The following is a 72,089-nucleotide window of genomic DNA, read 5'->3' as shown; positions in this document are numbered from 1 at the left end:
GTTCTATCTAATAGTTGAAAGATATTAGCTTGAATCTAATCAGGTTTTCATATATGAATGATTTGTTACCAAGGTAACTTAGATTGCAAACCCTGATTTGAAAACTATAAAAAGGAGAACTCTAGCAACTGGGAAACCTAATCCACACGCCTCTTGTGTGATACTAGTTGCATAAGCTAGAGTCGATTCTCCTTTAACCTTAGGTTTTTCATGAAACCCTGTAGGTTAACGACTTGAAGACTTCATTGGGATTGTGGAGCCAACTATTTTCTCTGTGGTTGTGTGATCTGATCTTGCTGTTTCTATAGTGTTTGAGTACTATCTTTTTTAAGATTTGCTCGAGATTTAATCTCCGATAGGCAAGATAAAAAGTAATCACAAACAACTTCGTCTCATCGTTTGTGATTCCACAATATCTTTTTTCGCTACCATACAATTAAGATTATTGTGAGGTGATTGATATTTCTAGGCTGTTCTTCGGGAGTACAAGTCTTGTATATCAATTGGTTCATGTTCACCTTGATTTATCAAAAGACGGAACAAAACTCATAGGTATTTCTGTGGGAGACAAATTTATCTATTCCTATGGACTTTTCTGTGTGAGACATATTTGTTTATCAAGTCTTCGACTTTGGGTCGTAGCAACTCTTGATTGTGGGTGAGATCAACTAAGGGAATCAAGTGCGTAGTATCCTGCTGTAAGGAGCGCAACTGTACCTTGAATCATTGTGAGATTGATTAGGGTTCAACTACAGTCCAGTCCGAAGTTCATTGGTAGTAGGCTAGGGTCCCGGGGTTTTTATGCATTTGTGGTTTCTTCGTTAACAATACTTCTGGTGTCTGTGTTATTTTTTTTCCGCATTATATTTTTTTATATAATTGAAATATCACAGGTTGTGCATTGAATCGATCAATTGGGAAATCCAACCTTTGGTTGTTGATTGAAATTGATTGATCCTTGAACATTGGTCTTTGGTACCATTCAATTTAATTCTCGTATATTCAATCAGGCTCGCAAATTCCTATTTGCTGATTGCAGATTGAATTGAGAAAGAGAGATACAAAACTCTTTGGTATACTTTTCCTCTAGATTGAGTCTGACTGTCTAGTTGATTCTCTTGTATATTGGAGTTTGCCTAGTCATATTTCCAAACGAATTGTTGGGTGTGGTTGTTAGACCCCCACTTTTTCAGAATGATCAATACGAAACATTCCGAACCTGCATCAAATGATTGTCTCACATAAATCATGTAAGATGTTACCAGGTGATTTTCACATGATCATCTTTTGATTTCTGTTAAGAATAATGATGAACGTGGTTAATGCAACAATCTTTCCAACACATATGTTGAGAAAGATATAAGAGAGTTAAACTCATCTCGAAATATCAAATGTGTATAATGTAAAGTCTATATAGCTATAAGACTTTTGTCTCAACAAGAGATAGAATATAATAGACTTATGAGTGATAGATGAGTTCAAGTCTCCACATACATTTTGTTGATGAAGTTCCACAAGCTCCCCTTAGTAGTTTTTCATCTTCAATCGATGAACGCCGTGAAGTCTAAAGAATCAACTACACATTCTATCCTAATCCGAGACATAGCTATTAGTAGACTAGAAATCAAGACTGTTAGAGCACTGCTCGGTCGAACTTGCAAGCGTTGCTATCTCAAGATTGTTGTCAAGTTTAGTTGCCAAAACTATAGGTATTAATTTCTAGTCTACTTATAGCTAAGTCTCAGATTAGGATAATAAGTGTAGTTGAGCATTAGACTTCACGGCGTTCATCGACTGAAGACGAATAATGTTCATGAATTGATTCGAGTGAATCAAAATCGATTTTGCTTTAATTGTGTCTTGTATACTTCTATGAGAATATAAACAATTGAACAACTCTAGAACTATTTTCATTTGAGTCATTTGAACTAATTGTGGTTAAGATGAATAAGGTTGATATAAAATTGTTCATATGGCTAACTTTGGTTAACTATTGTTGAGCCAGCAAGGTGCACATGTTTTGGTACGGTTACTCATATCTAAATGAAGTCACTTTTTATTTGTGTGTAACAAACTAAGTTCGATCTAACGATTGAAAAATATTAGATTGAGTCTAATCAGGTTTTCATCTAACGGTGAATATTGAATGCTTTGTTACCAAGGTAACATTGATTGCAAACCCTTATTTAAAGACTATATAAGGGAGAACTGTAGCAACTCGGAAACCTAATCCCCACACCTCCTATGTGACTCTATTTTCAACTAGAGTCGATTCTCCTTTAATCTTAGATTTTTCCAAAACCCTGTAGTTTAACGACTTGAAGACTTCATTGGGATTGTGAAGCCAGACCCAACTGTTTTCTCTGTAGTTGCGTATTCTGATCTTGTTGTTTTCTGTCGTATTGAGTACTATCTTATCTAAGATTTTCTCGAGATTTAATCTCCGATAGGCAAGATAAAAAGTAGTCAAAAACATCTTCGTCTCATCGTTTGTGATTCCAAAATATCTTGTTTCGCTACCATACTATTAAGATTATTGTGAGGTGATTGATATTACTAGTCTGTTCTTCGGGAATATAAGACCGGTGTATCAATTGGTTCCTGTTCACCTTGATTTATCAAAAGATGGAACAAAACTCATAAGTTTTCTGTGGGAGACAGATTTATCTATTCAATAGACTTTTCTGTGTGAGACAGATTGGTTTATCAAGTCTTCGACTTTGGGTCGTAGTAACTCTTGGTGTGGGTGAGATCGGCTAAGGGAATCAAGTGCGTAGTATACTGCTGGGATCAGAGACGTAAGGAGCGCAACTGTACCTTGAATCAGTGTGAGATTGATTAGGTTTCAACTACAGTCCAGTCCGAAGTTCATTGGTAGTAGGCTAATGTGTGTAGCGGCTTAATACATTGTGGTGTTCAAATCTGGACTAGGTCCCGGGGTTTTTCTGCATTTGCGGTTTCCTCGTTAACAAAACTTCTGGTGTCTGTGTTATTTCTTTTCCGCATTATATTTTGTTATATAATTGAAATATCACAGGTTGTGCGTTGAATCGATCAATTGGGAAATCCAACCTTTGGTTGTTGATTGAAATTGATTGATCCTTGAACATTGGTCTTTGGTACGGTTTAAGTTAATTCTCTTATATTCAATCGGGCTCGCAAATTCCTATTTTTTGATTGCAGAATGAATTGAGAAAGAGAGATACAAAACTATTTGATATACTTTTTTCTAGATTGAGTCTGAATGTCTAGTTGATTCTCTTGAAAGTATATTGGAGTTTGTCTATTCATATAGCCAAACGAATTGTTGGGTGTGGTTGTTGGACCCCCGCTTTTTTAATTGGAATTGGAGCGGGCAAACACATTAAAGACCTTATAAGTCTATGCTTGTAGCGATCTGAATATGGATAGAAGTGCTATATCCAAAAACGTACCACCAGTCTTCGATGGCTCAAATTACTTATGGTGGAAAATTGCTATTTGTGCCTTTATTCAAGCGCGTGATTTTCAATCATGGGTTTATGTGGTTAATGGCTATAATCCTCCGGTAGTTAGAGAAGGTGATGTAACAATTCCAAAGGATATTGATAGATATGATGCCGCCGAGATTCTTGCTGCAAAGAAAAATTCTGACGGGTTAAATGCTATCATTCATTCCATTACCCCAGAGCTCCAGCATCATGTTACTACTTACATAAAGTCTAAAGATGCTTGGGATATCTTTGAAACTGTATTTGAAAGGAATACCAGTGAAACGGAAGCTAGGCTTCAAAACCTAAAATCCGATTGGGAAAACCTTCGTATGGCATATGAAGATTCATTTGATGAGTTTAATCACAAAGTATCTGAAATTGTTGATGCATCTTTTGCATTGGGTAAGACTATTCCTGAAAAGGACATTGTGATGAAAATTATCAGATCGCTGCCATCTAGATACGATTCTAAGAAGCATGCCATCGTTGAAGGTAATAACCTTGCAACTCTTTCCAGAAACACTCTGGTTGGGAAGTTAAAGATCTTTGATCATCAGCTTACATCCAAATTTAGAAAGGATGTGGCCTTCAAAGCACAAAAGAACACTAGATTACTTGACAAAAATAAAAGTGTTTGCATCTCTGAGGATGATCTTTCTGAGGCTTATTCATCAGATGAAGATCTTGACAAGTCAGTCTCCTTGATCACAAGGCAGTTTAGGGATCTTCTTTTGAAGAGAAGTAAACGATTCTCCAGAGATAAACCTAGGTCATCAGTTAAACCGTATAATCGTGTTCCTCCTAAAAACAGGGATATTGATGAAACTGATGACGAGGATATGCCTCGGTGCTTTAAGTGTAAAGGTTTTGGTCATTTTGCAAATGAGTGTCCAAATCGTGAAAAATACACAGGGAACAAGGGTCTAACTGCAACTCTTGATGAAATGTCTGGAAATTATGATTCTAATGAAGACGAAAAGTCAAGTGTTGCACTTCTTTGTGAAAATATTGATTTTGATAATTGTAGCAATACAAATATCAATCTTGATATTCTTTCAGAAGAAATCTCAACCGATCTGGAAGAAAAAATGGATCTATCTGTTTCTACCGGAAACACTTCTTCTGATTTTTCAGGTTCCATTATGTGTCTAGCCGCGTATACATCTTGGGCGTCTGAATCATCTTCCAGGTTGACATGCTCTTATTTTTCTCTCAAAGGTCATGAACTTTCAAAGTGTTTCAAGTACAAACAAAAAAATGAGATATGTCAACAAACTTCAAAGAAGAGCGAATCGATTAGCAAACAAGCTCAAACTTTTTCAGAAATCATCAGAGGTATGTAAACGCATCTCTTCTTCAAAGGAGTTAGTTTCCAAAGAAAAGACTAGATCGTTAGAGAGAAATTCACGGTTTAAACACTATGAGAAACATGGCTCTCTGAATTCCTTTCTAAAAGGATATCGTGGACATATTATTGTTCACCCCAGCACAACTTAATTCTGTTGGTTAGTGCATCTTGTGTCATGTGCCTGACAAAAAGAGATAAGATTATGCACACCTCAGGCTTTAGGAAAAGAAAATTCTTTTAGATTCTTTTGTTTTTTTTTTCTTTTTGTGTTTTTGCTCTGCTGAGCATTGTAAGTCTGGAATTCGTGCATATTTTCATATTTAATTGATATTGGAAAGGACTTCCATGTTTAATCAATAAAAGAGGGTTATTCTCAACAATTTTACCCTCTTTAGGGTTGGGAGTTGTGCGTGCACGAACTTGTGTTTAAAAGTTCCGTAACTCTACATTCATTTTTCCTTCTCTTAAAACTATTTTTATCATAAGACTGCTTGTTGAGATTACCTTGTGATTTTCTCTCACAATTCCGCTTGTATGTATACTCCAAGAGTTATGTCTTCTGATGGAAAGATGTTAATATGATTGTTAAGCCATCAATCATGAAGGAAAAAGATAAATCTCCGTTACCTCCAACTTTGAAAACAAAAATAAGGAATGTGAGGAAGCCAAGAGTTGTTCCTTCAAAAAGTCAGAATTTTTCTGGTGTTCTTGAAGAGTTGAAGGAAACAAGGAAGGAGATTCAGAAAATAAAGGCTATTGCTTTGAGAACTCTTGAAATTCAGAAGGCCCTGGTTCGGCATAAGTTCAAAAGGTTTGTTGGAATTGACTCCTTTCTTCATGAACCTTATGTTCCCATGGCTGTTGACAACAAGGAGTTCGGGGATGATAAAGAACTTTTCAGAGGTCTCAATGTCTAGGAAACTCCTTATGAGAATTTATTCTTGTGTTTTTAAGAAGGATAACTAGGGTTTGGAATAGCCATTATTGTGAGTACATATATCTATTGCCAACGTTTTCATCTTACAATGTTTTTAGATTTATTTATTTAAATTCTAAGTTATTTGGAAAATGATTTTTGCAGTATTAATCTTTATGGTTTTATGTATTGCAAATTTTTATGGGATATGTTGTTTACGTCCGTGAACCTTGAATGTCCCATACTTGTTCAAAAGTTATCTCTATTATGTAAGTATGAAAGTATTGATAAAAGATAGAATGAACTTTTGACTACAAAAGTTAAGCCTTTTATGTCATTATGGAAATATTGATGGAAGGAAGGATGAACTTTTGTTTACAAAGATTAACTCTATTATATGTCATTGTGCAAAAAGTGATGAAAAATAGAATGAATCTTCGATTATTCCGCAGTATTGGTCTTTCCATGATCCACATCTTTGTGTTTGTATTGTGTTTCTCAGCAAGTTCTCTTATGTTGAGCATGATCAATTGAATTGAACATTTTCCTTGTGGTTAATTCAATTGAGATTTTTGGATAGAAATTCATATTCTTATGTGATTTGTTAATGTCCAAAGAAATCCTTCTTTTTTTGTAAAAGTAAGGTCGCTCTTGTTGTTCTTTCGGGAATGACATTTTATGGGGGAGAGTTCTTAATTGAACTTGTGCTTTATTGACAAATCTTTGTGGGGAGTGCGGTTGTGGAATATTTTAGGGGTTATCTTGTATATTTATAAACTCCTTGATGAATGCATTTAGTTTCGGCTGTATGATTGCATCTAAACAAGTTGATATGTTGTTCTCTTTTAGTCATGAAGTATCTCTATGAAAATTTCATGAGGATCCCACTAGTTTTCGTACCTTTGCCAATTTGTATTGACAAAAAGGGGGAGAATTAATGTGTAGTTCACACTACAAATACATATGATTTACGGATCATTATGTAAGAGGGAGTGGTTTTCATGTTGAGATGAAGTATTGACTAAGGGGGGGTGATACGTATCACCATAGTATTATTGTCAAAGTTGTGATACAATTGGACTTTGATGTTGTATAATGATACTATGACACTATATAACAATGATTGAGAGAACTGTTTTCTCATTGTTATTGCTACGGATCTTCAACAACATTGATTCGGAATTGAACACATTTGGAATCATTGGAGTACTTGGAAGTGAAGAAGATTTCGAGCAATGTTGAAGAACCAAGGAGATCAAACATTTGGATGAGAATCTACAAAGTTTATTTATTTTGTAATCCATATGTATTGATAGTTTTGTCACTAAAATTGAAAAAGGGGGATATTGTTAGAGCACTGCTCGGTCGAACTCGCAAGCTTTGCTATCTCAAGCTTGTTTGTCAATGTTAGTAATCAAAACTATAAGTATTGATTTCTAGTCTACTTATAGATGTCTCAGACTAGGATAGATTGTGTAGTTGAGCATTAGACTTCACGACGTTCATTAATTGAAGACGAAGAACTACTAAGGAGCTTGTGGAAATTCATCAACAAAAGGTATGTGGAGAATTAAACTCATCTATCACTTGGAAAGTTTATTTCTACTCTATCTCCTACATTGAGACATAAGTTGTGTTACGATATAGTTTTCTATAATACACATTTGAGATTTCGAGCTGAGTTTAACTTTTTTTTTTTTTTTTGCTTAATCACATATATTTTTATTAAAATGAAAATCCAAATTACAAAATGTTTGTTACATCATAAAGCTTACAAAATGAAATTCAAAAGATGTAAACAACTGAACAGACTAGCAAATCCTATAATAGACAATATTGGGCATTTCAATTCTTTTTAAGAAACTGGGCGTTCCATTATGGATTATTCTTTCACCAGCTCTCAGGACCGCTCCTCTTTTAGCTAGATCATCTGCAGAAAAGTTAACTTCACGAAAACAATGTTGAAATATGATGCACTCCGGGTTTTGCTTTGCATTCAGCCATCTTACTCTAAACATCCAAGGAATGCAGTCATTGCAGAATTCATTAACCACAGTTTTTGAGTATGACCTGATTATTACCTTTTGAGATTTCAACACAAAGTCCCATTCAAGTGCACAGATCACAACAAGAATTTCTGTTATATAATTTGTTGCAGTTCCTACTCCCCCTGACATTGTTCCAATAACTTCACATGAAGAATCCCTGACAAAAATACCAAGACCAGCTGCACCTGGATTATCAAATGAAGAGACATCACAACAAAATAACACAAAATTTTGATCCGGAGCTTGCCAATAGCATTCTTTGATGTAACTGTATTTGATATGTCTAACACCCAGTTGGAAGAGATCAATAATATGCTGATCATAACTCTGTCCCCATTTTGTACATTTCATCCTGAAACCACCCTCATACACAGATTGCCATATTTTCATTTTAAATTAATTGAACTGGGGAGATTTTTCTTCAAAGAGATTCTTGTTCTTTTGAAACCACAGTTCCTTCATGATTGTGCAAATAGCAGTCATCCATATTTCCTTAGTTAATGGACTCTTGTGTTGAGCTAATTTGCAAACATCATTAAAAGATTGAGGAATCTCAAAATCAAAAATTGAACAAATCCAAGCCCATGCATTCAAACTAAACTCACATTTCCACAATGTGCGGTCTACACAGTCTTGCTCTGCATTGCATATGTAACATCTTGAGACTATTTCAAAGCCATTTTTCATCATCACTTTATCATCCACATAAATTTGGTGTTGCAGCTTCCAAATATTGCTTGCAATAGCTGGATGTAGAAATGGTTTCCATATGTAAGCAGGCCAGTTAACTTTAGGTTCTCTTGACCTTATTCTTTCCACGTTTGCAGATGTTGAAAATTTTCCTTTCAAATCACCACTCCATACCATAGTATTTAATCCACCACAAACATCAGGAAGAGTAATTGAGTTAAAATAATGTACCGGTTCATCAGGAATGCTCCAGTTCTTTCCATCAAGTAATTTATTGACCTTCATGTCAATATTGTTTCTAAAAAAATTGTTAAAACCAATGTCATTTATGAGAGGCTTGTCACCTAACCATATATCAAACCATACTAATATTCTTGAGCCATCTCTAATGCACCACCTTACTTCATCTTGCAGTGTAGACCAAGCCCATTTTAGTCCAGGCCAAACAGATGATTTCTTCCAATTTGTATTCCATTGGCCATTTTTGTTTGTATATTTTGCAATAAATAACATAACCCATCCCTCTTTTGAGTTTAAAGTTCTCCAAATCATTTTAAGTAGCAATACCTTATTTATTGTTTCCAATCTCCTTATGCCTAAGACACCTTCACTGAATGGGGTGCACACTTTTTTCCATGACAATGTCTTGAATTTTACGACATCTCCATCACCAGACCATAAGAAGTTTCTGATGATTCTTTCACATATCTTAGTTATTGAAGCAGGATACTTGTAAATTTCCATGTTGTATAGAGGTACACTACTCAGTACTGACTTGATTAAAACCAACCTGTCTTGAAAAGATAACATTTTACCCTTCCACAAAGCTAATTTTTCTTGAAGCATTTCTACAATAGGCCATACCATGGATACTGTAACTCTACCTGGAGTAAGCATTACTCTTAGATATTTATCAGGAAATTTAGTTGCATCCATGTTTAGTCTTCCACTAATTATATGCTTGTACATTGCTTACTCCATCAATGAAACGCTTGCTTTTTACCCGATTAATGCAATCCCTGAACTAGATTGGTATTGATCAAGTAGTTCCATAAGAATTTGCAGACTCTTTTTAGCTCCATTACAAAATATAAATATATCATCAGCAAATAATAGATGGGTTGGATGACTACCATAGGAATGATTTTTTCTTCATGAACCAACTGTGAAATATTTTTGCTCAGCACATCTTCCATTAGAATGAATAATAAAGGTGATAATGGATCACCTTGCCTTAAGCCCCTTCCAACTGGAAAAAATCCACATGGTCCACCATTCACCATTACAGAACTTCTTGCAGAATTGAGAATAGTTAATAACCATTCATATTTAAGTAAAACTTTAACAAAGAACTCCCAGCTGACTGCATCATATGCCTGTGAAATATCTAATTTCAGTCCTACATTTCCCCCTCTTTTTTTTTTCTTCATTTCATTTATCATTTCAGATGCTATCCCTTTGATGTAAGCAGTTTGTTGAGGAGATACAAGCTTTTCAACTAATGTACTCATCCTTGAAGTAATTATCTTGGTAATAATCTTGAAGATGACATTGCTTAACCCAATGGGCCTGAATTGAGCAGCGGTTTTTGCACCTTGACATTTTTCGCAGAAGAACTAGAAAACTGGAGTCCAAACCTTTAGGTATAAATTTTCTATTCCAGTAAAATTGAATCGTAGCCACAAGATCATTTTGGATGATATCCCAACAAGTTTTGTAAAAGATTGCAGAGTAGCCATCTGGACCAGGTGAGCTGTCCGAGTCTATTGAAAAAACTGTTTCTTTTATCTCTTCAGCTGTAGGAATAGAGTCAAGCATATGTTGATCTTCAGCAGTAATTAACTGAGGAATTACATCAAGTAGTTTCTCCACTATGTTTACTTCTTTGAACTGAAATCTTTTCTCAAAGAAGTTAAAAAATTCAGATGAGATTTTTTCTTAAACAGTAATGATATTGCCATTTACATCTTCTAATTCACTTATTTGATTGATGGATTGCCTTATCTTCATATTTGTGTGAAAGAAGTTTGTATTGGCCGAACCTTCCTTGACCCATTTAATCCTTGATGTCTGCCTCAATTAAGTATTATGTTGAACTTCTGTGCTTGATAATTCATTTTGAGCTTCCACTAGTGATTTTAGAGCATCTTCATTAAAAGGGTCATCATCTGAATTTTTCATTGCAGTTTTAGCTTTAGCTTCAGCTTCTTGTATCTTGACATTAACATTTCCAAATACATTCCAGTTCCAGTCATTTAATCTCTGTTTAAGATTCTTTATTTTCCTCATGAACACAAAAGTCGGATCACCTTGAACTTCATTCATCCAATTGTCTTTAATTACTTGAAGGAACTCTGGATGCTATATCCACATTTTTTGAAACTTTTTATGTGCATTTTTTGGTTTTGGAATACTTACACAACCACCTAAAAAAGTAGCATGATCTAAGACCATTCTTAAACCTACTTTATATCCCCAATCACCATAAATTTAAAGCCATTTATGATTAAACACCACTCTATCTAGATTACACAAAATTCTCTTTTTTCCATGCTGACAATTAGATCAAGAAAATTCCAAACCTGTCTTAGGAGCTTGTATAAGCTCACAATTATTCAAGCAATTTGTGAAATCCAATAAAGCAGTTTTATTAGGAGCTCTACCACCTACTTTCTCTGCAATAGAGGTTACAACATTAAAGTCACCTAAGACAATCCATGGCTTTTGCAAGTCACTAGTTATTTCCATTTCAGACTAAATAAATTTTCTTTGAGTAATTCCAACATGATCATGAACTCCAGAGACTATGACTTCTCCCACACTAACAGTGATCATTTGACTTGACATAAAAATAACTTTAGGAATTGAAATATTCTTATTCCAGAATAACCATATGTTTCCTTTTGAATTTGAAGAAGTAGAATTGTGAATTACCATACATGGCAGATTTAACTTTTTGCAAAATGAAGCATTACAAAAAACTTTTGGTTCAGCTATCCATACTAGTGCAAGACTAAATTGTTTAACATAAGACATTAATTTGTCTTGGGCCCTTGGTCTTCTAAGGCCCTTTATATTCCAATATATGATTTTCATTGTTTGGATTGGGGGTTTTTAACCTCTTTTCCAGGATTTTTCCTAAAATTGTATTTAACTGGGACTATTTTACTAACCTTTTGTTGCTCTGGAGTTTTGGCAATAGAAGTACTTGCTGAATTATTCTTTCCCGATGCATTATCAACCACCATTTCTTTTTCTACTATTTTGGCCCAAGATGTAACTGGAATAGCTTCTTCTGTCACCTTTCCATTACTTCCAATAACAAATTTGATAACACTGTTCTGCACTGAATTCTGTTCTGTTACTTCCGAAATTTTTGGTACTTCCATAATAACTGACTCTTCTTATGATTGCTCATTCACCAGAGAATCAAACCTGCCAGTCTTAGGAGAAACAATTTCTACTGATGAATTAATAATTGTTGTTGTATCAATTGAATTTACTAGTGAGTCTTCCTCTCTGGCAGCAGGATCACATATATCAAAAGGAACATTATCTGATTTGTTTTTGTGTGAAACTGCTCTGTAAGAAGGAGCAGGAGTTTTTTTTTTATTCCTTTCCACATAACACTCAGTAACTAAGTGACCAACTATTTTGCAGGTGGTGCAAAACTTTGGAAAATCATGAATCAATACTTCCTGGAAGAAACCTCCATGTTTTGCGTTAATCAAAATTTTGCTAGGTATTGATTGAGCAAAATCCACCTCAACCAATACGTTAGCATAATACCCAATTTTACATTTTGTAGTAGCTACATCAATCTTGATTGGAGTTCCAATTTCCTTACAGATCTCAAATAAAAAAAATTCTTTCCAGAACTCAAGTCTTAAACCTGGGAATCGAATCCTTACTTGAGCTTTAGAACTTCTGACATTTGCAGGATGAAAGTTTGATACCTAGTTTCTAACTCTGAGAATTTGATAATTGACCTCCCATTGCCCAGCTTTGATATAATTTCTATTAGTTTCATTATCTAATTTGATGGTGAAAAAACCTTTACCTAACGGAATGAGTTTACAATCCCCAACGAGTTTCCACTGCTGTTTGAGAATCATAGAAGCATCGATAAACTTTGTATTTTGTAAATTTAATCTTCCAATAAGTGAAAACTTCCAAGGATTTAAAGCTTCTTCAAATAAATCATCAGGTAAATTTATTGATGGAACATTTTTTCCAACTGAAAACCCTAATTTTTCACCATGATATTCATTAATTGGAGGGGTTTTAGGACCAGAATCCATTGGAAAACCACTTAATTAAATGCTACTAATCATGGAGAATCAGAAAACAAAAGAAATAATGAGCTGAGTTTAACTCGCTTACATATTTCTCGGAATATGTGTTGGTAAGCTTTCGCTTCAATCAAGTTCATCTTGATCATGTGAAAATCACCGAGTAACATCTTACATGGTTTGTGTGATACAATAATTTGTTGTAGACTTGGAATCTTTCATTATGATTATTTCAATTAGTATAACACGCACGCGCGATGCGCCTGCCGTTCCGTTCCTTACGTAATTTTATTTTTTCCTTTCGTAGTAGTCAACGGTCAAAATTCCTCTAGCAAAACAGCACGCACGATGTACTTGCCGCCTGAGTGGGTGACTAAAACAAAAAAAATAATATCGAAAAAGAGTAACAAAAATATATGTAAGAGCAAGCTCAATAACTTATCAATTTCTGCATTTAAATTTTAAGAAAAGAAAAAACTCATAATGATTTATAAGAGTTTATAATACTCGAGTTTAATGATCAAGAAAAAAAATCATAACATAGCTTCTTTCTTCCAAATTTTTGTAAGCCAACATGTGCATTTCGTCCATATGAAAGTGCAAAACCTGATTGCACGTGTGAAACATAGTTCTCTTGACCAAATACATGTTTCTGGACCTAATTATCAAGGGGAAAAAAGACACATGTCCGAAACAACAACACATGTCCAGAAATCCCAACTCTGTGTGCACTTTTTTTCTTCCTCTGTCTATCTTTCTCTTTCTCTCGAGACAATATCTGAAGTACTCCCTCCGTCTCTAATATAAAGGCGGAGAATTAAAATTCTTTAATCTCAATAGATATGCATAAAACCAATTTCAATGTGGTTTCTTCCATATTTATCCTTATTAAAGAGTATGACATTAACAAGCTTAGTTAATATCTTTGGTAATTCCCAAGAAGAATTATACTATTTTAACATTTTAGTGGGATAAAAACTCTTATTTTAGTGATATTTTTCATGTTTCGTAGACAAATATATTGGAATTGATGAGGGTAAATCAGGTAACATTAGAGAAATTCATAAAAACAAAAAAAAAATCTTATTCCAAGAGAATTCTACTTCTCCTCCTATATATAGGAGACGGAGGGAGTATAACTAATACCCCAAAGCTTCGAACAGTCAAATTAGTGGAACAAATTTGTCTAACTCGATTATTTAATGAAGTGTTTGAAGATTGAGACAACAATGGAAGCAACAACTGGGTTTGTGCATATGGTTGTACATCTTCCTACTCGGCTTGAAGAGATGAAGGCTTCAAAAGGATTTCACTGGGTTGTTTAGTTTTACCTGCTTCTCTCACAATAAAATCATCACCACTAATTGGGTACCCAATTTCGTGAAATCATGAATTGGCATTTATAGAATTGAAGTATCGACTGTTATAAGTGAATGAATTTTTTGGTTTTGACAAAGAATTAACACTTCAATTTTTTCGAATTTTAAATAAATTGAACTTAAGGTTGATCAAATTCATGGAAATTTGTAAAATGGGTGAGTGCTAATTATTGGTATTGGGAAGATTATGGCATCTGGGATAATTTAGTATGAAGTCTTAATTATGATCTTACCCGTTTATAATTTTCAAGTTTACATGGTTACGGTGGTGGTGATGGTGTGCTGGTTATAGTGGTGGCGTTGTTGTTGGTAGTTAGTGGTGGTGGTGAAGGACTCCGCGATCGTTCGAATTAGAATTAGAAAAATTGAGTTTTTTTAAATTTTGGTTTTCATAGAAGTTGGCAGTGGTGTTGCTTATGGTGGTAGTTCTGGTTATAGTAGTGGTGATGGTGGTGTTGATTACGGTGGTTGAGTGGTGTTGGTTATACATTGTTCTCGGTGGAGTTATTCAGAGAAAAGAGGAGAGCGTTAGATAAAACGAAGATAAAATTAAGTGTTTCTTCAATTAAGACGTCAAGTTACAGGATCACCCTTTATTGCATAGTTTTGATAGTGAAGTAAATGAGGGTAGTATAGTATTTAAGGGTGGCCACGGTCTAAAAAGACCTCTTTTCTTTATATTAGTTAGATAACTTGAAAATTTCTTTGATGCTAATAGTGTGTGAAAACGATTATTATCATCCTTTAAGAAAGTTTCAATGATTGAAATAAGAGTTTAGAATACTTAACCATCATTGGATTATAAGCATATTGTGCATTTTTGAATGTATGTGATCCATGACCAGAATTAAAGTATGCATACCCGTATGCTTACTTGAAATTGTGAAATTCCGTGTACCAAGTACACATACCGGTACGCACACTTGCGTAAGGTATAGGTCCAGGAATTCTACTGGGATTTGGAAGTATACTAAGTATGCGTACCCGTTTTCATAATGGCAAACGCAAACTCAGATCGGCTACTTAAGTATGCGTACCCGTTTGCATACTTGAGTGGTTAAAGTTCTAATATCGGTTGGATCATGAACTAATACATTTATATATTAAAGAATGCATTCTTTGCGAACCGTGTCTATAATGTTCATGAATTTATTCGAGTGAATCGAACTAATTTTTCTTCAATTGTGTTCTTGTATACTTCTATGAGAATATAGAAATTGAACAATTCTTTAACTAGTTTCATTTTAGTCATTTGAACTAGTTATGGTTAAGATGAATAAGGTTGATATGAGAGTATTCATATAGCTAACCTCGGTTAAATACGGTTGAGCCAACATGGTGTACATGTTTAGGTACGGCTACATACACCTAAATAAGAGTACATTTCATTTGTGTATAACAAGCTAAGTTCTATCTAACAGTTGAAAGATATTAGCTTGAATCTAATCAGGTTTTCATCTAACAGTGAATATTGAATGCTTTGTTACCAAGGTAACTTAGATTGCAAACCCTGATTTGAAAACTATATAAAGGAGAACTCTAGCAACTGGAAAACCTAATCCCCACACCTCTTGTGTGATACTAGTTGCATAAGCTAGAGTCGATTCTCCTTTAACCTTAGGTTTTTTACGAAACCCTGTAGGTTAACGACTTGAAGACTTCATTGGGATTGTGGAGCCAGACCCAACTATTTTCTCTGTGGTTTTGTGATCTGATCTTGCTGTTTCTATAGTGTTTGAGTACTATCTTCTTTAATATTTGCTCGAGATTTAATCTCCGATAGGCAAGATAAAAATTAATCACAAACATCTTCGTCTCATCGTTTGTGATTCCACAATATCTTTTTTCGCTACCATACAATTAAGATTATTGTGAGGTGATTGATATTTCTAGACTGTTTCGGGAGTACAAGTCTTGTTATCAATTGGTTCATGTTCACCTTGATTTATCAAAAGACGGAACAAAACTCATAGGTATTTCTGTGGGAGACAAATTTATCTATTCCTGTAGACTTTTCTGTGTGAGACATATTTGTTTATCAAGTCTTCGACTTTGGGTCGTAGCAACTCTTGATTCTGGGTGAGATCAACTAAGGGAATCAAGTGCGTAGTATCCTGCTGCGATCAGAGACGTAAGGAGCGCAACTGTACCTTGAATCAGTGTGAGATTGATTAGGGTTCAACTACAGTCCAGTCCGAAGTTCATTGGTAGTAGGCTAGGGTCCCGGGATTTTTATGCATTTGCGGTTTCTTCGTTAACAAAACTTCTGGTGTCTGTGTTATTTCTTTTCCGCATTATATTTTGTTATATAATTGAAATATCACAGGTTGTGCATTGAATCGATCAATTGGGAAATCAAACCTTTGGTTGTTGATTGAAATTGATTGATACTTGAACATTGGTCTTTGGTACCATTCAATTTAATTCTCTTACATTCAATCAGGCTCGCAAATTCCTATTTGCTGATTGCAGATTGAATTGAGAAAGAGAGATACAAAACTCTTTGATATACTTTTCCTCTAGATTGAGTCTGACTGTCTAGTTGATTTCTTGTATATTGGAGTTTGTCTATTCAGACTTCCAAACGAATTGTTGGGTGTGGTTGTTAGACCCACGCTTTTTCAGAATGATCAATACGAAACATTCCGAACCTGCATCAAATGACTGTCTCACATAAATCATGTAAGATTCTACTAGGTGATTTTCACATGATCATCTTTTGACTTCTGTTAAGAATAATGATGAACGTGGTTAATGCAAAAATCTTTCCAACACATATGTTGAGAAAGATATAAGAGAGTTAAACTCATCTCGAAATATCAAATGTGTATAATGTAAAGTCTATATAGCTATAAGACTTTTGTCTCAACAGGATATATAATATAATAGACTTCCGAGTGATAGATGAGTTCAAGTCTCCACATACATTTTGTTGATGAAGTTCCACAAGCTCCCCTTAGTAGTTCTTCATCTTCAATCGATGAACGTCGTCAAGTCTAAAGAAACAACTACACATTCTATCCTAATCCGAGACATAGCTATTAGTAGACTAGAAATCAAGACTGTTAGAGCACTGCTCGGTCGAACTTGCAAGAGTTGCTATCTCAAGCTTGTTGTCAAGTTTAGTTTCCAAAACTATAGGTATTAATTTCTAGTCTACTTATAGCTAAGTCTCAGATTAGGATAATAAGTGTAGTTGAGCATTAGACTTCACGGCGTTCATCGACTGAAGACGAATAATGTTCATGAATTGATTCGAGTGAATCAAAATCAATTTTGCTTTAATTGTGTCTTGTATACTTCTATGAGAATATAAACAATTGAACAACTCTAGAACTATTTTCATTTGAGTCATTTGAACTAGTTGTGGTTAAGATGAATAAGGTTGATATAAAATTTTTCATATGGCTAACTTCAGTTAACTATTGTTGAGCCAGCAAGGTGCACATGTTTTGGTACGATTACTTATATCTAAATGAAGTCACTTTTTATTTGTGTGTAACAAGCTAAGTTCGATATAACAGTTGAAAGATATTAGCTTGAGTCTAATCAGGTTTTCATCTGACGATGAATATTGAATGCTTTGTTACCAAGGTAACATTGATTGCAAACCCTGATTTGAAGACTATATAAGGGAGAATTGTAGCAACTCGAAAACCTAATCCCCACACCTCCTATGTGACTCTATTTGCAACTAGAGTCGATTCTCCTGTAATCTTAGATTTTTCCAAAACCCTGTAGTTTAACGACTTGAAGACTTCATTGGGATTGTGAAGCCAGACCCAACTATTTTCTTTGCAGTTGCGTATTCTGATCTTGTTGTTTTCTGTCGTATTGAGTAATATCTTATCTAAGATTTTCTCGAGATTTAATATCCGATAAGCAAGATAAAAAGTAGTCAAAAACATCTTCGTCTCATCGTTTGTGATTCCAAAATATCTTGTTTCGCTACCATACTATTAAGATTATTGTGAGGTGATTGATATTACTAGCCTGTTCTTCGGGAATATAAGACCGGTGTATCAATTGGTTCCTGTTCACCTTGATTTATCAAAAGATGGAACAAAACTCATAAGTTTTCTGTGGGAGACAGATTTATCTATTCAATAGACTTTTCTGTGTGAGACAGATTGGTTTATCAAGTCTTCAACTTTGGGGCGTAGCAACTCTTAGTTGTGGGTGAGATCTTCTAAGGGAATCAAGTGCGCAGAGTCCTTCTGTGATTCAGAGACGTAAGGAACACGACTGTACCTTGATTAGTGTGAGATTGGTTAGGGATCAACTACATTCCAGTCCGAAGTTAACTTGGAGTAAGCTAGTGTCTGTAGCGGCTTAATACAGTGTGGTGTCTGTGTTAATTCTTTTCCACATTATATTTGTTTATATAACTGAAATATCACGGTTTGTGCGTAGTTCAATCAATTAGATAATCCAACCTTTGGTTGTTTATATAAATTCATTGACACTTGAACATTGGTCTTGGGTACCGTTCAAGTTATTTCACATAATATTCAGGCTTGCGGATTTCTATTTGTTTGATTTACTGATTACATTGTGAAACGGAGATACAACTCTTGGATATATTTCTATTGATTGAATCTGACTGTCTAGTTGATTTTCTTGGATATATTTCCATTGATTGAGTTTGTCCATACAGATTTCCTAAACGAAATATTGGGTGAGGTTGTTAGACCCCCGCTTTTTCAAAGACTTATAGTTTTGACAACTAAACTTGTCAAACAAGCTTGAGATAGCAACGCTTGCGAGTTCGACCGAGCAGTGCTCTAACAATCTCCCCCTTTGTCAATTTTAGTGACAAAACTAGCAATATATATGGATTACAAAATAAATAAATTTTGTAGCTTCTCATCCAAATGCTTGATTTCCTTGGTTCTTCAACATTCCTTTAATTCTTTGTCACTCCAAGTACTCCAGTGATTCTGAACGTGTTCAACTCAGCATCATAGTTGTTGAAGATCCGTAGCCATAACAATAAGAAAAAAATTATTGTCAATTATTGTTATACAGTGTCATAGTATTATTATACAACATCAAAGTTCAATTGTATCACAACTTTGACAATAATAATACGATGATATGTATCGTTCCCCCTTAGTCAATACTTCATCTCACAATGAAAACCACTCTCCCTTACATGATGATCCGTAAACCATATGTATATGTAGTGTGAACTACAACATAATTCTCCCCCTTTTTGTCAATATAAATTGGCAAAGGTACGAAAACTAGCGGGGTCATAATGAAATTCTAAAAGAGATACTTCATGACTAAAAGAGAACATATCAACTTTGTTTCGATGATTTCACATAGTCAAAACTTAGTGTATCCATCAAAGAGTTTATAAAGATACAAGATAAATCCTACAATATTCCACATCCGCACTCCCCAAAAATATTTGGCAATTAAGCACAAGTTCAATTAAGAACTCTCCCCCATAAAATGTCATTCCCGAAAGAACAACAAGAGCGACCTTACTTTTACAAGAAAAGAAGGATTTCTTTGGACATTAACAAATCACATGAAACATGAATTTGTATCCAGTAAACTCAATTAAATTAACCACAAAGGAACCTTAATGATTAATTTAATCGGAGATGCTCAACATAAGAAAACCTACGGAGCCGTACAATACTTTTCCATAAAAGTGGATCAGGAAAAGATCAATACTGCGGAATAATCAAAGATTCATTATATATTTCATCAATATTTGCATAATGATACCATAGACTTAATCTTTGATATATAATTCAAAAGTTCATTCTATTTTGCATAAATATTTGTATAATGACACAATAGACTTAACTTTTGACATATATGGGACAATCATAGTTCACGGACGTAAACACACATATCCCATAATATTATTTGCAATATATGAAACCGATAAAGATTAATACTGCAAAATCATGTTCCAAATAACTTAGAATTTAAATAAATAAATCTAAAAACATTGCAAGATGACAATCGTTGGCAATAGCTATGTGTAATCACAATATATGTTATTCCAAACCCTAGTTATCCTTCTTAAAATACAAGAATAAGTTCTCATAAGAAGTTTCCTAGACATTAGGAACCAACAAGCTAAAAACAGAAAAGACTCCTAAACCAACAAAATCGATCATGAACTGAAATCAAAGAGCTCTTCCGGAACCCTCATGAGTCTTGAGACCTTTGAGTTTGTGATTGACAACATCCACTGCTTCTTCATAGAAGATCTTTAACATGTGTCTTCATGAGAACAAGGTCAGAGTTAACCTTTTTCAACTCAGTTCTTAACATATCATGAACTGCAGTTTTGCTTCCTCCAAGTATTTAAGAAAATCATGAACCACTTCGGCCGAAACCATCTCATCATTCTCAGCATCTTGATGAGTATAAGCCTAGTAACATGAGATATCAGAATAATCCTTAGGATTTTGCTATTTGAAATCATCAACATCTACTAGGGTTCTTTTCTTCTTACTTTTGGACTCGAAACCAATACCTTTATCAAGAAAACCTCTTGCAAAACCACAAGTGCGAGAAGGTGAAGATATTCTTGACAAGAAGAAAATAACCTAGAGTACGCGTATGTGACTCAGTAGGATTGGTATTGAAATGGTTTCTTAGGGAAGGATTTTAGGGTTTCTAAAATTGGTTCGTGATAAGTCAATATGGATACCCGTACGAAAACCAATATGGTCCTCAAAACAAAAACTTAAAACAAATGTAAAGTACCTCTTTACATGGTGAAAATAATACAACAAAAACTTTGCTACATGAAAATTTTCTTTCAAAATTTTTTTGGCTCAATAAATTTTATGTTCTCACATGAAGAAAAATATAGAGCACAAAAGTAGCTCACAAAAAGTAAAAATACTTTTCCAATATTAAGAAGTGAACATACTATTCTAAACAAAACAATAATTTAGGCAAAGCTATCTGTAGACAGTAGTTTAGCTATGGACGATAAGAAAATATCTCAACTAAACAGAAAGCATTACACCAAGAAGTATACCTGATTATTAGCAAATCTTACTCAACAAGATTTTTATGAGTAAGAATTCAACCCTTGTAATTAATTAGCACAAGTATGAGCTTTATGCTCATCAAATGAATATTCTTCATGGCTAATCCTATTTTTCCTCCTAATTTTTGGAGGAAACCTTTTTTGATGTGAAAAAGTATCATAAAACTTACTGTCGTCAAAGTAAGAGACCATGTTTGAATCCTTACCAGAAGAAGTTTGAGGATTTTGACATCCTGTTGATAAGATCCTTGTAACCTTCAATTATCAGATTAAGGTTGTCCTTCATATATCCATTGTTGTTTCTGCCTACTGGCACCTTTCTCACATCTTGACCATCATCCTTCACTTTAGGTTGAGAAGGACCTTTATGTAATCTCCTTGACCGATTTGTATTAATACTACAATTATATTGAACGTTCGATGAGCATATTGAACTGACTTTCCTGGAAGAATTCACGGGGTGAGTACTAAAACCAATCGGTTTAGACATCCGAATGTCAGTTACACCTTTGAGTATTAAATCCAAGGTGTGCTGAAGTCGACCAAAGTAATTGTCATTCAGCGTCAGTTTGCTCTTCCGTTGAACATGTCCTTTTGAATCACAAAAAAGACATACTTTTTGATCACCGAAGTTATTAGAGAGTGTAGCATTAGTAACATCGTTAGAAGATTTCTTTCTTCCATGATATGTGGTAATTCCTTGATCAGTGGACGAACCAAGCACCTCTTTAGTGATAGGAAGGGTTTGCAGTTTAGCTTCAGAAGTTGTTTTGATTAGCGAAACATGATTAGAACTAGTCACGTTTTCTAGTATGACAACCGAGTCAGAAGCAATTGGTATGAAGAAATCCTCAGAACAACCTTTATCTTGAATAGATAGATTACTCAATAGTCGTTCTATAATTTTACGGGCACCTTCTTTGAGTTTAGCCTCGAGTAAGGTTCGGGAAGAAGAGACTACAACAATTTCCTCACGAAGAACCCTTAATTTGGAATCACGATCTTTTACCATACCAACCATTGTATTGAATTTGTGTTTCAGCGTATTGATTTCAACTGCCTGGATTCTAACAAGTTAGAATCGCTGCACTCTCTTGGGTTGCTTCCCTTTCTACTTCAGAGTCAGACTCATCAGTAAGATAATTAGGGTAACACATATAAATACTTGTCTGTTTCGTGTGAACAACATGTTCATCTATGTGCGAGATCTACAAGTCTTTCTCTTTCATAGATTTCATAGAAATAGAACTTTTATCTCTGGTGGTGCGTGTGTCAGAGATAACACAGTTGTCCATAGATTCAGATTAATACAAACACAGACTTATGAGATCTTAAACGTATTTGCCTGCTACGATACCAATTGAAAAAGTGGGGGTCTAACAACCACACCCAACATTTCGTTTAGGCAATCTGTATGGACTAACTCCAATATAATTCCAAGATAATCAACAAGACAGCCGGACTCAATCAAGGAAAATATATCCAAGAGTTATATCTTAATTTCTCAAATCAATCTGCAATCGAACAGATATAAATCTGTGAGCCGGATCAATATGTGGAATAACTTGGATGGTACCAAAGACCAATATCCAAGTGTCAATCAATTTCAATCAACAACCAAAGGTTGGATTTACCAATTGATTGAACTACGCACAACCTGTGATATTTCAATTATATAGAAAATATAATGCGAAAAAGAAATAACACAGACACCAGAAGTTTTTTTAACGAGGAAACCACAAATGCAGAAAAACCCAGGGACCTAGTCCAGATTTGTACACCATACTATATTAAGCCGCTACAGACTCTAGCCTACTATAAGTTAACTTCGAACTGAAATGTAGTTTAGCCCTAACCAATCTTACACTGATTAATGTACAGACGTGTTCCTTATGCCTCTGAATCCCATCAGGACTCTACACACTTGATTCCCTTAGCTGATCTCACCCACAACTAAGAGTTGCTACGTCCCAAAGTCGAAGATTTGATAAACAAATCCGTCTCACACAGAAAAGTTTATTAAAGGATCAATCTGTCTCCCACAGAAATACCTACGAAGTTTTGTTCCGTCTTTGACAAATCAAGGTGAATAGGAACCAGTTGATAATCCGGTCATATATTCCCGAAAAACAACCTAGAAATATCAACCACCTCACAATAACTTAACTATATGGTAGTAGATCAAGTTATTGTGGAATCACAAAGAATGAGACGAATAGCTTTGTGACTAATTTTTATATCTTACCCATCAGAGATAAATCTCGAGTAAATCTTAGAGAAGATAGTACTCAATACGATAGAACAAAGTAAGATCAGAACGCGCAACTACAGAGAAAATAGTTGGGTCTGGTTCTAGAATCCCAATGAAGTCTTTAAGTCGTTAACCTATAATGGTTTTATGAAAAACCAAGGTTAAAGGAAAATCGACTCTAGTCGCAACTAGTATCACACATGAGGTGTGGGGATTAGGTTTCCCAGTTGCTAGAGTTCTCCCTTATATAGTCTTCAAATCATGGTTGATAACTTTGGAACAAAGCAGTCAATATTCACCGTGAGATGAAACCTGATTCAAGATTCAAGCTAATATCTTTCCACCGTTAGATGGTCTTTAGCTTGTTATATACAAATGAAATATACCTTCATTTAGATATGGGTAACCATACCTAAACGTGTATATTAAGTTGGCTCAATAACAATTAACCGAAGTTAGCCATATGAACACTTTTCTCTTAACCTTGTTCATATTAACATTTCTAGATCAATTGATAATCAAATGAATCTAATTATGTTACTCATAGAGTTGTTCAATTTTTTATATTCTCATAGAATTATATAAGACACAATTGAAGCAAAATCAGATTGATTCAAAAGAATCAATTCATGAACATTTTAGCCACGATTTGCAAAGATTGCATTCCTTAATTTATAAATGTATTTGTTCATGAGTATGAAATCATACTTCACCGATTTAAGAACCTGAACCACTTAAGTTTACAATTGGGTACGCGAACTTAAGTTCCGGATATTGGTCACAAGCCGACAATTTGCAAACGGGTACGCAAACTTTAGCTCCGGACCGAACTCGTTTGAAACCGTTTGCAAATGGGTATGCAAACTTGGTTCCCGGACTTCAACAATTAACTCAGCTTGCGAACGGGTATGCAAACTTAAGTACCCTGACTTAAACAGTTGAATAAGTTTGTGAACAGGTATGCAAACTTTTGGTCTTGAATTCCGTCAAAACAGTTCGTATACAAAGTACACAAACCGTAATGTATCCAGACATGGGTTTTAGCTCTTAACTCTCATTTAAATCATTGAAACATTTTTAGAAGACGACAATAGCTGTCTGACACAAACTATTATCTGATAAGCAATTTTCAAGTGATCGAATGATCAATACGAAACATTCTGAGCCTACATCAAATGACTGTCTCACACAAAATGTAAGATGTTACCAGGTGATTTTCATATGATCATCTTTTGACTTTCGTCAAGAATAATGATGAACGTGGTTAAAGCAAAAAGCTTTCGAACACATATTTCGAGAAAGATATAAGCGAGTTAAACTAAGCTCGAAATATTGAATGTGTATAATGTAAAGTCGATATAGATATACAAATTTTATCTCAATAGGAGATAAAATAGAATAGACTTTCGAGTGATAGATGAGTTCAAGTATGCACATACCTTTTATTGATGAAGTTCCACAAGCTCCCCTTAGTAGTTCTTCGTATTCAATCGATGAACGTCGTTAGTCTAAAGCTCAACTACACATTCTATCCTAATCCGAGACATAGCTATAAGTAGACTAGAAATCAAGACTTATAGTTTTGACAACTAAACTTGAAAAACAAGCTTGAGATAGCAACGCTTGCAAGTTCGACCGAGCAGTGCTCTAACAAGAGTACCCATATAAAAAGCAATAGTGACTATGTACATATAATCTCTCTAGCATTTGGTGAATAAAAGGAAGATGAAAGTGATCCTTCCTTGTGACCTAGTTCAATTTCTTGTTGACAATACATACATGACATCCTGTGGTCACTTGGGTTGGGATTAACCCGTTATTATCATTCTGAACTGCAGTGGTACCTGCTTTCTTGAGAACAACCTGAACATGACTAATCCCACTTATTATCTGAAATGGGATAGATAATTACTAGCATATAAAAACTTAAGCACCTCAGGGACATGTAGGGTATTTAGGATAAAAAATCCACTGGATAAATAAAATTGTCAATCTCAATAAGAAGATCCTCTACAACTGAAGTGTTATGTAGGTAAGTTTTATCTCACCAATTCCTAAGTCGAGTAACATTTTCTTAACACGACAGTTACCTATTGTACAAGAAATGGTAGGGGAAGCCGGGTTTTTGTACTTAGGAGTTGTGATATTCTGGATAATCGAACTTACATGACTATCTGGAAAGGCTTTCTTATGTACACTTATATTTCATACACATATCATTAAGGAACTTGGCATAAGTAGGAATCTTCCTAATTTCATGTAACAATGGAAGGTGAATAGTGACTTGCTTAAAAACCTTCAATGTATCATTAAAGTTGGGTTACTTCTTTATTGGTGCCAGCAGTTGTGGGAATGGGTGTCTGGTGTACAAATTCTGGATTATCAGGAACCGTATTGGAATCTTTAGAGACTTTATCAGTCTCTTCAGTTACTGGCTCAAAAGGGTGAACTACAACATGTTCACTATCAGGCATAGTTACCTTATTTTCTACCACTAAACCACTCCTAAGGTTTTGTGAATATCAATATTCTGCGGAGCACATGTCACGGTTTTAGCGGTCGCATGTAGGATAACTGTGTAGCCACCGACACACACAGAAATCTGAGTAGCAGAAGACACCTTCGCGGATATACTTTATCCCATCCTAATGAGAGATACCTCGACGGATAAGATGGAAAATTAGAACCTAGCCTAGAGAGAGGCAGCTGGCAACGGGACAACGATAGATGACATATCCAATCAGCATTTAATGCACAAATCTCTTATCTACACGCTTAACCAAAGCATGTGGAGAAAAATGAGGTGTCAGAGTCTGAATGGCGAAAACAAGCGGTGAACTAAGGTACAATCTGTATTGAGGCTGGGTAGTTCCCGAATGAACGTGCGTCAGCTGAGGTGGCAGAGTCCGACTGGAGAAAGCGTACGGTGAACGATGGTACCATTTGTACGGAAGGTATATCAGGGAACGATGGACCTAAAGACATCAAAGATGTATCTGGAACATGAGGGGCTATAAATACCAAGCTTCACCAACAAATAAGGGCATTCAATACCTATGAGAAGAAGATCTAGTCTTAAGCTTATACCTCTTTAATGTTTAGAACTTAAGTATTTACTCCAACTTGAGTTCTCCTTATTACTTTGGGAAGCATTTAAGATCTTTGTAACCACCAAAACTTAATAAAAACAATCACTCACTACCCTGTGGACGTAGACAAAAGTCAAACCACGTAATCTCTTGTGTCTCATGAAAACTTAGTAGCATTTACATTATATTTGTGTTCTTCGTTATTATTGTGATTTTGAATACCTTTTATTACTTAGCATTATCAGTTCAACGGAGATACCAATACTTCTTAGTATCTGATTCTCTGAGATGTATACATTACGTAGACTATGGGAAAATTAGTAGTCACAGTTTGGCGCTAGAAGGATTTGCTCACCATCTTGAGTTTTTATGTTCCTTTATGTTTTAACTTACATATCTTCGTTAACAAAGAGATCTAAGAGTAATAGCTATGGGTCTCACTTTCTAGTGATCCATTCATCTGTTACCCACGTAAGTTCTTGGAGTTCATAGCCTCTAAAAACTTGCAACCTTACAGATTTACAAAGATTTCTGTAAAAACGCGTTCACAAAACGTTAAAACTTTTATTTTGTACTAAAAACAACCTTTTCCGACAGAGTATCCTTTAGATATGAGTACCTCTGAGCACTAAGGAATCTCAGTGAGAATTTAAGGAGAAAAATCTTACAAAACATTTAATAACCACTTTTCTTGGAAGATCTGGCATCTTTTTTAAATTGTTTTCAACATTTAAGGTTGTTTTTTCCAAGGGTGTCATAAGAAATTAAATACCTATCTTTTCAGACGTTATTCTAGTACTTTTTCTGAAAAAGCTGCTTTGCCATCTTCTGTGTCAGATCCTTAATTACTACTTTTTACGAAGACGTCCTAGCAGCGAACTTTGTCGTTTTTTATGTAACTACAGGGTAGCAAAACGCCGAAGGTATGCAGAAACCAAGTGATGTACCAACAAGTTCATGACCTACTATTACGATAGGCAGATCTCAAAACCCGTCTCGAACAAATCAAAGGAATGAAGCTGGGGACGGATAAAGCGAGATAGCAAGAAGAACGGCTGCTAACAAACCACCTACTCCTGTTGAAGGGATATGGAAAATATCAGGAGCACAACCACTCTACGACATGCCGTTACCAGAGTGTCCCCATGTTACAGAGCCACCTGCGGCTAACGAAGGGTTACCCAGAACCTTAGCTCATACGGGACGAGGGTTGGGAAACCTTACTCCGATCCAGATAGATCTCGATGCTCCGGTGATAGAAGAAGGCATATATGACTCTGAGGATCCAGCTGATAGCACTCCTCATGGTGGTGGAATCCACAATGAAGAACAAATAGCAGCGCAGGTAGCAGCTTTGCTACTACATAACAAGGAGAACGAGGATGCAATGCACGTGATGGCTCAGGAAAACCAGAACCTGAAAGATATGCTGGAGGTGCAGATCGAAAGTTCCCAAACTCACCCTCCTTTGAAGAAGGGTGAGCACGGAGCTATCTCAGGAAGACGAAGGGGAGATCTTAACCCATCAAAGGATAACCCACCAGGGGGATCTAGAAGAACATGACATGATCCGGACGAGATGGATCCAACTTACAAGCCTCTCAGTCTTATTATGATGAGACATTTTCTAGAGATGCTCATAATGTGAACATGGTCATGTAACAAATAGAGAAAATGCGGAAAGAAATACAAGGATTGAAAACTGGCCACGCAGGAGCAAGGCTAGAAGAGGTACTCCAAGAAGCGACAACATATCTGTAGTCTTTTTCGCATTTTGAGGGAGCCTATCCCAACGAAGTGCCCGGGACCTACGTCTCAGGCATACAATGGTACCTCAGATCCCGCAGCCCACCTACGATACTACACTCGTGTCCTTGCCCATTGGGAAAGAGATGAGGTAGTACTTTGTAGGTACTTTCCTGCAAGCATGACGGGATCAGCATTGGCGTGGTGTGATAATTTACCAGCAAACTCAATTGACTCCTTTGAGAAATTTTCTACTATGTTCTTGGAGACATACATGTATAAAAAATCAACAAAGGCAGGGTTAGATAGGCTATTTGCTTTATCTATCGTACCCCGGAAAACATTGATGCAATATACAGGCAGGTGGAAAAAGATGTGCCAAGCAATCGGGAAAGTCAATACAGAAATTAGCATTAATTGCTACAAGTACGGAGTTGATAGAACCTCAGCTATCTTCGTAGATCTCTCTTGATTCCGAAGGAGAGATTTGGGTTGTCCAAGATCGCTACATCAGACTTGAAGAAATCCAGAAGGACAACCCCAGAGCACAAACAAAAACAACAACAGCTCCGCAGCGAACGAACTCTCTGGAACCAATTCAGGAGATACCTAAGAGGAAAAACGAATTTGGGGAAGAACCAGCTCCCGGGATAAAAGATCAAAACATGGAGATGGAAAAGGAAGAGGAAAGGAAGGGATGAATTTGTAGATAAAGTCTACACAAAGCTAAACACAACCTTCTCCCACATCCTACGTAACGAAGGAGCGAAACCAGGATTTCCCTACCCTAACACTAGGGGAAAGCAGCCGGATAAAACAAAGGCTGCTAAGGAATACTGTGAATACCACCAGTACTACGGGCATACAACTGACACATGCTACCACTTGAGGAACACAATTCAGAGGTTCATAGACTAAGGAAAATTAATGGAGTATATGCAGATACAACCTGTTGATACTGAGGTAGTCCCCAAGAAAAGGGTGGAGTTACCACAGGATAACAAATACATTAACATGATTACCTTCTCAAACGGAGGCCAGGAGGAGCTACTCGAAGATATCCTCGAGCTAACTCGAAATAGGAGAAAGCTAGAAGCCCACGAGTTATTCAAGCTTAGTGGACCACCAACTAGAACTTGGGAAGAATGGATGGCTACGCCATTAACATTCTTCACAAGAGACGTCATCCAGGAAGTCGAGATGCACAACGATCCACTTGTGATCACTCTTACAATCCATGGATGGAATGTTATGAAGGTCCTCATTGATGGGGGCATCTCGTTAAATATGTTGTTTTACGAACCTTACTTACGTATGGGTTTAAAAGCTGAGCAAATGGACTCATCCACTTGCACAATCCACGGTTTCAGTGGAGAAGTCTCCAGACCAAAAGGAGAAATTCTCTTGCAGGTACACGCAAGACCCTTAGTCACCAATACAAGGTTTTGTGTTGTGGAGGAATCTTCGCTCTACAATGTCATTATGGGATGACTTTAGGTCCATCGCCTAAGAGGAACAACTTCGACCTATCATCAGTACCTTCGATTCCCAACACCCATGGGTGAAATGGAAATCAAAGGAGATCAACAAGACGCAAGGATATGAAATCTAGCGGAGGTCTGGCTCAATGAAGAAAGAACTGATGCACATCAACATGAAAGGAAAAGACGAAGGGAGAATGCCAACGAAGAAAAGAACGGAGGCTTCAAAGCCCCCGAAGCCCCCCATATCATAAAGAAGGCACCTCCGCCACCCCGGTAGTGAACACTTCCGCTAAATGACAAATACAGAAATGCACTCCTCTACAACCTCAGAAACCAACCTTTTCACCAGTGGAGCCAAGAAAGAAAATCCACATTGGAACGCAGAAGGGACCAAAGATGATCACCATCGGAACTTTACTAGAAGAGGACGAGGAGATGCAACTGCAAAGGCTACTGAGAGACTACGTAGATGTCTTCGCATGGTGAATGGAAGACATGCCAATAATTGACCCGAATTTGGTCTCCCACCACCTTCGGCTCAAACCAGAAATTGCACCATTCGAACAACGTATCTGCAAGGTGGCAGATATCTACTGGGAAGCATTGAAGAAGGAGTTGCAAAAAACCTAGCAGCGGGATTTATACGAGAAGTCAAGTATCCCACGTGGATATCTAACATGGTGATTGTGCCTAAGAAGAACGGAGGCGTGCTTATCTGCATCGACTATAGTAATCTCAACAAAGCGTGCCCCAAGGATAGCTAAACGCTACCCAATATTGACCAACTGGTCAATGAAACCGAAGGTCACCAGAGGCTATCCTTCATGGATGGTTACTCCGGTTACAACCAAATCGCCCTTGCAGAAGAAGACCAGGAGAAAACTGCGTTCTTTACCCCATGAGGCTTGTATTGCTATACAAGGATGCCTTTTGTACTAAAGAACGCGGGGGCACCATACCAGCGATTCGTAGATAAAATCTTGAATCCATGGATAGGCAAGATACTAGAAGTCTATGTGGATGACATGCTTGTCAAAAGCAAAGAGGCGAAAAATCACCTATCAGACTTGAGGGAGATATTCGAAGCCATGGAAAACTTTCACATGAAAGTGAATCCGGAAAAATGTACGTTCGGAGTAACCTCGGGAAAATTTCTAGGGTACTTGGTAACTAAGCGAGGAATATAAGTAGACCCCGAAAGGGTCAGAGCAATAATGGAGATGCCATCTCCAAAAACGTTGAAAGGAGTACAAAAACTAAATGGAATCTTAGCCTCCATGGGAAGATTCATAGCAAGATCGTCGGACAAATGCAAAGAATTTTTCGATACACTAAGGAGAGGAAGCAGGTTCATGTGGACCACGGAATGCGAACAAGCTTTCCAGAAAATCAAGGAGTGCCTGGCCTCGGTACCTATCTTACAAAAATCGGATCCAGGTGAAATACTCGTTCTTTACTTAGCAACAGCGCGGTGTTGGTACGAGACCAAGGGCAAGGAGAAAAACCCATCTATTACATCAGCAAGACACTCAGTTCAGCGGAGCGTAACTACACCAAGGTGGAGAAACTAATATATTCCTTAGTAGTGGTAACACAAAAACTAAGGATATATTTTGACGAAATACCATCTGAGTCTTCACAAAGGCTCAGATAAGTCAAATTCTCGACAGCACAAAGAAGATTGGAAGGATGACAAAATGGAATGCCATGGTCAAACAGTTCCAAATAATCTTCGAGACTAGGAAGGCTGAGAAATCACAAATCTTAGAATACTTCCTGGCAGACCTACCTCTCAGCGACGAAGCGGAAATAGATGACATCCCAGGAATGGAGGAAGACAAGCAAGAGGATCTGCTAGAACCTCAGAATTCACGAAGGTGGGAAATATTCGTAGATGGATCCTCCAATGGAGAAGGCGCTGGCATAGGGATTGTACAACCCCTACTAGATACCGTCTCATCTACGCATTCACGTTAGAATTCGAACAATAAACCAACAACATCACATAATACGAGGCAGTCATACATGGTTTACGCTTGGCACGGGAGATAGACGTATCAGATGTCCGGTTGACTAGTGAATCTCAACTAGTCATTAGAAAAATTGAGCTCAAATATCAAACTTTGGATCCAGTGCTATCTTCGTACTTAAAGCTATCTCATGAACATGCATCCAAAATCAGCAACATAGCATTCAAACATGTATGTCGAATGAATAACAGACACGCATATGTCTTAGCATTCATATCTGCTATGCTAAGGGACAGGAATATCACCGCCGTGCAAATTGGAAGGATATACGAACCTTCGATAGAAGGATCTATCTCAGGCGCTGAGGAGGCTTTGGTCGTTCAAACTCGGGCCATGAGAGAAGCCAACAAGGGAGAAACAAGCAAAGATGCGGAAGAATCAAACGCAGAAGCAAAAGAGTCCAACGAAGATCAGTCTATACTAGATGAAAGCGACGGAAACGAAGCGTAAGATGATTGGAGAATTCCAATCCACAGGTACCTTGATAAAGGTATACTACCAGTCGACGTTAAAGAAGCTCGAAAACTAGAGTCAAAAGCAGCAATGTACAACTTTCGTGATGGAATACTGTATAGGAAGTCATTTCTCGGACCCCCAATGCGGTGCCTCTCATGAACCGAAGGAAGGAAAATACTACATGATATACACAACGGAGATGCCGACAACCATAGTGAAAGAAGGTCCTTGGTGGTTAAATCTAAAATGCAAGGATACTACTGGCTAAGCATGGACGAAGATTCAACGAACGTGGCTAAGCGATGTGAAAGGTGCCAACGCTTCGCTAAGAAAATAAACTCACCAGCAACGGAGCTTAACTCGGTTATCATCCCTTAACCATTTGTTAAATGAGGGGTTGATATAGTCCGACCTCTGATAGAGGAAACATCGAAAAGAAAATATCTTATTGTGGCTACGGATTACTTCACCAAGTGGGTGGAAGCAAAACCTTTGGCAAGGATTAGAGACACAAATGTCTTCAAATTCTTGTTTGAGTAAATCATATGCAGGTTCAGAACACCAGCCGTCATAGTCTCAGACAGTGGCAGACAATTACAAGGAAAAAACATCGATATGTTGTTTGACACCTTCAATGTTCAGAAGAACAAGTCAACTCCAATATAACCTAAGAGAAATGGACAAGCGGAGGCAACCAACAAAACCATAGCGATGAACTTAAAGAAGAAGCTAGGCGTGTACAAAAAGAGGTGGTGCGAACAGTTACACAACGTCCTATGGGCTTATCGAACTACAAGAATGTCAGCTACAGGGGAAAAATCTATTCTTGTTGACCTATGGAGCTGAAGCAGTCATCCCAACGGAGGCTATACTTCCGACAACAAGAACCGAGGCCTGGGAGAAAAATCTAACAACTGAACTTGATGTTAGAAAAGCTGGATGACCTTGACGAAATAAGGGAGGTAGCCCTGCAAAAGATTGTAAACTATCAACGAAGGATGGCTCGGGAATACAACAAAAGAATCATCCCTCGGAACTTTGTGGCTGAGGAATATGTACTTCGTCAGATACCGCCATATCAAAGAAAGAAGGAGTTGGGAAAGCTAGCTCCGACATGGGACGGGCCCAACATCATACACGACATCACCGGAAAAGGGTCTTACTACCTAAGAACCCTCAAAGGTGAAGTACTACAACACCCTTGGAATGCAATGTTCCTAAAAAAAGTACTATCCGTAAGAGAATGGTGATTACTCAAGAGAAGAAAGGAACGATCAATAGCCCACCATGTTCTATCCCCGACCAAAGGCATTATAGACCTTACAAATCAATGAAAAGAACTTTTTGCTAAAAAAATAGCTTTGATTAATACAATTAAGTTAGAATAGACACCCTCCGTCAGGAGCGACGATGAGGCAAGCCAAGGCATAACTACGCATATGTCAATCTCGGATCCTCGTGGCGATGGCTCCTGCATGAGGCATAAGAAAAAAAATAAGATATCCCCTATAGATATACCTTGTCGAAGTAAAGTAGTTTCGAGCTGAACGCGTAGGGTTACAGGAAATTATTGACCACGTAGGGACCTTCGCCATCATGATACCTTTTGGCCAAAGGATATCCTGGTAGGACGTTGAATGTTCCACCAAAGGTTAACATACCTTAGCACCTTGTGATGACTCGATTGTGCGACCAGCTAGACACATTACGTCTAAACAAAATATTCATGCAGCGATATAGGTGAAATAATGATTTTACCAAAATATACCTAACTTCTCTTAAAAGGTTGCATGGCAGATAACAAAGGTTCAAACCACCATAAATCATTGTTTCAAAGAAAGGAGACATCTCAGCCAAAGAAGGTACCTCACCTGAGGACATAAACAACAAGGAAGAGTTTACTTAAACAAGACTCAAAACAAATCAAGGATAAGGAAGACGGGGAAAGACAACTCCGACAGCTTGGAGCTCAGCTTATGCATTATTGATGTAATCAATATCCGAACGCTCGAATTGCGCCTTCATTTGGGAAGATTGGACCTCCAAGTCAGAGGCTGATTACGACGAAGTTTTATCATCTGAGCACTAAGTTGGTCATTAACCTGCTGAAGTGACTCAGTTTTAAACTTGGCCGCAACATCAAACTGACAAGCTATCTCCAACGAAGATACTTGGCTCTCAAGATGGTTGACCTTAGCATTCATACCTACAAGCTGCTCCTAGAGACCTGCGGATATACAAAGGACGAGTAAGGAACAAAGATAACTTGGGGTACGAAGGAGTCTACGGGAATAAAAAGATCCTAAGCTACCTCCGGCATGGCTACAGGAATCCTCTAAACTATGTTGGACTTCAGCAAGATCCTCCTCAGCAACATTAAGATCCTCTACTAGAGTATCACGTTCGGTACGGAGATCTTCAACATCTTTCGGAGTGAAGCATTCTCGGAGGATAACACATGCATCACCAGGAAAAGGCTGCTGAGCACTAACAAAGGCATAATCTTGGCGAGCACGCTCCAACAGAGCACTCAAGTGAGTACACTTAACCCTATAAAACTTGAACAAGGTGCATGTTAGAGCATTGCTCGGTAAACCTCGCATGCGTTGCTATCTCAAGCATGTTTGTCAATGTTAATGATCAAAACTATAAGTCTTGATTTCTAGTCTACTATAGCTAATATCTCGGACTAGGATAAAAAGTGTAGTTGAGCTCAAGAACTCCATGGCGATCATCATACAAGACGAAGGACTGCTCAAGTAACTGGTGGATTTTCATCGACTAAAAGGTATGTGGAGACTTTAACTTATCTATGACTCAAAAGTCTATCTACTCTATCTCCTATCTTGAGACAAAAGTCGTTGTGCTATATAGACTTTGATTATAAACATTTGCTATTTCGAGCTGAGTTTCTCTCGCGTATCCATTTCTCGAAATATGTGTTGGTAAGATTTTGCTTTGGCCAAACTTATCTTTAACTAGTGACGAAAGTCATGTTATGTTTCAATCACTTTGAAAATGGCTTTGATGACGATAGTCGATTCTTTATGTCTAACGACTATTATAACATTATAGAAGAATGTTTCAATGATTGAAATGAGAGTTTATATTATATAACCATTGTTGGATATAAGCATTGTTGTGGAAACATATATATGTATAAGTCTTTATTCCTTGAACCAAAGTTTGCGAACTTTGTTGATCAAGAGAACCGGAACAAGAGCCGTCAACTCAGTCCGCGAACTGGCGGAAGTTCTCGACTCGAGAAAATCTGCTGGAGTTTGATATCCTTCCGCGAACTTTAGTTAGGTTATATCTAAAGACGATTGTTTGTGAACTCATGTTTATATAAACTAAGGAATGCTAATTGCAAACCGTGGCTATAAAGTTCATGAACCGATTCGAGTGAATCAAATCGTTTTTGCTTCAATTGTGTCTTGTGTAGTTACATAAGATTTCCTTGCAATTGAACAACTCTATAACTAGTTCATTTGAGTCATTTGAACTAGTTATGGTGAAGAAGAGATTGGTTGATATGAAAGTGCTCATATGTCTAACCATTTGGTTAACTATTGTTGAACAAACAAATGTACAAGTTTGGGTACGGTTACGCAAACCTAAAATCGTACATTTCATTTGTGTGTAACAAGCTAAGTTTTTCGATCTAACGGTTGAAAGATATTAGCTTGAATCTAAATCAGGTTTTCATCTAACGGTGAATATTGAATACTTTATTACCAAGCTAACAATGATTGCAAACCCTGATTTGAAATACTATATAAAGGAGAACTCTAACAACTGGGAAACCTAATTCCCACACCTTACGTGTGATACTAGTTGTGTAAGCTAGAGTCGATTCTCCTTTAACCTTTGGTTTCTTCTTATAAACCAGGTTAACGACTTAAAGACTTCATTGGGATTGTGAAGCCAGACCGATACTACTTTCTCGTAGTTGTGTGATCTGATCTTGCTATTTCTATCGTACGAGTACAATCGCAAAGATTGTCTTGAGATTGATATCTCCGATAGGCAAGATATAAAAGTAGTCACAAACATCTTCGTCTCATCGTTTGTGATTCCGCCGCGTCGATTAAGATTATTGTGAGGTGATTGATAATACTAGGTTGTTCTTCGGGAATATAAGTCTGGTTTATCAATTGATTCATGTTCGCCTTGATTTATCAAATGACAGAACAAAACTCGTAGGTATTTCTGTGGAAGACAGATTTATCTATTTGTATAGACTTTTCTGTGTGATACAGATTTGTTTATTAAAGTCTTCGACTTTGGGTCGTAGCAACTCTTAGTTGTGGTGAGATCGGCTAAGGGAATCAAGTGCGTAGTATCCTGCTGGGATCAGAGACGTAAGGAGCGCAACTGTACCTTTGATCAGTGTGAGATTGATTGGGGTTCAACTACAGTCCAGACCGAAGTTAGTTTGAAGTAGGATAGTGTTTGTAGCGGCCTAATACAGTGTGTGTTCGATCTGGACTAGGTCCCGGGGGTTTTCTGCATTTGTGGTTTTCTCGTTAACAAAATTCTGGTGTCTGTGTTATTTCTATTTCCGCATTATATTGTTTATCTTTATAATTGAAATATCACAGGTTGTGCGTTAGAATCAATCAATTGGAAATCCGACCTTTGGTTGTTGATTGAAATTGATTGATACTTGAATATTGGTCTTTGCTACCGTTCAAGTTATCTCTCTAGTACTTGATAAAGACTCGCAGATTTCTATTTGCTTGAGTACAGATCAAATCGAGAGATTGGGATATTAACTCTTTGATATACGTTTTTAAGATTGAGTCTTATTGATTCTCTTAAAAGTGTATTAGAGTTTTTCCATACAGATTGCTAAGTGAAATATTGGGTTTGGTTGTTGTACCCCCTCTTTTTCAATTGGTATCAGAGCAGGCAAACACGTTAAAGACCTTATAAGTCTGTGTTTGTAGCGATCTGATTATGGAAGAGTCTATCTCCAATAACGTACCAGTTCAAAAATTACCAGATGATTCTAAAAGCTTGGACTCACCTGAGAGAACTGTCACATTTAAGTCAATATCTAAACATTCTCTTGATGTAAAAACTGTTGATTGGGAAACTCTCCTAGAAGAACAGTTGGATGAACTTTCTGATGAAGGTGATTCAGATATTGATAGAGATGTTGATGAGGAAGTCTCAGAGTATGTTAAGTTTTTGGATTCGTGGAATATGAAGAAGATTACAACTTCTCATGTCTCACCTCTTCTGACTCCTCTCTGTCGAGAAAACAATAAATTGAGAAGATGTTACACATGTGTTTCTTTTCAAATCGTTCTAACGAATCGATCCTCAAGGATTCTGAGGAAACCCTTCGTATGAAGTCACTTGAATGCGATAATCTTTATCAAAAGTACTTTTTGTAGGAAGAGAAACTTGCAGAATCTGAAGCAAGGTTTAACTAGCAACAAATTAGTTTTGATGACAGAGAAAGTGCTTGTATCGCCCGAGAAAAACGCCTTGAGGATGATTTAGCTGCTGCTCTTGATAAAATCAAGATGTTGGAAGATGACTTGAAAAAGTTCAATACTAGTTCAAGCAAATTAACCACTATGCTAGGAGCAAGTAAAAATCATCGTGATACACGAGGATTGGGCTATAAGGGAACAGATGCTCCAAGTATTAGCAAAGAGGTAAAATTTGTCAAGGCTAGTGATTCTTCTCAACAAAAGGTTTCCACTGATGGAAAAAGTGAAATACCTTCACTGGCAATTAAGGTTCTAAAGAGCAAAGTATATCAACCTCCAAAGTTAGCACATACGGATCGAGGTAAGAACATTCCTTATGTTTGCCATTGTTGCGGAAATAAAGGTCACCTAGAAAGGAGATATCGTTTCCGTATAAGGAATGAAAAACTTCATAATGTTCTTGTTTGGGCATCACAAGAAGTTGTGAGACCAAGATCATATGTTAAAGCTAATCCCCTTAATGCTGCAGGTTGTAACTGTCCAACCTTTAGGCAAAGGAATCAGTGTTGTGATAAACCTATTTTTGCCTATAAACGTCATACGAATGCTATTCACAATCGTAATGGTTATCAAAAGGATAACTTCGTAAAGACGAAGACAAGATCCGATGTTCCCAATTGGAGAAAGACTAACTTGCAAAAGAGTAGTAAATCCAATCCTCTTTCGAGAAATCTTAAAGAGAGTAACGAGAAGAAGGTTCCGGTTATTTCTAAACGCACTCATAAGTGGGTTCCAAATAAAGTCAATGACACTTTGAGTGTGAAAAGGAATGATCTCCCAGAAAATTCCATGACTATGGAGAAGGCAGTATCCATGATGTTGGAACTTAAAGAGTTCTTTGGAAAGATGGATTTGGATGTAAAAGGTTCTAAAAGTGATCTATTTCATGACAATCCAAAAGCCACTTGTGGTGAGCAATACATTGTTCACCTCAACACAACTTGAGTGTGTTTTAAGTGCATCCTCACCAAGGAATGCCCTGTTATGTATACGGTGAGGGAAGCACGAAAATTGGGGGGCACAGATTATGTTTGATAAGGCTGTAGAATTCAATTGGATTCATCTAAAAAGGGGTTTAGGTACGCATACCCGTTTGCATACTGCTCCAGGATACGAAAATTCGTTTGCAAACCCGTATGCATACTTGACGTCGATATTCGGTAAAAAAAAATTGGCTGTAACTTCTTCGTCCGAACTCGGAATGACCTCACTCTTTTTGCATTCTCTTCCTCTTTGAATTATCTTCAAAATGGTGATGAGAAATACTAAATGTGAATGAGTTGAGGTTGGTCTTCGTCCCGTATCTTGTTTTTGAGTGTTTTGCTCCGTTTCGTCGCACTTGTTCTACTGGACTTGGACACTTGGGTTCTTGGAGTAATTCTCTTCTAAGATCATTTGTAGCTTTTACAAGAATGATGTTGGTGAATCACAAAGAAGGAAATTCAAGAATGGGCAGTAGTACGCATTGCTATGGGATTCTTGAATGTTCACAATCATCTTATGTGAACTATGATGCATGGTCTTTAATGACTTTGTATGTTCGTCTTTGTTAAGAAAATCTTTTTATACGCTTTTGGTAACCACTCTTGGTGTAAATCCATATGAAAAAGATTGATTCTACCTTCTAAGGACAAAGATTGATTTTTGCAGTATTAATCTTTATGGTTTTATGTATTGCAATATGTTATGGGATATGTGTGTTTGCATCCGTGAACTATGATTGTCCCATACCCCGTCAGAAGTTATGTCTTTCATATGTCGATATGCATGTATTGATAAAAGAACGAATGTACTTTTGACAATACAAAAGTTTGGAGCCTATTATGTCATTATCACTACGGGAAAAATCATCATTGACGACTACAGATTAGAGTTGTAGGTTCCCTACGACAACTCCATTTCATGCATTGTGGATGGGGGTATTGTATAAAGTCCAAGCTTTTCTATAATGTTTGACTAAGAGTTGTAAAGGGTGATGTGATTCATGGTTCGACAAAATTTTGACAAGGTTGCGAATATCTTTCAGAATTACTTTTAAAGCCTAACACAACTCTTGCTTGTGTTGTAGGACTACCTTGAACAATATAGGTTGTGTATCGTGGAAATGTATGTGTCAACACTTATTAGTATTATGAATAAAGTTTGCACGACACTTGTATGAGTTGTAGAACTATCTTGGGCGACACATAGTTATGTTGTAAAGACACTATTTCACAATATCTCGTTTGTAGAATTATCTTGGGCAACACATAGTTATGTTGTAAAGACACTATTTCACAATATCTCGTTTGTGCAGTTGAAAAGTGGAAGACAACATTTATTAGTATTGTGAATAATATTGTCACTACACCTTCTAGAGTTGTAAAACTTTTCTTAACAACTCCTACTTATGTTACAAGATTTGCTTTTACAATACCCTTAGAGGTTGTAATATTTGAAGTATCGACTTCTGCTTTCAATATTTGAAGTATCGACTTCTGCTTTCAGTAGATGAGTATGTAACTACAACTTTTATTAGAAGTTGTGTGCATAAAACTATTTTGAAAAAAAAATATTATAGCCAAAACTGGATTGCCGAAAGTATTTCACATTAACATGCCAGTGCAACACACTTACATTCATTCAAGTTAACCTACTAGTGTTAAACATACATTCAAAAAAATGGTAGTGATACAAAAATGGCAGTGAACACACTACAAAAAGATTATGAAGATGTCTATGAGAACTCTAATCGATCCTTGGGTATTCAGCAGCAAATGATTTGTACATATCCTTCAATTTCTCACCGGAGATATTTGCTGCTCCGTTGTTGTTCTCTTCTTTGAAGTTCAAATCAAAGGTTTTGTCTGATCCGTAAAACTTGGAGGCAGCAACATCCATTCCAATGACAACTTCTTTAGTGTAGCCAGCTTTAGCAACGGCTGTCTTAAGCAACTCAAGTCCTTCCTTGTTCTCTTGGATGTTGGGAGCAAAGCCACCTTCATCGCCAACATTGGTTGCATCTTGACCATACTTCTTCTTGATGACAGACTGCAAACAAGATAGTCTATTAGGTCAGCAAGTGAAATAAGCATATAAGCCACCACATGATTTAAGTTCAGATTTCTATGTTCTCTTAGTCGTATCTAGTTAATCAACCATCCAAAGTTCCTAACATCAACATAATCAGTTCAATAAGCAGGAAACAGATGAAATAGTTTGGTGCTAACCTTCAAGTTGTGGTATACTTCAACTCCCATTTTCATTGCCTCCTTGAAGGATTTGGCTCCAACGGGAAGGATCATGAACTCTTGCATTGCAAGTTTTTTTCCGGCGTGTGATCCTCCATTAATAACATTGAAAGCAGGAACTGGAAGTACCAAGTTCTTGTTACCAGCAAGGTTGGCAATATGCTGCAGAAAAAGAACAAAATCATATTAGACCTGCTACAGAAATAGGAATTAATTCATTTTTACATTCATGACATTATATTCATGACAACATGATGATAACAAATATTTATCAAGCCTGTTATTATACCTTGTAAAGGGGAATGTCCAAAACACTGGCTCCAGCTTTGAAAACGGCAAGAGAACACTACTAGGATAGCATTGGCTCCAAGCTGTAAAACAACAAACATGAACCGTCAACAAATGCTTTTGATGAAGTTACAGAGTTAAACCACAGTTTTTTGTCAAATACCTTTGGCTTGCACCAACCCCACTCGTTGGTAGTTCCGTCAAGTTCTCGCACCATGAAGTTATCAATTTCGGTTTGTTGTGTTGGGTCCTGCACAGACAATAGATGAGTTCAGATACAAATTTACACTCTATATAGGAGACATTGTACTGGCAATTTCTACTGAGATTTAACAAGGCTTTCTGTCGAAGAAATAGTACAGGAATTTAAACATCAAATTATTTATTCCTTCAAACATATATAAAAGCTAATTGACTACAATTTAAGTCTAAGGACGATATATACCTTTCCAATCAATGCAGGCCCAATGATGGAGTTAACATTGTCAACAGCCTACACAAGAAAAGAACAAAACACCATAATCAGTACAGCTGCGCTTGTAATTTACACAAGAAACTACAGAAGAAATTTTAAAGCAATTTTCAAAATTAACCAACAAACCTTGGAAACTCCCTTTCCTAGGTATTCTGAACCTCCATCACGTAGTTCAAGAGCTTCGTAAACACCTAAACATCAAAACTCAATGACATTAATAACCTTAAATTGAAGGTTACATCCCAAATCACAATATCAGCACCTGTAATTGGTACCTGTCCTAACATACATCTACTGCCTTTACCAGCCTGCAACCTCTCATCCATCTCTCTACCTGCAATTCGAGAACACCACCGAAATCAAACCAAACTCAAAGGTAGGATCCGAAAAGGAACGACATAACTCTCACGATTTTCAAGAATTAAAGCAGTTATTGACCTTGGTACGCCCCTTGTAATGGGTCGAATATCATTTCTAGCGTCATCTGAAAGATCTCCATTCCTTGTTGAGCAACACCATCAGGTCCATATTGCTCCTGCACAGCCTGTAATATAGTAAGATACATTTATCTATGAGATTTTTCCAAGACTGCATAGAGGGATAAGAAAGAAAGAGTCCTAAAAACAAGTTAAACCTGATTAAACATCTTCTTCATTGTTTTTCTTCTTTTGAAGCCTTGTCACACCATTTACTTCAACTTCAGCTACACCTCTGCAACCCAACATTTCAATCTTAAACTTCCTGTGTAACAATCAAAATCACCACTATCAAATTCATATAAAACCCTGTGTATTCCTTCCACACATCCTTTACAAAGATCTACAACAAACAATTGAAATTGAATTTTTTTTTTTTATCAATTAACAGTTTTCTTTCCAAAAGCGTAAAATCCATGGTTTTTGTACAAGAAATCAAGAGAAAAAAGGTGAAGTTACAGAAAATTACCCCATATTCATCAACACCAACATTTCTTCGGATTCAAACAAAGTCCTAACATGTATGTTCCATCTCTTCCATTTTACCTGAACATCAACCATTCCATCTAGAACTCAAGACCAAATCAAAGAAACCCAATTTCAGTTTACGTCAACACCCCCAAATTCCATTAAAAACAGTGAGATCAAATCCCTGATTGCTTGTGCTGATTTCATCCATGACTTTTACAAAGAATGTTGTAGTAGTTATTCCATTACCACCAAACCCATCTAAATGAAGGTTTAGAGTGGGGAAAGGCAAGGACGGACCCCACTCTTGGTGGAGTAGAATTTTTAAATGAAGTCTTGGTGGAGTAGAATTTTTTTTTTTTTTTGACTTGTGAACTGGGAGCACTATCCGGGCTAAAGCCCCCTTTAGCCCAGCTGTAGGTCCGTCAGTAGGGAAAGGGGAGAAATTAGGGTTTGCAGAGAGAGATGAAGATAAGAGGCGAAGAATGAGTAGAGGTTTTCTCTCTCTCTCCTTTTGTTTGGATAAGTTAAAAATACTCTGGACCGTAGATAAGGAGGTCATACGGATTGCCTAAATATGGGACGGTGTAGATTCACTTTAGGATGCTCATACGGATTGAGAAGCTTGTGTGTTTCTTTTTGTGCTAGTACAAACTCGGTTTATTTGTCAACTTTAGATATGAAAAAAAATCGAAACAAAATATTAATAAATTTAAGACATTGTTATCGACATTCTGATATAAAAAAATCCAAAAAATATGTAAGAATGAAGCTAAAAAATAAGAAGTGAATTCGATAATTGATGTGTTTCTTTGTGCTTGTGTGCTTTCGGTTTGAATTTCGACCAGTCACATAGGTCACGAAGTAATTTCGACTATTCATGCAGGTAATGAAGTAGCTTTAGTTCATACTCGTAGATTCAAGAAGCATAAAAACTACGAACCAAGAAGCTCTGGGAGGGTTCATACTTCAAACTTAACATGATACATCAACGAAATCGATAAATATGAATTTAATTGTCGATTCGAACTTCAAATATGGTATAATGGCATAAAAACTATGAACCAAGAAGCTCTGGGAGGGTTCTGTCTTCAAACATAGCAGGATACATCATCGAATCGATATATATGAACTTAGGTGTTGACTCGAACTTCAAATGTGGTATAACGGCATACAAACTATGAACAAAGAAGCTCTTGGAGGGTTCTGACTTCAAACTTAGCATGATACATCATCGCAATTGATGAATATTAAGCTTGGTGTCCATTCGAACTTCAAATGTGGTATAACGACATACAAACTATGAACCAAGAAGCTCTGACAGGGTTCTGACTTCAAACTTAGCATGATACATCGTCGAAATTGATGAATATGAAGCTTAGTGTCGATTCGAACTTCAAATTTGGTATAACGATATACAAATTATGAACCAAGAAGCTCTGAGAGGGTTCTGACTTCAAACTTAGCATGATACATCATCAAAATCGATAAATATGTAGCTCAATGTCGATTCGAACTTCAAACTTGGTATAATGGCATATAATCTATGAACCACGAAGCTCTGAGAGGGTTCTGAATTCAAACTTAGCATGATATATCATCAAAATCGATAAATATGAAGCTCAATGTCGATTCGAACTTCAAACTTGGTATAACGACTTACAAACTATGAACAGATTTTCTATTGAGAGATTTCGGTAATTATTGGACAAAGCATTTCCAGGAATTATGAAAACCGATTTGGGCATTTATTGCATATCTTGAGAATATTCGGTTTTGGAAATTCCTTGGTGTCCAAACATCCTTGGTCTATAAATACCCAAGTTTGCATTTCTACCAAACTATCCTAAAAGCCCGACAAACCTCATCTTTTTGTTGTTTCTGGTGGATCCATCTATCCGGAGAGGAAAGTACCCTAATTAAGCGAAATCTCTTACGACCGCTCGTTTAAAGACTTTCGTGGGATCAAGAAAATCTACGAGTACCGTTGGTGGGAAACTAGATAATTGCAGTTTATTAGTTTTCGATTGATTTGATTGACTAACGGTTGTTGAATTTTGATTGCACCTAGTTTGTTTATTCTTGAGAATCTTCTCTTCTGATATAATATTCACTCAAACTAGATCGAAGTGTCGATGTGATCTTTAGAACTGTTTGTAGATCTAAAGACATCTTGTGATAATCCATTGTTAATAGACTCCGTTCTGCGTGTGATTGATCACAAGAGATTCAAGTGGTGTTGTGCAGGTTTAATTGAAGATTAAATAAGATTTGAAGATAAAGAAGATTTCTTATTGGTTTCTCATATATTTGTATAGCACAAACCTTGATCGGCTGGGATCCAACTAGAATCGGTTTTATTCGATTGATTAGTTGCGTGAGATCGACATAGCTTTATAGTTCCTTGTTGGATTCTATATTGATTGATTGCAAATCTAAACTCTGCTACTTCAGTAGTTGTTGGATTGATTGATCTAACCAGGCAAAGAATTTTATTAGTTTAAACTGGAAGAGCCTTTGCATATGACTTGAGATATCTTCATCTGAAAGAATCAATAGAGTTGTTACCAAACAGATTTGTTGTTCCTTTATTGTTTAGAATAATATCCAAAGGAACTGTTCCAGTGCGTGCACTTATTGAATGTCGGAAGCGCATGGATACTGAAGAAACTAAGTGAACTAGATTTAGTTGCTTGGTTTCAACTATACGAAGTTGGTTTATATTTTGTATAGCGGCTTAATTCTGAGAGTATTCAATTCTGGACTTGGTCCCGGGGTTTTTCTGCATTTGCGGTTTCCTCGTTAACAAAATCTTGCTGCGTCTTTTAATTTTCTATTTCCGCAATTATAATTTTGTTTATTATAATTAAAAGTAAAATACACAAACGTTAACTATGTATTACTTGATAATGATCCTATGGAGTTTGGTTAAGTCTGAACCTATTATCAAGTAATTACACTTTGATTGTTGTATGGTCTCAATCTCGTATCCATAGACGATCACACAAAGTGTGAATACTGATTTGTCGTATTGTCTCAACTTTGTCCATAGACAATCACTTTCGGTAAGAGGACTTATAGGTGGATAATTTAAAGATTGTGGTGTATTTGGGTACCCTCTTATTTTCAATTGGTATCAGAGCAGGCAAACACGAAAAGATCTAACAATATGTGTTTGGTGCGATCCAACCTATAAGAACTGAATCTATGTCTGATTCAGTTAACGTCATGCAAGAATATGAGTACTCAAATGTTGAAGATGTTACTACTTCGTTGAATCATGATCCAGGAGTTACGAAAACATCTGATTCTATCTCTGATGGAAAAGAAAATATTGATAAAGAGTTGGTAAAACTCCTAAAGACAAAAAGATCTCTGTCTACAGGGATGTTAATACTAAAGACAGAATTTAATATTCTTAAGCATGAGATCAGAGAAAAAGACCTTCGACTAAATATTCTAGCCAAAGAGAATATGGATCTCACTGTCAAATTAGAATCCCTTGGTGGATCTCTTACTCAAGATAAAGAGACTCATCCTATAATTCTGACTAATGATTATGTTATAATTTCTTCTGATGAAGAATCCAAAAGTCCTTGTTCGACTTTTAGAGATTGTGATAACAAAACCTGTTTGATCACATCTGAAATGGATAATGATGATGGTAGTCTACCTAACTACATCAAGTCAGAAGAGAATGAGAAACCATCTTCTACAACTACTGATGATCAAACGAAATATTGTCCAAAAGAAGCTTTAAATCGATTCCATGAAAAAGATCTTAAGAAAAACAACTTTCAGTCACTTGACAAAAACTTATACTTCTTCAAAATACAGTGGTAAAAGTATTGAAAGATGTTTCTTGTCTTAAAAAAACTGAAAGATCATTCCTCAGCAGGAAGACAGAATATATCCCAAATTGATAAGGTCAACTCAAAAGAATCTGAAATAAGAGTTGATAATCACTTCTGGAAAAAGGTTCCTCCTCGCTCATGTCGAAACATATCATGTTTACATGAAGAACGACTCCAGAAGAAATGGAAAGAGAGAATCTCTGCCAAAGGAAACAATCAGAAATTTCCGATAATTGTTTCATCTAATCATATTGATGTACATAATAAGGAAATCCTTAGAATGAGAAAATCTTATGAAAATTTCATTGACAGAATTAAGAGAGATTTATCTATCTATGAAAATTCTCACATCAGTATTGTTTCTCCACATGATCAAACCTTTAGATCAAGGAAGGATCATCTTCTTGAGAGAAAATACTTTGGTCAGAAATTTCCAAAAAGAAACATGAACTATGTTTCTGATACTCGCTATAAGCAAGAAAAGACTCTGATACAACCTACTTGTGTGGAGATTGTTTATTTTCATCCTAGTTAGTGCTCTTTTTGGGATGAGAAAGCACATAACAAGAGCAAAATTTTCGTTTGTGTTTTGTATCAGAAGAAAAACCTGTGACAATCTCTGGATAAATGTGAATCCATTTTTGTCTAAAAATTGTTCATGTTTACCATGATCTTCCAAAAATAGGTTTTATTTGAAATTTTCAAATTTTAATAAACCTTCCAGCATGAGAAGTTCGGACATAGGAAACAAAATATATTCTGTGTATATTTTCGGAAATTCCTAAATATTTCCGGTCCGAAAATTGTTTCTTCTTAAGAGAAACTATCTCGTGCTTGTGTTGAGAAAACCTGATTAATATTTATTTAAATCCCTGAGCATGCCTCCAATAACTTGCAGTTTTACAAAGGTCAATAAGGAGGAAGCTCAAAAGGTTAAGGATTGTCGAGGAATCAATACAGAAAGGAAGTCGAAAATCATATCTTATGTCTTATTATGATTATGATTATGATAGTTCTACTGGATCTAAAGATGAGTCATCTTTGTTGGCTTATAACCTTCAAGATCCAACAAAAACCAAGTGGATACCTTGTGATAGTATGATTGACTATATCCATGGGAACTAAGAACCAAACTCATAATGACGGTTCGACATCAAGATTGGCTCACGGATAGGATTGAGGAAACAAAAGTTGATCTTGCATACATGAAGGTTCAAGTTGAAAATCTTGAAAAACAGGAAGTGATTGCGGACAAGTCTCTCGAGACATGCTTCAAGAGTTTGAACACTGAAGAAACCTCAGTGAACAATAAGAGCCCCACTAGGGATTAAGTTACATGATGTAATACTTCATCCAAGAAAAATAGACATCAGGTTTTGATTATTGTATAAGGTCTATTTTTTAAATAAAACTATCAATTATTATGAATTTTATAATTTTTCTTGTGATAGTTTCAGATTACATAGCTTGTGCTTGAATGTCTATATTATTGTTATGTGTTTATGGGAGGTGTGATTTCGGTTTTCATAACCTTAATATTCGATCTCATATGATGAGAACCCTTACGGTTTGTGTGACTTTTTGAATTAGCAGAATTAAGTTCTAGCCCAAGTTGGTAGGCTTTATCAAAGGATCATAAGGTGTTCCGATTGAGACTCATATGTCACAGTTTGTTGAATCAACTTGTGTTTACATGAGTTGTGTTTAGCATAAACATATGTGTTTCGGATTTTCAACTTTTGCTATTGCCACGCATTAGTTAAAACCGATTCAACCTTTCTCTAATAAAGGTTGCTCTTTGTTGTTGTTCTTGCGAGAGGATGACAACATACTGGGGGAGAGTTCTAACTTGAACTTGTGCTTAATGATATATCTAAAAACAGAGTTCATCTAAGAAAAATCAAAAAATATTCATCGTCTTCAACGGAAGCAACAACAAACGGAGAACAAAGAACACATCATCTCAGTCGTCTTCATCATCTTTAACAACAACATCAACAGAAAAAAGAAGAAAAAAAAATCTTTATTCGTCTTCATCATCAAAAACACAACAACAGAGAAAGAAAATAAAAAAAACCTAGAAAAACAAATCTCTACAAATCATCTTCAACAAACATTATCTTCACCATTTTCATCGTCTTCAAAATCTCTGTAAAACAAAACCCTAGAAAAACAAATCTAGTGTAACCGCAGAAAAAGAAGAAAAAAAAAAGAAAGATAAAGTAAATCTGAAAAATATAGAGGAGAGAGAAAGTAAATTTTAAAATGATTTATTCTCTCTTGATTATCTATGTTTTTATATGGTCCGAATAGGATATTACTGCCAGTACCAAACTATAATTACAACATTTATGACGTCACCCTATGACCAAACACTAATTTATAGGACCAAACAATAATATATATGTTATAAAATGATCAAACAGACAGTTGAGCGGGTCAACTGGACTAAACTAACTCTAACATATTATTGTTAGGACTAAATAGTAGTTTCTACTTAGAATTATTCCTACAAGGTTTCTTATGACCTTCTTGTTTACACTGGAAAGTTTTCTTCCGAGATCTAACGGGATCAAATTTACTTTTCTTATGTGTACATGATACACTTTTAAAGGTACTTGTTAGAGCAAAGCTCGGTTGAACCCACCAACCGTTGGTATGTCAAGTTTGGTTGTCATATTTTAGTGAATCAAAACTCATTTAAGAGTCGTTTGATTATGTACTAGAGAAAACTTCGTATAGGTTAGTACATAATCAAACGACTCTTAAATGAGTTTTGATTCACTAAAATATGACAACCAAACTTGACATACACTTTTAACCTACTGCATTATTCACTAATGCATGGCCTGCCTAGTATTTTCTTATGCTATGTTCCCAGACGAACTCTCAGTATTGGCATGACATGACGGTTAATGTTCACTCGCAGCGGAGTAGCATGAATCTCTCGAAGTGTCAGCATTGAGACCTGCATGAAAATACTCAGTAGGCTACACCACTCTCTGACAAAGTGGTCGCCATGTCGACACTCTTTTAATTAAAAGTTAGCTCGATCGACGATGTTTAAATTCCTTAAGGAAAATCTTGATTGTCCATGTCAGTCTTTAAAAACGATCACGGCCACATGATTTGGCCACACAATTCGATAAGCCTAGCCTACTCCTAGCGGAACTAGGCGATCATCATGATGACCACCGGTCGGCCTACTAACATCCCATTTGGTCGGAATTCATCTAGTTCACCCGCAACACCCTCAAACATTAGCCAGAACATGGGTGATCGCGATGTTAAAAAATCTCAAGCGAGCTAAGACCGACCAAAACAATCTCAAAAACATCACGACCGCCCAACTTAGATAGCCTAGTTGGAGGGATTAGATCTTCATTTGAACAATTAAAGAAGTGCTAGCGTGTTCGTCGGCGTCCAAACTCTACCCATGGTCGACCGATCTACCCACAACGAGCCAAAAAAACTATATGTTCTAGAACCAGTTTGATACCCAAACCGGTACGAGTTCTGTGAATTCCGTAACCGGTAAAAATTCTTAAGTTTGTAAACCGGTACGTGAACTGAAAAAGTTATGTCAACTCTGAAACTTTGAGTTGCACCCAAGTTTGCAAACCGGTATGTGAACTGCTGAAGTTCTGTCAACTCCGGAACTCGATCATTTCTTATAAATTTGCAAACCGGTCTGTGTATTGTGACTCAGCCGATTCACGAACGATTCAAGTAATTGTACTTTGTAGATTTACCAACTATGTAGATTATTATTCAAGTGTAAATAATTATTTCTATGAAGTGATTTTCATTTGTTCAATTCTCTAATTAACACTAGACTCATTTGATCATATGATTGTGACTCAATATTAATGTTTTAATGAACATAAAAATGAGTGTTAAGCTTTTAAAGTTCAAATTGGCTAGTTTCAGCTAACCATGTTGGACATAGTCTTTATACATGGTTCGGTTACGGTTTACCTAACTATAGTGTATATCTTGTTTATGTGAATAAGATTCAAAACTTTCATCTAACAGTGGATATTGATTGTTTGGTTCCAAACCTATCTTAGCTTAAACCTAAAGCAACCTGGCTTTGAAGTCTATAACTCTTGGAAACTTGGATCTTTGAATCCTGACACTACTTTTTGGTGTTTCCTAGTTGTATCTAGAGCGGTCCTCTCCAGAAACCCTTTTAGGGTTTAGCGACTACAAAGACTTCATTAGGATTCGTGAAGCCAGGTCCAGTTATATTTTCTCTTGATAACTCGAGTATCCTGATCTTGATTGTTTGTAGATCCTTGCTTTATCAATTAAGATAGATAGTAATCAACAAAGTCTCTTCGTCTCATACTTTTTTGATTTCGCAAGTTTTTTACTTGTGAAGTGAATAATAATCTAGGATGCATTTCGGGTTGCATAAGTCCGGATTTTGAGGATCGCCGGACTTTTGTCAAGTTGTTATCAATTTCCATCACCCGAATTTTTCGTTTGATATGATCATCCGTTTAGATCGTAAATCAGGAAATCAATCATATGCTTAATCTGTGGGAGGCAGATTTGGTATAAAGTCTTTAATTGAGTTGAAGCAACTCTTAGTTGGTGTGACACCGTCTAAGGGAATCAATTGCGTGGAGTACTGCTGGGATTCAAGAGGCTTAAGGTGCGCGACTGTACCTGAATCAGTGGGAGAATGAGTTCAACTACATTCCAGACCTAAGTTAATTGGTAGTAAACTAGTTTCAGTAGCGGCTTAATATAGTTTGGTGTTCAATCTGGACCAGGTCCAGGGGTTTTTCTGCATTTGCGGTTTCCTCATTAATAAAATTTCTGGTGTTTGTATTATTTCTTTTTTTTGCATTATATTGTTTATCTTTATAATTGAAATATCACAGGTTGTGCATTGATCAATCACAGTAGCTAGGTCCAACCTTGTTTGTTGGATAAAACTTGATTGATCCTTGGATATTGGTATTTGGTACCGTCCAACAACTATCTTTGTAGTTAGGTTCACAGATTCAGTTTTGAGAGTGAGAGATATAACTTTAGACACTTTCCTTGATTGAGTTTTTACTCTTGGAGTTGTATTGAGTTAGTCCATACAGACTGCCTACGAAAAAGTTGGTGGTGTATTTTGGTACCCCCAGTGTTTTCAATTGGTATCAGAGCAGGCAAACATGTTAAGACCTAATAAGTCTTTGTTTGAAGCAGTCTGACTATAAGGACAAAGACGAAATCTCTATTGAACGATGCACCAGTATAAAATAAACTGTTTCTATGGATCCTGTAAAAGAGTCTGTTTTTTCAAACTCTTCTAGAGACGAATCATGTGGTTCCATAAAATAATCAGATATTGATCAGTGTCATTCCTACTGTTTTACAGATGAGTCTGACTCAGAAGTAGAACGAGAAGTAGCTAAGGAAAGCTCTGAAATTTTCAAGCGTATAGAACTTCAGACTTCTAAGTTTTATCGGTTGCGACACAAAGTCAATACTCCCATTGGTATTATTCCTAAATACGATTCCAAAACAAGGATGTATCTCGTAGATGATTCCTTGGAGATCGCTCAACCAACGAGTAAGAATATTGCTCTATGTTGCGATAGTGAATCCAAAGAAACTACCGTGATGATGGTTTTTGTACAAGGTGATGAACTAGAAAAAGCAAGAATAAATTATGTTCATGATTTACTAAAAAAATCGCAGTTAGAAACTAATAATCAAAATACTGCTTTGATAAGAGACCAGTTGAAATTCTCTGACCAAGATAAAACTGTGTCTCCAAGGAGGAAAATCTCTTTCGAAAACGAAATTATCAAGACTACCTGTTCTGATTTCCTTGAAACTCAGAAAGTCTGCTTCTATTGCAACACTAAAAGACATGTTCAAAGAAAGTGTAAACTGAGGTTGGAAAATTTTCAGTTTGACCGTCTTCAAAACACCTTGGATTTAATTCTAAAAGGTGTCACAAATATTCAGATGCCTAATCCTCTTGAGGCGAGATCACATTCAAACAAATGCTTCTGGGAAGGTCATCACTTCATGGTTCACGAATATTCGAACAAACCTAAAGGGTAGTAGGCAAAATCTCTTTAAAAATAACTTTGTGAAACCGTCACAAATATGGGTTCGAAATAATACCCATATACCTCCTAAAAGGGTGAAAACTTTTGAAACAGATCAACAAGCTAACCTGAATTCGATCGTTACAGGATATAAGGATCTTTTGAATGCTTATCTTTTGAACTTCGAAGTATAACGCTTATCTTTTGAACATCATAGATATGACATCGACATAATTTTGTATATAGTTTTATGATTATGTGAATGTGTTATTGTGAAGATTTCATCGTAGGAAACAATTTTTTATTGGTCTTGCTATTCATTGCATATATTTGGATGACCAATATGTGTGAGTTAATAGAACCAATCTTAACTCAGGTTATGTATCTTGGTATAACCGATCCTAAGTAATCGCCATGAGATGGTATGTTTTATATATCCTTGTAACTGGTGTGAATGATCCTAGTAATTGGTGTGACCAATCATAACTGTTGTGTGACCGATCCTTGTAATTGGTGTAACCGATCCTAGTGACAGGTGTAACCGATCATAAATAGATACCATGCGTAGATGGAACTGATCCTAGTGACTGGTGTGACCGATCACAAGTAAGTACCATGCTTAGGTATAACCGATCCTAGTGATTGGTATAACTGGTCCGAACCCATGTGTGTGACTTGGTAGGACTGATCACTACTAACCATTGTGATTTGGTATGACCTATTACATAGTAGTCTTAAAATACTGGCAAACCAATTCTAAACTTGTTTGGAAGTGTGGCATAACCGATTCCAAAAGCAAATCCATATAAATATGAAATAAGGATTTGCACTGAAAACATGTCAACGTACTTTGAACATGAGCAGTAACTCTTATCATTTATTTTTCAAAGGTATTCCTTGGTACTCAAGGTGATCTTGTGCCGAAATAAATTAAGAATCTTTTAATTAAGGTTTTTGGTTTTATATGTTGTAATTACCAGCAATTAATGCATAGATCTAGAGAATACAAATTAGTAATGTGATTTTCTATTGAGAGATCTCGCAAAATATTGGACCAACATTTATTGGAATTATGAAAACCGAATTTGGGCATTCATTGAATATCTTGAGAATATTTTCGGTTTTGGAAATTCCTTGGTGTCCAAACATCCTTCGTCTATAAATACCTAATTTTTCATTTTTAGAAAACTATGCTAAGAGCCGGGAAAACTTCATTTCTTGTTGTTTCTAGTGGAGACGTCTATTCGTAGAGGAAAGTACCCTAATTATGTAAAATCTCATACGACCGCTCGTTTAAAGACTTCTATAGGATCAAGAAGCTCTACGAGTACCGTTGGTGGGAAACTAGAAAATTGCAGTGTTATTAGTTTTCGATTTGATTTGATTGACTAACGCTGGTTGAAACTTTTATTGCACCTTGTTTTTTTATGCTTGAGAATCTTCTCTTTTGATATAAGATCCACTCAGACCAGATCAAATTATCGACGAGATCTTTAGAACTGTTGTTAGATCTAAAGACATCTTATGATAATCCATTGTTAACAGACTTCGTTCTGTGCATGATTGATCACAAGAGATTCAAGTGGTGTGGTGCAGGTATTTGAAGATAAAAAAAGATTTGAAGATGAAGAAGATTTCTTATAAGTTTTCGTATCTTATGGATTTAGTACACAAAACTTGATCCGCTAGGATCCAACTAGAATCGGTTTATCTTTGGTAGATATGATTGATTAGTTGCGTGAGATCAGCATTCTTTATATTTCTATTTGATATATATATTGATTGAGTGCGAAATAATACATGACTATTTCGGTAGTTAAATTTGGCCACGCAATTCAACAAGCCTAGCCTACTCCTAGCGGAACTATGCGATCATCATGATGACCACCGGTGGGCCCACTAACATCCCAGCCGATCGGAATCCATCTAGTTCATCCGCAACACCCTCAAACGTTGGCCAGAACATGGGTGATCGTGCTTTTAAAAAAATCTCAAGCGAGCTAAGACCGACCAAACTAGTCTCAAAAATATCACTACCACCCAACTTAGATAGCCTAGTTGGAAGGATTAGATCTTCATTCGAACAATTAAAGAAGTGCTAGCGTATTCGTTGGCGTTCAAACTCTACCCATGGTCGATCGACCTGCCCGCAGCGAGCCAAGAAGGCACCAAACCGTTTGCCCAAAGTAGGGCGATCGCGCGGCTCTTTAAACCCTAAATTGAGTTAGCGGCATTACACAACTTCCGCAAATCGATCATGGCTACCCATCTTCGCCAGCCTAGTCAGATGACCTGGATCCAATTTCAGGCGGCCAATGAGATGCTGAAAAGCTCACCGGCAACCCATCTTTATGTATACTTAATCGACTTGTCCAAATCAGTGACAAACACCCCAAACCATTTTGCCAAAGATAGGTTGGCTGCACGGATTTAAACCCTAAAAATCAATCAGCAGCAATGAACAACTGCCGCAAATCATCTTGTCCATCCGACTTCGCTAGCCTAGTCGAATGGTTTAGATTTATTTTCATGAAGGCCAACAGGGTAACACTGTGATCATCGGCCACCCCACTTCCACAGGGAGTGATCGACCAAGTGGTAGTTCACCGATGGGGTTCCCAAAAGATCCCCCAAAGGTGGTCGATCATGCTACTTTTTAAGACGTTCAATTCGCGACTAATTTGAACGAACTCTAAAACAACGATGTTTCCTGCACATCGATTATTTTCAGCTGCTTTCTTAAAAGAGATGTTTTATATACACCGATCATAAGCGGTGTTTTATAAATATTGATTTCACAAATAATTTATTATTTGACCTTGTAGATGGAGAAAAACGATTTGCTGGTTTTTACGGAATTGAGGAGATGACTATGCGGAGGAGACTCCTTGAACTGAGCAAATGCTCAACCTGACACAGATGCACTGCAAGAAGGGAGTTCTTTAAGTTAGAGAGATAAATCTATAGGACTCTGGCCTAAACCAAGACAATGGTCGTTCCAGAGTCAATTCGGTCACAAGAGAGGATGGGTCGATATGTAGGAGGGAAGCTGATAAATGTGTGAGATCAATGGTGATCAAAGATTGTGAGTGTGTTGTGTATTCTGCGTAAATAAAATAAGATAAGTTCTGATTGATTGAACGCTGAGTTCTTAATCTCTTGTTTGTCTGCTTGACAAGAGATTGTCCTTTGTTTCAATCATGATTTAGAGACTTATTTATATTGCTAGAATTGTAAATACCTTGATCGCACGAAGTGTGACAGTTGTTGGAGTCAAAGAGTGGGGAAGTGTAAATCGTGTTAAAACCAGTTGCTCATCGTGCGGAGACTTGGTTGATTTTCTACCCACTACTTTGCTAACTCCTCCAACTGATTGCACGACTTTCTCACATTCTCGTCGTGTGTATGAACACACATGCCGTATATCACCAGACCAAAACCATAGTTAATATCCCCCATGTGACATGATTGATGTCTCGTGATTGTGGAGTCAGTTGCTGACTTTATAAAACGATGAGTCCTTGTATTGAACATGTCTGTTGAGACAAAGGTATCGGATAAATGAACATGTCTGTTGAGACAAAGGTATCGGATAAATGTTGATAACTTAAGGTGCGCAAATGTTGTTGAATCGTTTAATATTGATAGTTGAACCAATATTCCTTAGTCTGAGCAATTACTGCTCGTTTGAGCAAATGTTGCTCGTTTAATGAATTGATGGTATCATGATCAAATAAAATGTTAATTTAAGATGTTAACATCTGAGCCGAGCATAATTATTAAAGTGTTGATCACGGGATCAACGTAAAATTATTATTGTTTGAATATGCTCAGAATTATATTTTTGCAGAGCTCTGGATTCGAAACCCTAATTTTTGATCAATTGATGATTTATTGAAAATCAAACACATAGTGAAGGAGGGACCAGCTACATGGGATGAAGAGTCGACCATGTAACGCCCAGATGCTCAAATGAGCAAAATACCAAAGTCTCTTGAAGACCAGTTGGTGAAAGGATGATTAAATGTTGGTTTAATCCTTTATTGAAATGGTGCTCGTCTCAGATTTAGGTGATGAAACCTAATTATGAACAGATAAGGTACCGGCCAAGAGGGCATGAGACCAACCCTTGGTAGTCGTGGGACCAGCTGATGGTCATTTGGGCAAACTCCAAGTTGTTTGAGAAAAGTTTGGACCCATGAGCAATTGAGAAAATTAGGTCAAAATTATTAAAACACATGGGACCGACTATTTGAAAGCCCTATGGTCGGCCTTGGTTGGTCAATGAGACATGCCCGTGTCACCATAATGTCCGTGTCTCAGTCCTGAGAGTTTCGATATTTTCTGATGCGCGTTTGAGCAACATTTTGAGAAAATATGAAGGATTCAGGGTTCTACTGAGAGTGAGGAATCTTCATGAGACGATGAAAAATAATTAATAAAATATGAGATTATAAGGTGTGGGACCGGCCACGGCTATGGCATGGCCGGCCTGCTAGCAAGCTTGGTCTCGCAACACCTTTCCCAATTTTATGTAATTTTAAGTATTTTCCCTGATGTGAAGGAAATACCATAAAACTGTGGAATTTCATGAGGTTAGGGAATTTCCATGAGATTATGGAAATAATAATAATAAAATAGGGATTCATGAAGTGTGGGGCCGGCTATGGCCAAGGCATGGCCGGCCGGCCAATGAACACGGTCTCATGGCACTTTTCCTAATTTTATATTATTTTCTTGATTTTAGGAAAATATCATGAAATCAAGGAGTTTGTTGAAACTAGAGAATTTCCTTGAAGTGAAGGAGTTTTCATGAGATGAGGGAAACAAATAATATTAAAATAATAAAACAAGGGTGTGTGGGACCGACCATGGCTAGGGTATGGCCGGCCTTCCAATGTGCCCGGTCCCGTGAGTTTTTTCCTAACTTTATGTAATTTTCATGAGGGAAATATCATGAAATCGGGGAATTTTCATGGGATGAGGGAGATAATAACAAAATAATAAGGAATCATGAGGTATGGGACCGGCCACGGCTAGGGCACGACCGTCCGACTAGTAGGCCTGGTCCCACAACACTTTTCCTAATTTTATTATTTCTTTAATACGAGAAAACACCATGAGACTGGGGAGTTTCCTTGAGACGAAGGAGATTTGCTCAAATGAATGTATTTTCATGAGATCAAGCAAAAATAATAAAATATGATAAAATATATAATCAGGCGTGGGACTGGCCACGACGTGACTGGCCGGCCGGTCGGCCCAGTCCCCTAGCGCCTTTGCTAATACTTTATTATTATTATTATTATTTTTCTTCCTATTTTGCATAGGTTCATCGTTCCTTCGTGTTTTGGAATTCTCGTTCGTGCATTCAGGTGCTCGTTTGTGCATTATTGTTGAGTACACTTGCACCATTTTGGTCGGGGCTTACTCGATAGCTGCTCAGATGCCCGTTCTTTGAATATTTATTACTAACCCATGGAATTCTACTAGGAAAACCATGAATTGAAGTAATGAAATATTATGAAGAACATAGAATGTTTCCAAATATTCAGCTAATGAATTTAAAGATTATAAATAATTAATTGATGGCTTTATACTAGCAGGCATGCTGTCTAGGAGCATTAATTATCTGAGAATTGAGCGATATGAGCTTGTTGAAGCGTCATATTTTCTTTACATAGTCAGGAAAAACATTTTTATATCCTGAAGACATTATTGCTCTATACTAGAAGGTAAGTCGTCTAGGAGCCATCTAATCTTTCGATTCTATATAGAAGCAATTACTGAAATTGCTCAGTATTTATGAGATACGTTGTTGCCTCAGCTGAGAGACTGCACATCTGTGTATACTCTGAGAGATAGTATTCTCAGTCAGAAATTCATGCGACATGAGCTTTCATGCTTCGATGAGTGACATGAGTCTCAATACTCATCTGATTGCTAGATCAGGAGCATTACAATTATAGTTTTACGATTTTAACCCTTGTTGAAAATCCACCATCTATATTAAGTCCCCTGCTTAGTGAGGGACAGTCATGTTCCTCAGTCAGCACTAGATGGTGATTTTCTAATTATATACGAAGTAAGTAATTGGACTTAGTCATAAGGTAAGATGTTACCGGATTTTCGATTTCGTGAGCAAAACATGGCTTGAACGAAGATCCCAGTGGCATGATAGAGCGTTGTCCAACGAGTCTCAATTGATGTACGCCCGCTGATTTAGTGATGGAACCTTGGTCGGTTTAGGATTCACGGGTCCGGGCCCAAGAAAAGAAACTGTTGTGAAATTAGGTTTTGGAAACAAAATTTCATATAAAAGGAATTAATCTTCTTCTTCTTTTTTCCTTCTCCATGACCGACCACCACCTTACTCCTCCATATCCCTCACGTCAGTGCAGAGAATACAACAGAAAAAATTTCGCCGGAGCTCCGTCGCCGTCCGACCGGCGCTGCTACCGTGCGGCCAACTTCCGACACCGACCAGGTAAAAGAAAAACTTATTTTAAAATTTTGGTGATTTGTTCATGCTAAAATCATATACATGTGCATACATTAAGTGTGAGTTTTGTAGAAAAACCCTTATTTTATTAAACGTATGTTCGTTCGATCGTTAGTTCAAGAGACTAGCAATAATCCCTAGCTTGAGAGATTTTTCTTTTGAAATAGACCTGTGTCCAGTGACAAAATTTTGTTTATGAGCTTTCATTGAAACCAAAACTTTATCTTAAAAGGTGTAAACTTTTCACAAAACCGAAATAAACCTTCGTTTCAAGGAAAGACGATCGTACGAAGGAAAAGAGATTTTTTTTATCAAACCGTGGAGTATCCACAAAGTTTTTTTTTTTTTTTAATAAAATCACGTGAGCTTGGGATCACGCCAAATTTTTTTTACGTGAGTTAATCACATTTTATTTATTTATTTATATATATATTATATATATATTTTCGAAAATCAAAGCCTGACTTTGAGCAATATCAACAACAAACAATTATTTATGATGAAATATTTGTTTAGTTTTAATAATCCGATGATTAATGCTCGCATAATGAAAGTGTTCATGATTTTATGAAAATCTGAGTTTTGCTTGTCTTTTGTTGATTCGAAGAAAGGAGCGAGTTTTCAAGTGTTAACTCTTATATCGCAATCACTACTGTTAGTAGAATTGTAAACAGGTACCATTTTGTAGATGCTTGCATGAGCATTTTATCATCATATTGCATGATTCCATCATATTGTCGAAGTTTGCATCTTGTATGATATGTACTGAAGTAGAATGTTTTGTACACATTACAACTGCTTCGCAAGGATGTCTGACTCCCAAGATGATGCCTCCAGAGACGACACATGTATGGATGAAACTTCCGTTGGTGAAGAAGAAGAAGAAGAAGAAGAAACACTTGGAATAAAAAACGTTCCAAATATAGATGATGCATTCTTCGCGGTTCAGCAGGGAACTGAAAAATGCCTCAAAACTCCAGCATTTCGTCTTCTGATAAATCCCAGAGAGGTTGTTCAGAAGAAATTATTGACTCCTCGAGCAGTCATTCGATTTTTTCTTGAACGAGGACTTTTTCTTGCGTCAATTATAAAATTCAAGCTTTCTCGACGACCTTTAGAAAAATTCTCTGGATAGGCGAGACACATGATGGGTTGTCCTCGTGTTAGATAGTGCACAAGTGACCAGGGCTATCCAAACATCTGGAGACTTGTTCATTTTTCATGACGCGAGAGGTATTGTGGCTCTTCTTGCTCGTTGGTGCATTCCAACTCATACTTTCATATGCATATGGGGAGAGTTTACCATCACTTTGTAGGATGTAATTGCTTTGTTGCATCTCCCAATCAGGGGTAACTTTTCTGGAAAGCTTTCAGCAGAGGAGACATTAGTTTCTAATATCTTGACAGTCGAGATGGAGAGAATCAATAAAGCGTCTGGCAAAGGTTGTTATGCCCACTGGTTAACACACTGGTGGCCGAGAGATACCCCTCTTGATAGACCTGTCGATGGTATGTTATCTATTGCTGCTTTCTTGTGTTTATGGCTGTCCAGGGACGTATTGAAGATACCAGAACTTTGCTAAATCCGTTGTAATTCCTTTTGCCAATAATATGTCTCAAGGTGAACAACTTCCCATAGGTAGTCTATTCTTGGGTTCTTTGTACTCTAACCTAGACTCCTTGGTTATAGACTCCAGCGTTTCGAACGGCTTTATGAAGATTGAATACTACGCCAATACGATGTTTCTCCAAGCCTTGATGTGGGAACGCTTCAAGAATTATGCACCTATTTCCTCGTAATACCTTGCAAGGACTGAATGATGCTGATGCTCGCCGTATTTTTCCTGAGAATGATAATGCCAGGATTATTCGCTCTACAAAGCAACCTCAATCCAAGACACGTCTCATTGATGTGTTAGACAACGAATCTGAGTTTAATTTTCGCCCCTGGGTGTCAATTCCTTCTTATGTTTCTCAGTTGTCAACCTTCAATACTGAAGAAAGCATGAATTTGAAATCTGGTGCTGACTTGAGTGATGGCGAGAGATCCTTCATGTTTAGTTGTACTCCGGGTCATTTGATATCAGCAATGTATGGAGATTTTTCAGTAGAAGAATACAACATCGATAGAGCAGCTCGTCAAATGGGTATGGATCAATGCGTTCCAACTTTTCGAAGGAGGAAACCATTAGTGGAACAGCTTAAGACCTGTTTATATCGCACACATGTGGAAGGAAGCTCTTACTGGTTCCCTTGTTCTGAACGAATTTCATATGTAACTCCAGGTTACATAGATTTATGGGATCAACATCTTGAGCGTTTACATGATTTCGTAATGGTTGGCCAACCTTTAGTGAAAGAGTCTCCTTCTGCTGAGATGATTGCTTCTCGACCAAGATTGAAACATATCTCTGGCGGCGACAAACGAAAGACATCTCCAGGGTGTTCACCGGTATGTATCTTTTGCGTAATCTTCCTAAAATTAATATAAATGCCTTTTGATTATTGCATCAATTTATTTTTGCAGGACGGTCGTACTTTGAGACCTCGAATTGAAGTAAACTTCTCAGAAGCAGAAACAGTTATTCACGGTGGAGAGGGCAGGAACAAGAATTGCAAGTTGTTGCTTAACACCATAAAGTCCCCAATTGTTTCTTTGGTGAGTCGTCAATACTTTTTCCACCGTGAGCGTTTCCTATCCGTGTTATTAGGATCATAAAACCAATATTCGTTATTTGGTTACAGAATTTTGCTCCATCAAGTATTGACGGCCTTCAATTCTCTGTTGTTGGGCAAACGGTTTCTGACTTGAGTGCTGAAGAAGAGAATGACGTGAGTACTTCTTCATATAATCAAATATGATGCTTCGTAGATAAAATGCTAATTGATTGAGAATATATCCTTGAGGATGTAGCCATGGAAGTGGAGAGTACTGATGCTCGTTCATCTTCGGAAGATGAGGATAAAGAAAATTTCCAAGGTTCAAAACCGAATGGAAGTAATGATACTCTTGATGCTGACACGGGCAATTATGATTCCTTGAACGTTTCAGAGACCACCCAAGTAAGTATTTCCCTTGCATTTTATCCATAGAAGCATAAAATTGTTGATTTATGAATGGATGAATTAGAATCCATGTGAATACACGAAAACTTTACCGAAATACGTCACCAGAAAATTCAGAACTCAGTCTTTTAGCAAAAACGCCATAAAATCTTCGTCCGATGTCAGATTTTCGCGGTCTACCCATGTATCTTCATGCCCAGAAAATTTACCATATTTAAAATAGAAGCTTTTGAGGTTTTGAGCACATTTAGGGGTCGAAATCAGCGAAACAGTAAACTTCCAGGAGACTTTCAGAAATTTCTCAGCTGGTGTGTAGTTCGATGTTTTGGCCACATCGTTTTACTCTCTCATCCAATAGCTATGAAATTTTTATATGTTGTAGAGAACATACATATGAATATAATGGTGTATATCTCAACTTTAAATTCTACACCTATTGCTCCCAGTTTGTTATCATATGCAGGGCAGTGTGAATCTTTTCAGACGAGTTTGTTGTTAAAACGTGTTTTGTGCCTTCCACGCTATTTGCTCGTGTCTTAAATGCATAATGATGAACTTTGATGATTTTAGACCACTTGTATGATTTAATATATGATTCCATTTGGTTTCCATGTTTAGATTGCTCTAATCTCATGTAATCTTCGTATTAGGTACTAAATGCCGAAGTTGAGAATAGTGGAACCAATAATGATGATTCGAACAACCCTGTGGTTATTGATAAAGGGAAAACTGCCCCTGCACTTCAAGTCCATGAGGGTATTGCTACTGAAACTATTAAGGAGACTGAGACTTTAATTGTTGTTGCTACAGTGGCAGAAGAATCCGAACCACGAGTGGAAGAAACTGAAGAAAATGTTTCCCTGACCATAGAAGTTGCTCCGGTAATTGAGAATCGTATAGTGGTACATGAATACCAGAGTGCAGGGGTTTCTTTTGATCCTCCATTTGATGTGTCACTCCCATACCACGAACTAGTTGGTGGATTCAGCGTCCCTATTGGATATGCCGACTTGTACGAGAAAATATGGAGGAAATTTGGTCACATCATCGTCACCAGAGATCCCAAGCGTGCTTATTCTTTAACCATGCAAGTAAGTGTTATCTTGCGTGTTGTGAGTGATATATACGCCAGGGACAGAAATACTGTTACTCCAGATATACTCTTTGATTGGGAGTTCAACTTGGAGAATTATGAGAGATTTTGCTTCAACGTGAAATGGATTCGTAAGAAGATAGATGCCATCAAGGATTCATGCGAGAACAACATACCCTTTCCCAATGATGCTGTGAAGGAGAAGGAAGACAAGATTGCTAGGCTGACTGAGGAGTTGAACACGGAGAAGGCGGCTTTAAGAGCCTTGAAGGATGCAAAGGAGCGAAAATATATCTTTGTTGATTTTATTTAATTTATTTTTCATAATCTCTTGAACTTCTGAGAGATGTGAGATTTTATTTCTTGGTTTTGGATAAGTAGATGATTGGGGATTTTCTTTGGATTTGATAGAGATTTTCTTTAAGTAAACTGAACTGAACTTTGATGAATTGTTGAATTCAAATACTGAATGCAAGTATTGCAAACATTTTGGAGGAATTGAAATACAATGAAAGAAAATCCTAAATGCCAAATCCAGACATCATGAATGTTCAAACGTCCAATACCTCAAATATCCAATGATCTCAGGCGTCAAATGCTTTGAGCCAACTCTCGTGTATCACTGGCACGGTGCTGCCATACGTGTTGATTAGCCTGTAGTATCCTCCATCTATGGATTTAGCAACCATAGAGGTCTTTCCCAATTAGAGTTCCTTGCGGAATGAAGGTTGCGCTTAGCTGCTTTAAGAACTAAATCTCCTTCATGAAATTTTTTAGGCTTGATTTTTCGCGCCTTGAATATCTTCTGTTGATTCGAAATTCCTCGTGCGATGGGATTCCATGTCTGTGGCACATAGGGATGCTCATGCAAAGGGGAGTATCCAGAGTACCGTCTGTCGTGCTGAGCCATGTCTTCAGCAATAAATCTTCTGATGGAGTGCTCAATTTGGAGAGGCTCCGTGTTCAACCATTTGGTGTAATATTGCTGACATGAGGTCATCCATTCATAGTATTTTGAAATAGCTAAGTTGTTGGTAGGACGAAGCCCTCGGACCCAAGCAGTATAGTGAAAAACTGACAAAATGGATGCATTAGGAGGAATAAGACTTGCCTGAGCGCGGAACCTTTTGACGAAAGCATTTGCACTTTCTTCCGGCTTTTGTGTCAGTTCCATTAAAGCTTTGACATGCTCAAATTGTGGAGCATCTTCTGTTTCTTCTGAATCAGAGCTTTGTTCAACGGAGAAATGTGCGATTGAAGGTGTTGGAGTTACTTACCTTTCCAGCATGAATCCACGTACACGCAAGGATCATATCATTTCATGGATCTTCCCGGATTATGTAAAATTTGATCTCTGTCCAGGTTGAGCCCACCTTTTTCTTGAGAGTAATATAGCCATAGGCGTCCCTTCATGATCCATAATTGAGGTTGGAGCATGGATGGATTCTTGTCGAGTGATACCCGCGGCTCTAAGAGTTTTTAGAGGGATAACATTGACAGCAGTGCCGACATCAATCAACGCTCGTTTGAACTCATTTCCTTTGGGATGGACTGTGGTGAGAAGTTCCCAGTCGTACATTTCTTTGCCCGTTACTGAAGACTCAGGGAGCATCTCCTGGATCACCAAACACTTTCCTGACACGATGTGGTTTAGTGCAGCAAACATGTCTTTCCTTTGAGCCATAGATAGGTACACCAATTCACAGGCATTTCAATTAAGGATTAAACTGCTTCCTTGACAGGTGGTTCAGTGAGAGTGAAAGTTCTGACTGGGAGGGGGTCTCTGTGTACTCTCTCAGTCCCCAAGTTAAGCTCCCCTGATTCAACCTTTTCCCTGAATATGCGTTTCAAAACTCTGCATTCACTTGTGGGATGATTGACGAATCTGTGGAAGTGGCAGTAACGAGGACTTTCCATGTCCTCTTCAGTTGGTTCTTTCTTGACATATGGCAACTTGATTGCACCATCTTGGATCCAGACATCCATGAGTTCGATCACCTCTTCAATAGAAAAGAGAAGTCAGGTGCTTCTTGATCAGTTCCTGTGCGTTGTTCAGGGGCTTGTGCATCTTGCTTATCCTTCCTTTGTGTTTTTGAAGGAGCTGAGGTATGCTTGCGTGGCTCGGCTTTCCGCTTGCTCCCTTCTGCAACAACATTTGTGCATGGTTGGAGATTGTACTGCTTGTTGATTAAACGTATGCTACCTCGAGTTTCTCGTGGTTCTTCAGTTTTTGTAGCCTTAGCCCTTTCTAGTAAAGCGGGTGCGGTTGGTGCTGATCTCTTAGCTGCTTCATGAAGTTATGAAAAGGTCTGTAAGCGTAGATTTTCCAATAAAGCTCTGTATACCGGGATCATTACATTGATGCACAAGTCCACAAGTTGCTGCTCCGTGACATTTGGATCATGACAGTCCAGGGCTTGAACCCTAAACCTTTTCACATAATCATTAGGATTGAAACATCCTTCCGAGGTCAGAGAGAGTGATTTACTATGAAACAAAGAAATATTTTCTGTATAAAGCATTAATCATTTCTCCCGAACTTTTGATAGTTCCTGGTGCGATGTTGTTGTACCAGGTGTATGCTCTTCCTTTCAAATATTTTGAAAATTCCTTGAGGCGAACAACATGGTTATGTTCATGTTCTCCCAAAGCTTCCAGAAACCGAGAAACATGTTCTCGAGCATTGCATGTTCCATCATAAAGGGTGAACGTTGAGAAACATAACCTTTTGGCAGAGGAATCCTTTGTGTAGAGGCAGGGTATGGGGGGTGGTGACGGTGAACAGAAGAGGACGCCTTATCCTTTACACGATCTTCCAAGAGGCGCTCCAAGTCTTCACGGGTGATGAAACTGGTCGGTTCCTTCGACTCTGCAGCTTTAGCATTAGAAACCTCCTCATCATCTACTTCATGGATCAGAGTGACTTCAGGATCAACGTCCGAAGTTGTTTCTTTAGCTTTTCCTTTCTCCTGAATTTTCTCTGACACCTTGTCTGTAAGAGTCTTGAGATAATTGAATAATTCCTTCTGAGTGGCAACCATATCAGTCTGATTCTTTGCAAGAGTTTCCTGCACTTTCATGAGATCGCCTATGGTAGGCGGATTTTCTCTAACTTCCTCAAGATGCCGGCCAAAGAGAGGATGATTTCCAGCATTGGGTTGAGGAGGAGTAACCTCGCCACCATTGTCAGAAGCAGGAATAGTTTATGGAATACCATCATTGTTATTGTTGCTAGTGATAGCGTCATTTGCATTCGTAACTAACCCAGACGTAAGACCAGCCATCTTGTGAAAATGTGAGATTGCAACCGAGAGAATTATCTCCCACTGTGGTCGCCAATATGTAGATGGGAAAAAACAATTTGCTGGTTTTTACGGAATTGAGGAGATGACCGTGTGGAGGAGACTCCTTGAACCTAGCAAATGTTCAACCTCACACAGATGTACTGCAATAAGGGAGTGCTTTAAGTTCGAGAGATCAATCTATAGGACTCCGGCGTAAACCAAGACAACGACCGTTACATAGTCAATTTGGTCACAAGAGAGGATGGGTCGATCTGTAGTAGGGAAGCTGAGAAATGTGTGAGATTAATGGTGATCAAAGATTGTGAGTGTGTTGTGTATTCTGCGTAAATAAAATAAGATAAGTTCTGATTGATTGAACGCTGAGTTCTTAATCTCTTGTTTGTCTGCTTGACGAGATATTGGTCGTTATTTCAATCATGATTCAGAGACTTATTTATATTCCTAGAATTGTAAACACCTTGATCCCACGAAGTGTGACAGTTATTGGAGTCAAAGAGTGGGGAAGTGGAATCGTTTTAAAACCAGTTGCTCATAGTGCGGAGACTTGGTTGATTTTCCACCCACTACTTTGCTAACTCCTCCAACTGATTGCACGACTTGCTCACATTCTCGTCGTGTGTATGAACACACGTACCGTAGACCGCCAGACCAAAACCCTAGTTAATATCCCCCATGTTACATGATTGATGTCTCGTGATTGTGGAGTCAGTTGCTGACTTTATAAAACGATGAGTCCTTGTATTGCTGAGTCGAAAGTGATTTGCAAATGTTCTGAGACTCATGAATTGAACATGTCTGTTGAGACAAAGGTATCGGATAAATGTTGATAACTTAAGGTGAGAAAATGTTGTTGAATCGTTTTTATTGATAATTGAACCAATATTCCTTAGTCTGAGCAATTATTGCTCGTCTGAGAAAATATTGCTCGTTTGATGAATTGTGTTAGATAATTGCTCGGTCGAACTCGCATGTGTTTCTATCTCAAGCGTGTTCGTCAATGTTAGTGATCAAAACTATAAGTCTTTATTTCTAGTCTATTATAGCTAAGTCTCGGACTAGGATAAAAAGTATAGTTGAGATCAAGGACTTCATGGCGATTCATCATACAAGAAGAAGAACTATTCAAGGAACCGGTGGAACTTCTCGACAAAAAGGTATGTGAAGACTTGAACTTATCTGTCACTCTAAAGTCTATGAACTCTATCTCCTACTCTTTGAGACAAGAAGTCGTATGCTATATATATAGACTTGGATTATACACATTTGGTATTTTGAGCCGAGTATACCTCACCTATCTATATCTCAAAATATGTGTTGGTAAGCTTTTCGCTTCGATCAAGTTTATATTTACCTAGTGACGAAATTGATGATATGTTTCAATCATCTTAAAAATTGCTTTGACAAGAAATGGTGTAACAACTATATAACGTCCTCTAAGAATGTTTCAATGATTGAAATGAGAGTTTGGATTACATAACCAATGGTGGAATTGAGCATTGTTGTGGAAACACATTTATGTATAAGTCATATTCCTTGAACCAAAGTTTGCGAACTTTGTTGATCAAGAGAACCGGAAGAATGGCATGAGCCAAGTCCGAACTCAGTCCGCGAACTGCCGAAGTTCTCAAACCCGAAAATTTCTGCTGGAGTTGACAAACTACTTACGTGAAGCTAAGTCCGCGAACCACCGAAGTTCTCAAACCCGAGAATTTCTGCTAGAGTTTGTAAACTATGCCCGATAACTTAAGTCCGCGAACCTAGTCTGCGAACTTGAGAAGGTTATATATCTGAAGATGATTTCTGAACTTAAGCTTAAATAATAAAGAATGCAGTTTGCAAACCGTGGCTATAAAATTTCGTGAACCGATTCAAGTGAATCAAATCATCTTTGTTCAATTGTGTCTTGTGTAGTACATGAAATTTCCTTGCAACTGAACAACTCTCTAACTAGTTCATTTTGAAGTCATTTGAACTAGTTATGGTGAAGAAGAACATGATTGATATGAAATGCTCATATGGATAACCTTTTGGTTAACTATTGTTGAACCAACAAGTGCATACGTTTGGGTACGGTTAACAAACCTAGAAGCGTGCATTGTCAAATGTGTATAACAAGCTAAGTTTTCGATCTAACGGTTGAGATATATTAGCTTGAATCTAAATAAGGTTTTCATCTAATGGTGGGTATTAATTTCTTTGTTACCAAGGTAACCTAATTGCAAACCCTGATTTACAAGACTATATAAAGGAGACATCTACTATTGTGCAAAACTAATCCCCACACCTCACGTGTGATACTAGTTTGCGTTATAGAGTCGATTCTCCTTTAACCTTTGGTTTTCTTCTTCTAAAACCAGGTTAACGACTTAAAGACTTCATTGGGATTGTGAAGCTAGACCGATACTACTTTTATCGTAGTTGTGTGATCTGATCTTGCATCTTCTATCGTATGAGTACAATCAGATTGATTGGCTTGAGATCGATATCTCCAATAGGAAAGATATAAAAAGTAATCACAAACATCTTCGTCTCATTGTTTGTAATTCCGCAACATCTTGTTTCGCTACCATACGATTAAGATTGTTGTGAGGTGATTGATAACTCTAGGCCGTTCTTCGAGAATATAAGACCGGATTATCAATTGGTTCATGTTCACCTTGATTATTATCAAAAGACGGAACAAAACCTTTAGGGTTTATCTATGGGAGACAGATTGATCCTTTGATAGACTTGTCTGTAGGAGACAGATTTGTTTATTGTCAAAGCCTGCGATTTTGGGTCGTAGCAACTCTTAGTTGTGGGTGAGATCAGCTAAGGGAATCAAGTGCGCGGTATCCTGCTGGGATCAGAGACGTAGGGAGTACAACTGTACCTTGGATCAGTGGGAGATTGATTGGGGTTCAACTACAGTCCAGTCCGAAGTTAGATTGGAGTAGGCTAGTATTTGTAACGGCTTAATACAGTGTGTGTTCAATCTGGACTAGGTTTCGGGGTTTTTCTGCATTTGCGGTTTCCTCCTTCACAAATTTTTTGGTGTATGTGTTATTTCTATTTCCTCATTATATTTGTTTATATAATTGAAATAATACAGGTTGTGCGTTTGAATAAATCAATTGGAAATCCGACCTTTGGTTGTTGATTGATATTGATTGATCCTTGGATATTGGTCTTTGGTACCATCCAAGTTATTCCTTGTATTTGATTACAACACGCAGTTCTCGCTTGAGTAAATCAAATCAAGAACATATATATAAACTCGTTGATATACTTTTAATTGACTGAGTCTAGTTGATTCTCTTAAAAGTATATTCGAGTTTTTCCATACAGATTGTTAAGCGAAATAATGTGTGGTGTTGTTAGACCCCCGCTTTTTCAATTGGTATCAGAGCAGGCAAACACGTTTAAGACCTTACAAGTCTGTGTTTGTAGCAATCTGAGTCTGAGGACAGAATCTCTTACACATACCAAGATTCCTCCTAAAACTTTCAACTATGTCAGTTGTCTTGATAATACCTCAAAGGATTGTTCCTTAGTTGATTCTTCTGAATCCTGAGGTAGGAAGATTGTCTCATCCTGTGTTGATCACTCTTCCTCCAATGAGACATTGGACACAATGGTGAAAGCTGAAATGGAGCTCACCAGAATCGCAAAAATTTTACTGAGTTTGTTGATCTTCAAAATCATGATCAACTCATCGATGAATTTGAAAAGTCTATTGATCGAGAACGTGTACTCTATAACATTATTGAGTCCTTCTCTAAGGATATTGAGAAACTTCTTCAAGAGAATAATCTACAGCGTGAAAAGATTTGTGATCTTGAAAAGGTTATCAAAGAAGGCTCAATTAGAGAAAAACGTTTGATCACGCATTCATCTGATCTTGATAGACTTCGTGTTGAAAAAGAGAAGCTAGAAGCAACACTGTCACTAGCCCATGAACAATGTATGACCTTGGAAAAGGAAAACTATGTATTAAGGAAATTTTTTTTTGTTCCAACTGTTCCTCTTGATATACAGTACATGAAGAATATTTATTTATATCCTCCAAAAGAAGATTGTGTCAATAAAAGTTTATATAACTTACAATCTTCTCACAGGGCTGTAAAGTTAAAACAGATGCCGTCTGTTGCGTCTTCTCCACGAACCTGTACTTTATTTGGAAAATGGAATCACTATGCTATCTGTTGTTTTTCCAGGAAGAAACAAATTTCTAAGCTTCGTAATTTTCTTCTTTCCATTGTCAATGGGGTAAATAGTCAGTCGACTACTGCAGTGAATCCCATGCTTACAAGAAACCAGACATCTTATAAAAATGATCTCTTTCCTAGGAATCATTACAGGACTTCTGTGAATTCTAGTGGTATAAAGTCTTATGCTACTAATGAAAGCATGACCCGTGCTTATAAGAACAACTCTATTTAATTTAAGTATAGAGTTTGGAAACCCATCTCGTAAAATCCTCTAGAAACGATCTCTATAGGTCCTAGACTCGGTAATCAAAAAGCTTCTTCTCTTGAGCCTTCAGGAAGGGCTGTGAGAAATTTCTCTAAATTTTAAAACAGCCAAGGGAAGATCAGATATCCTGAGGTCAGATATCCTAGTGGAAATCACAACTACTCTCTCAAAACCTATGGTGAAACTATGTCTCTCTCTGCTACTTAGTAGCAGACAATTTCGTTTTCGTATCTAACTTGAGAGATACAATGATGATGTTTGAGAGATGCTCAAGTAATTACCTGATTTTCATCAGTTTGTATGTACCTTATGATGTGAGTTTTTAGTATTTATTTCTTTCATCATTGTGACCTTTCTTTTTAGGGCTGGAGAAATTTTGAAAGCAACACAGTATGCAGTTTTCCTGGTTGGATCCAGTTTTTGGCGTATGTCTTAGTCCACGAACATCCATATCTCCTCAAGGAACTCTAGGGTTTCTATCTAGGGTGTACACTTGAACATATATATATCTCATATATGCGTTCATTAATCTTCAGAAAGGAACTCGATGTAAATTGTTCCCAAAAAAAAAGTTAACCCTACTGTAGAGGATGATCTCAAAGGAAGTGATCCTGCTCAAGAGTTTATTCTGAAGAAGATGCTTGAAAGGAAAGAGTATAACTCTTAGATTGAAGAATCTGTCAAGGATCTAATTCTCGTTCAGAATGAAGTAAAGAACGAACTTGATAACCTTGAACTGCAGATAAACCAGCTTATTGATGGACATACAAAAATCCTTGGTACTCAGAACATCTTAATCAGGAATCAGAAGAAAGTTATTCTTGACTGCGCTAAGGCTCGACACTTTGTTCGCATTGTTGATCGAAAAACTAACGTTCTGACTCATGAACATGGTGTCTTTACGGTCAACAAAATCAAGGATATCAGTGACTCCTATTTCGATGGACCATTCCAGAGGTATGAAATCATCAAGGAAACCTGAGTTTTATTAGATGCCTAGTAAGTCTTCTTTATGGCTTAGTTGGAAGAATAACTAGTGCTTTGAATAGCAATGATTGTGACTACACATAACTATT

General features: G+C 37.0%; 1 pseudogene; it reads right to left on the bottom strand.

The window, feature by feature from the left end:
* Positions 1–40,313: 40,313 nt before the first annotated feature.
* On the bottom strand, positions 40,314–42,932 carry LOC113347015 (annotated as a pseudogene).
* Between the last annotated feature and the right edge of the window lie 29,157 nt (positions 42,933–72,089).

This window comes from Papaver somniferum, chromosome 2, assembly GCF_003573695.1.
Source record: "Papaver somniferum cultivar HN1 chromosome 2, ASM357369v1, whole genome shotgun sequence".
Lineage (NCBI taxonomy): Eukaryota > Viridiplantae > Streptophyta > Magnoliopsida > Ranunculales > Papaveraceae > Papaver > Papaver somniferum.
This window is presented reverse-complemented; position numbering and strand designations above follow the sequence as displayed.